Below are 72,089 nucleotides of genomic sequence, written 5' to 3'. Positions count from 1 at the left end.
TCATCCACACCCGCAACATTACAGAATGATCTGACCAACCTGGACCTGTGGTGAGCTCAAAACATCTCCCTGGAGGATTTTTTATTTTTTTGCTTTTTCTCCCTTTTCAGCGGAGGGAGATTCCGTCCTGAGGGGTTTTCGGCGTATCCTACAGGTTTTCTGGGAGGTCGAGCCCATTGGGAGGTTTTGGCGCATCCTACCTGTTCTCGGGGTGGTCAAAATCATTTCTCCTCTCCTGCTGTTTCGCCCCGTCCTGTTTTCCCATGGAAGCTGCGGATCCTGGAGTTTTGGTGAGGTAAAACACCCTACGCACACCAACATTCTTCGGGGTGGTAGGGCTGGACTTCCTGCTCCATTCCTGCTTCCCTTCACCCGAGCCTCCGCCTATGGACCCAGCTGGATCGTGATGTGCACCTGCTCAGACAGTTTGTCGAGTACCTGCCGCCGAGCTGGGTTTCCTCACGTTGCTCCTGCAGTTTCATCCACTTCCTGGTCCACGCCTGCGGGGCCTACGCCTGCAGGTCCTACGCCTGCAGGTCCTTCATGCTACAGCCTCTTCAGGGTCCTGCTACTGCAGCCCAAACCAGAGCTCATGGAACTCTCCAAAGCCAGAGTTGTGCCGCCTATTTCAGAGGCCCCTGCTCTGCCAACCAAGTGTTCGAGTTCCAGTGTTCGAGTGTTCGAGTTCCAGTGTCCGAGTGTCCGAGTTCCAGAGTCTACGTGTCCGAGTTCCAAGTGTTCCAGTCTCCCGAGTCCAGGTGTTCCAGTTTCCCGAGTCCAGGTGTTCCAGTCTCCCGAGTCCAAGTGTTCCAGTCTCCCGAGTCCAAGTGTTCCAGTCTCCCGAGTCCAAGTGTTCCAGTCTCCCGAGTCCAAGTGTTCCAGTCTGCCAAGTCCAAGTGTTCCAGTCTCCCGAGTCCAAGTGTTCCAGTCTCCCGAGTCCAAATGTTCCAGTTCCCCGGGTCAAGTGTTCCGTGTCTCCTGTGTTATGTGGCTTTGTGGGTGTCTGGTGTCCACCCCTTAAGGGGGGCGTACTGTGACGGTCTGCCCCTACCTCCCTGACTGTGTCTCTCTCCTGCCCTTGATTAGTCCTTATTGTTTTCACCTGCCCCTTGTTTACCTGCCCATGTGTTCCTCATTTGCCCTGTGTATTTATACCTCCCTCCTTGTATCGGTCTTTGTCAGATCATTGTGTTTGTGGTCAGCGTTGTGTTTGTCCTGTCGTTCCCGCTCTGTTATTAAAACCATTTTTACTTTATTCAAGCCTGCATTTTTGCCTCCGGGTCACCACCTCCACACACGGTCCGCCATCATCCACACCCGCAACGTGACAGTTGCCGTGTCTCCTGCGAGCTAATGCTGCAGCACTGACATTTGTAATTTGATGATGGCTGGCAAAAGCTCCAGAGTTGTTTAAAGTGGTTGCAGTAACCAAAGTTGACCAAGGGATGTCCTTTTTATTTTTACATTTACATTTTTATTTTACATTTCTACATAATGCACCTTTAAAGGCAGAAATAGATTTAATGTATTCAGTACATGCAGCTCTTTCAATCAAAATACTAAACAGCGTGTTTTTGAACCCAAACTTCCTTCAGGGTACTTCAGGTCAGCATTGTAGCCCATCATCTCCAGCGTATGAATTTATCTGTGAACTAGTAGATGACTAATTGTGTTGTGAAGCACATTGGGGGTTGTAGAACCCTAAGAAGGTGCTATACAAATACAGGCCATTTACCATTTTTCTTCTTTAATGTTGGCGGACTGCCCAACTGACTGATTTTCGTAGAGATGAATACATCCTATTGCTTGTTGCTCTGATTGGTCCTAGCACTGTCAAATTGAATTCGGAGACAATTTGTATGACAACCGTATATTCCGCTTCAAGCCTGAGTTCTTTCAATGGCTTATGGCTAGACTATATGTTTATATATAGGATGGCTTACCAGACTTTCTGATTTGATCTCTCCTTTTTCTTCCTTTATTTTTATGAGGTATTTTAACTTTAAGTATCAAGTATGGTATTTTAACATTTAATATTTCTCGAGGTAAAATGATCCCAAAGCAGATTTACAAGTAAATGTAGGGTGATTAACCTATAACATAGTAAAGTTAAAGCTGCAGAGCATCATGTGCTAAACAGCCTACCTCCGCAAAGTAAATTAAAGTTCTGCAGTCTCTACCTGTGTTCTGATAAGACTGTCTGTAATAAACAAACCCATCCCAGGTGATTAATGCTTTGTATTTTGAGTTTTTGCGTAAATAGTGGAACAGAACAGACTGACCCAGTGAAACAGTCAAAGCTGCATTTGAAATCTGCAGGATTTATGTCTAAAACTGTTTTTGTAGAAATGATGCTGGCTTTAGTAACTCTGTTGTATGATCTATCCAGAAAGGTGCAGCTGCACAAGTAAATAGCATGTTCTGAAGAGTTTGAACCCTTTGGCATCTACACTTGAAGCTGTGAAACTCAACCAAAGTCACTGTGACATGTTATTCTACTACTGTTCACTAGTTTAAGATATTATTCCACCTGCCGGTGTCCATCTAAGAACATTTAAAACCTCTGTGAAGACATTTATCAAACAAATGAGCTAATTTTTCCACTCGAATTAATGGGCAGAAATATGTGACCATTATATTATAATAAAGGTATTTATGAGCCTTCAATCTCACAGGCTCACTATGAGATACCTTTGAAAATTTGAAATCAGCTCCTGAGGCAGAAGGAGAGAGGGAGGAATGGAGAGAAAGAAAGAGAAGTAGAAAGAGTGTGAGAAATGGCAAGGGAAAGATGTGGGAGTTGTGTTTTTGCTTTTAGCCATAGGTTACATTTATAATTATCTCGCTGGCATAAAATTGCCAAGAGGCTTTTTCAATAAAGGTGGGAGGCACCTACAGTGCAAAACATTACCTACAGATCAACACAGAACAAGAGCGAGAGTTGCAAGTGGAGCTGTGCTGAAACCGGTGAACGATGTAGCATCTAATGAATGCACATGGTTGAGGCATTGATTAGAACAGGACTGGACTTCAGAACTGAGCCCTGAGAGGGCTGATGATCTGCAGATGAGGTGAGTAAGTCCAGTCACTGACCTTCACTACTGGTGAGTAAGCAGAGCCTGAGGATTGAAGAAAAGATGACCAGGGCCTCTTTCTCAAGGCTCTACCCTGCCTTTTGATGGCTGGAAATAATCACTAAGGCATGTGAAGAAGCCACAGTCCAAGATGTACTACTAAGATCGCTTAATTCTCCCCCAGACCCCCAGCCTGTCAAGATTTCCTAAAAATGTAAATATATAGTAGATATATATGTAAATATGTATAGTATGTACCAATATATACAGGCCATAGAAACAACCCAGTCATCGGTGGAATCTATAGTTGCCTTTTAAACATTTGTCTGCCTTACACTGTTGAAGAAGAAGATTAAAATACATCATTTTTCAAAGTAAAGGACTTACGTATCTCTATCTGCTCATGTCTCAAAGAAAAGCCCAAGTCTAAATAATTCAAATTTGATGCCAAAGGTGATGGTGTTCCTTAGCCGACGCTATCTCTGTACCTTTTCTCGACTGCCAATGGTAGACCTGCTGAAGATACCATAGAGAGTTGCTAGATCTACCTGCAAAGTAAAATCTTCCTGCTATTTCTACGATTGGTCTAGATTTCTGGGCAACCAAACCCACTTAAATAAAAATAAGGTTTTAAATATCACACATTCTTTCTCCAGCAGACTGGGTCCTGAGAGGAGAACGTTATTCAGCATCATCCATACCTTTTTGTTCCTTGGGTTTACAGGCAGTGGGAGCCTATCTCCCTGGAGCACCCTGGACAAGTTGACAGTCCATTACAGGTCTACATAGAGACAATTAAACTATTTAGCTACAATCATACCTATACCCAACTCCAACTTGGAATCACCAATTGACATTACATGAATGGTTTTGACGGTGGAATGAAACTGGACAACAAAGAATGTATTTTTATAGTATTATTTGGCATTTCTAGATCTTGCACTGGACCTTTTGTACCATTGTCATGAATGCATTCAGGTGTTGAATATTCTCACTGAATTATCATGTTTTCCTTTCTAAGATCAGGTGAAAGGTTTAAACCACTTGAAGCAGCTCAAGGCAGCTTTGCTGCATGGGAAAGTTAGACAGGTATGGGTCAAATAAGGAACTGCTTGAGGTAATTTTAGTCCTCGGTAGAACTGATAGTGACATTTTCCCCAGGGAACACTGAAAAGAAGGCAAGAGTGGTTTTAAAGACTTGACAGATTAACAGTTTTTATGTTTATCCATGTGGTGTAGTACAAGCTACCTTACTAAGTGTTTTTTGATGTGGGTATTAAAGTGCAGATATGCTTGGAAATCAAGGTCTAGTGTCAGTGCTACTTATGAAATGTGTTAATATAAATTACCCTACATTAGTAAACATAATGCTTTAAACAGTATCAATAATCTTGTCTGATTAAAGCTGCAGAACAAGCTACGTTTTGAACACAGGCACGGTCAGGAGACACTCACTCCTCCCCTCGGTTATCTTTCCTGAAACCCTTCTGCTGGAACAACACATTCTCACACCCGAAGCAGCTGAAACTGACGAAGGGTGACTAAGCGTTTGTTTGGAGCCCCAACGCGTTGGGAAGCTACCCGTTGTGCCAGAACGTCGCTTTCCGAAGCCCGCGGTAAACAGAGATTTTAGCAAACTGTGACCTTCACCCTCTTGCTATTTAACCTTCCCCTCACTCCCATCCTAACCTTAACCCACATTCACACACAAAACTTTGTGTCTAGTTGCATCGTCCCTCTCAAACACGGTGAACGGGAAATTTAGAAAGAGAAACTGGGTTAAGGTTAGGATGGGGGGCGAGGGGAAGGTTAAACTGCTAGAGGTTAGAGGTTAAATGTTGGTGAAATCTTAGTTTTACTGCTGGTGTCGGAAAGCGACGTTCTGGCGCAGCGCGTCGCCTCCCAAAGCGTCAGTGTTACGTCCCCGACAGGAGATGTTAAAATGTGAAGGAGGGGGTAACATAAGAAATACGACAGTGGCATTTAAAATGGGTTTAATTGTGATAAAAGGTTCTAAAAACAAGAGCAAACAGATGGCGAGCATTATTAAAATAATGCAAAACGAAAAATTCACTATAAGATTAACAGTTAAAAGACAAATTATCAACTATATAAAACACCTGGTTAAAACTTTATTAAAAGTTTCTAAAACAAACGCTTGGTCACCCTTCATCAGTTTTCGCCGCTTCGGGTGTGAGAATGTGTTGGCTGGAACCACAACTCTGCATTACCAGAGTAAACGAGAGAGCGCTAAACACCAGTGACTGTTTGCTAGGTTCAAACCTATTTTGTTGTCTGTGACTTCAAATGGTGTTTTTCTTTTATGGGACTCTTTTTGTTCTAAAGTTGAGCAGCTGGCTGTTTCTCCATCTCTGATATAACTGAGCGCAAAACCTCTCACACCAGTGGTGTTCTGTTGCTAATTGTACAAACGCGTAATGAGTGAAGGATGGAAATGTGGCGTTTCAGCAAGACAGACATCGTCCAATGGTTGCTTTCTGTGTTTTCAGCAGAGGTTTGTACACAAATGTGAGAAAACCACTTTAACTCAATTCAATTCAACTCAAGTTTATTTATTTTGTGCCAAATCATGACAAGAGTCGTCTCAAGGCACTTCACATAGTAAACATTCCAATACAGGTAAGTTCATTAAGCCAATCAGTAAAACGTTTTCTATATAAGAAACCCAGCAAATTGCACTGAGTCACTGACTTTATAATTTATTCTTTCATTTTTCAAGATCTTTTTTCAATCCACGATATAATTATAGCTATCTTATGTTAGAACGTGGTTAAGAGATATGAAATAAATGTCTTAAGCTAATTTGTTTTCCAAATTTGCTATAAAAGCTTTAATACTTGTGATGTCTAAGCAAAAGTATGTTTCAGTTTTTTATTGACAACAAATAATTTGGGAGAACTTCTGGTTTGCAGCATTCAGCTCCAAAGAAAATCTGGGGCAAAAAGGAGCTGAAAGGGAGACATATAGCTTAAACTGCAGATAGTCAAAGAAAGTGGAGTTTCTGCCAAAAGGGACAGAGACATGACGACAGGCCTCTGTGTGGGATTTCACTTTGGATTTTGACCCTGCAGGAATATGTGGAAACACAACTGACAGTGCTTGCGTGGGGAAGTCTACTCTATTCAGTTTAACTAAGCAAAGACTGTTCTGTGTGGTCACTGATGCACCAGCAGCAGAAATATTTCAAGGTAGAAAACTGCTCTGGTAGCCTGACTTGCCTCCCTGGTTGAAGAGTGCTACACTATACGGATGTGAGAGATAAAGAAAGGTGAGAGCAGATGAGGATGATTCTTTTCAAAGTAACATCAGATCTTTTGAAATTGGAATTCTGTTGGAATTTGACCATAAAATGAGAGAATATTTCACTTGACGTAGCTCTTTTAACAACCTTATTTTGGAGAAATAAAGATAGACAGAAAAGCTAACATGAGAAGGGTCAATCACAATAGAACAGGAACGTCCAACTTGTTAGTTTTCCACAAAAATTTCAGATAGGAAATGAGTCACTAGATCCACCAAATTTTCGTTAATTTATCCAAGGTTAGGGCGCAAATGTAAAAGTTCCACAAAGCAGGAAACCTAGGCAAATATCCCCTGCTCTTCCTGAAGAGCTCCCAAGCTGGTCAGGATGGGGTCTCGTAGTGGGATGTGTTCAGAAAGCCTCCAGAGAAAGGTGATAAGAGATGTCCAAATCCCAAGGCTGAGCCACGTCAGTTGACTCTATTTGATGCAGAGATGCAGAAACTCTACTTAGAGCTTCCTTTGTGTGACATCTCTTTTCACATTAAGGTTTTAATTATTTTAGTATGACCGCAAAGAAGGGGTGAAACCTAAATAGATCAGTAAGTCAAGAACGTTGCCTTTTTGCTCAGCTACTTTAACACGGCAGAGCTGAACATCTCAAATAACTCAAAAATAAGACTCCAACACACTTACCTCAGTTCACACCGGGAGCGTCTGCGTCGTCGTCTCTGTGGTAAATAGAAGCCACTTTAGTCTGTGGTTTGTTTCTGACTGGTAAAAATAAGAATGGGTTCTATTGCGACGACACGCTTCAAGGATGTGTCAAGTTCCACAGGTAGCATAGGGCTAAACAGGAAATCACACACGTATTAGTGTAAAGCATCCAGTAATTTTCAAAATAAAAGACAAATGGAGGGTTGTGATTCCTTAACTACGGTGTGCAAGCATTTACGACTTTATCGGTGAACGAATGGCTTATTTGATCTCTGCGTCTTTTGAGGATATAGCAACAATGTTTTTCATCACGAGGTTTTAAAACCTGGTAGTTCAGAATCACATTATTCATGACACCATGGACTGAAATATCAACAATGATGTGATTGTAAATGTGATTGTATGGTGAGTTAAAAAGACTTACATTGTATAAACTGGTAATTTGAAAGCATATACTGTATTCCCATGATTTTTGTGATGTTATAAGTCCAACATGAAGTGTGAACTGATGTACTGCGGAGCTTGCAGGTATACTTCTTTGCTGCTGTAATGCGTCACAGATGCACCTGGTGTGAATTAGGGTAAAACTCTTCTTAAAGCAGACTCATTCCCAACCTGGACGAATCATTCCACCTATTTCCAATCAAATATGATAAAACACATTGTCTATATTTCACTTCTTCAGTACCAACACGGAACTCTGAAAATACATGTGCTAATGATTATTTCAGATTATAAGCAGTCAATCTGAGTTTTTCATGCAGGCTGAACATGAAAATAGTCTCCTACACCTATCTCCTGCATTAGCCTCTGATAGAAAATAGACGGTGAAACTCTAGGATAAGAAAATCCTGACAGATCTACGTCACACTGTTACTTAACATTCATGGGCCCACCCATCATGACTCACGACGGAGACGGCTGTTGTTTGAACATTTAGGAAACATCAGAGAACATCCCGACTAATAAAGGCTAACCGTTAGCATTAGCAGCTCCACCACACAGAAAAGCTCCTCCAGGCTTGTGTTTTTTGTGAAGATAAAACATCCACATTGCAAGTCAGTGATACAGTCATGTTGCTGTTTTCTAGTCTGAGGCAAGATGTCCAATTAACAAATCCTGTTGCGTTCTGTCACTTTCTGCCGACTTGTCGGTGATGATCCAAGCATTCAGGGCTTTTTTGCCCCAAGTACTGCCTGCAAGGCATTCGACTACTACAAATGTATTGATTAAATGAGTGAACCATATCTTTAATACAAGCCACTAAATCTTAGTTTATATTAATTGTAGTCGTAAAAGAAGTTTTGAAATTTTGAGAAAGAGAAATCCACTTTAAAACTTGCCTTGCTACGGTTAGCGGTTAGCTTGTCCATCTGGTTCAGCTCAATCATGTCTTAAAACTGAGCTACACAACAGGTCAGCTAATTATTTAGAACCTTTCCACAGAAACCCAATCCAAAGGATCAAAGCTATGCTGTTACTCAAAATCTTCTTCAAGTGCAACACTTGTCAGAAAGTAAAAATGGCAAACAGACACCTTTAGCTGAGATTTATTTTCACATTTGTTTTTGCTACATTCCTCTAGGAGCGTAGGTGTTTCAGTAATCTTAGAAATACTTTATATCTGACTTCATATCAACATGTGCTACAAATACAAGTCATCTCGGTTTGGATAAGTACAATAAGCTTTTAATCTGTTCAGTCATGTTTGAAGCAAGAAATTTGCTTTAAAAAGATTCATTGTAAAAAAAACACAAAGCCATTACAGTACAGTGAAAAGTTACAAGTCATAACTCAAGAGGAAAAAATAAAATAATGTTCCTAATAAATAAGTCCTGGGTAAGGACTTGGAGGTTTTTGTTGGATGAGGGCAAATGATGTAACAATTTGTAATATTTTACAAAAGTCGTTCATGTCTGTCATGAATATTTTGGTCATAATCATTCAATTTGTATTTAATGAATAGTTTAAATTCCACTTAATTAATAATAATAATAATAATAATAATAATAACAGTAGTAACGATAATAATAATAATAATAATAATAATAATAATAATAATAATAATAATAATAATAATAATAATAATAATAATAATAATAATGTAAAAATATTGTAGTTGGATCTAAGTGTTTTTGACATCTGAGACATTCTGTACTTAATGCAACACCAACTTTATCTTTTTGGAAGCAGGGATGGAAGCCGATTAGAGACAATAGAATCAAGTCACTGATGACAAACTATGCAACACTAAATAAGCAATAAAAGACTTTAAATTTAAACTGGTGAGTTTGAAGTTTTCGACCTAATGTAGGCTCCAAGTTTTAAAACAAACTTTATCCCAAGGGGGCTCCAGCGTGTATAAATAGCTATTTTTATTATTTTTTTCAGCTGATGTTTTTTGGGGACAGAACAATCACAAATGTCTTTGCAATTTCAAACTCATCACATGTCTTGTATCTTCTTATGGCAAAAATCTCCTGTTGCACTTCATGTTTTTATTCTGTAGGTGGTTCTCAAGTTTAAGAAAACAGAAACATCAACAAGCAAATGAAGAAAAACAGAGTCCACATTGTTCTGCAGCTTCAAATGTTTGGCTGCTACAGAAAAGTCTAGCACCTCCTACTGGTCTGGAGGTTTCTAGTCCAGCTGCTCTTGCTTTATCCTGTTTGAATTGGGTCCTCGCTGACTTGTCCTCCTCAGTTCCCGCCTCAGGACATACTCGCTGAACTGGGATGAATCCACCCCTCCTCCACAGGAGCCAGCGATCTCAAAACCACGCTGTTGGAGACGCTCTAGAACCTGAACGAGACGGAAGGATTAAGACGTTGAAGGCGACATAAAGCTTTGTGAATACAGGATGTGCAGCACCACCAGCAGTGCCTACTTTTAGTTTTTTGATTTTGATCAAGTATTTTTCAACTCATTATAAACTAAAATGCTAAAACTTGAATGTAACCTCAAACTTTTCTGTGGCACCGCGAGGCTGGAAAACACACCGAACTCCTGCAATAATATGCTCCTGTCTTAGTGCTAACTCTAGCACTGAAAATAGCTTTGGGTCCAAACTGCGGCAACATACGTCTTGTGATGGGAATTTGGATGAGACTTTCACAAGACTTTCACAAAACAAAGAGCTTCTCATATTGCCTCATGCCACTCTTTCATTGTTTTTTTTCCCTTCTTCTTCTTGTGTGTATATGTGTGTTTGTCTCTGGGTTTGTGTAGCTGTTTCTGATCTCACAGCCTTGCAGACATCTACAGATGTGTCCGGGGGGCCTGTAGGATCACATTCCATTGAAGAGGCCCCAGGGAGCAGTGAGGCTTTCTCTCTGCCACTTGGCTCAGTACAGGCTGCTCAGCAAAACCTCCCCCCTTCTCCAGTTCTCCCCCAGGCCCAAGCCTCCGCCAAAACTACAAAGGTCCCCCTACTGCTGGCAGCTCTCTCTGCCTCCCTCCCCTCCTGCCTTGCCTCCATTAGCCGCAGATACAGCATTCACCGCCGGCGTGCTTTAATAACCAAACAGGATTATGGGCCCTGCCTGGGGACAAACTGCCAGGGAGCATGCTCACTCTCTTGCTTGCTCTCCACCACTCACACACTTCAGAGATGGGGTTTGTTTGTGTGTTTTTGGAAGACTTGACTTCCTCAAATGGAGACGCAATCCAAATCTTTGTGAAATCTTGTCTAATATGCCTCCTCTTCATCAGTTATTGATGCATAGTTGAGGATTTTACCATTAATGAATCAGTGGAACATCAATATATAATCACAAAAAAGAATATTTGCCAAATTCAAGATGATTATAAAAGCGGAGTTAGAGACCAGGTTTGATGTGTTTTGGTTTAGTTTAAACTGGTTAAACGATACGAGCCGTTAAATGAACAAGTAAAAGCAGATGCATGCTGGCACTTGGCATTAATTGTTCAAAGAGAAGCATTGTTTATCAGCAAAGCAGAGGTTTTCTGATTAATGTCAATAAGAAAAATGCATCAGATTTTATGTAAAACCACCATATAGCTCCTGAGCGCAGCCATGTCTGCAGCTCACCTCTCCTCGCCGGGATGGATCAAATGCGGAGGGTAATTTTTACCACACGCCAGTGTGTGTGACGACTGTGGGACTTTAACTTTAATGTGCACTTGAGCCACTTGCTGCTTTACTTAGTGCTTCTCAACTTCCTGTCGTTTTAATCCCTTTTGTTGTTTCATGTCACTCCACCTTACCATTAATGTCTTTACTGTCTCCTCACGAACTGAGCTTTTCACTTTGAAAAAGCTACTATTGAGAAAAAGGTACACCCACCAGCTTTGGAGCCAAAGTCCAGATTATTATTCCAGTCAGACCGAAGCGAAGTAAATACTGAGAAAGATGTGTAACTTGCTAAATGAATGCTTTGATTACTTCATCAAAGAACACATTTTACTCTAAGGGTTTTCTTCTGATTTGGTCAGATTTATAAAATGATACGAGTCTGCAGTCGGACTTTTTATGCCAGTGCTAAACTTTCATGTATTCATCAGCCTTTTAATGTTGCACCTTCTGCACTGTAACTGCTCACCCTTTAACTTTGTCTTATTTCTGATTTAATTAGATCTAAATGTATTTGTGTATTTTATTTGTGCTGCCACGTTACTTTAATGTTCATAGCTATCCTCGCTAATGGAAAGCACATTAAATTGCCTCCGTGTATAAAATATACAAATAAAGCTGCCTTGCCTAAAGGAATAGATGTTCTCAATCCTTTAAATATATATTTATACTTTACATTCCAGAATGTTGTCAAATAAAGGATAAAGTGCTCGTGAGCAGATCAGCAAAAGTTACCCCCTCACCTGGACTGAGTTGAGGTGGCAGTAGCCATTCAGAGGGAAGCGGATGACGTGTGTGGAGTCGTGGTTCCATCCGGCGTTGACGGAGTTGCACATGATGTCACCAATTTCAGGAAAAACGTCTTCGATCAGGGCCTTGTCACCGCTGAGCGTGATCCTCTCGCCCAGGTCAGGCGCCACGCGCACAACCAAGCATTCGCAGGGGCGGGAGACCCGACCCAGCTCCTGGTCCTGGCGCCAGCGCTCCAGCTCGGCAAGCATGGGCTGCAGCTGAAAGTATCGAGCCTCCTCATACAGCAGGCTGTAGTCCTTGTGGGAAAATGAGTGAGAAGTGCAAAATACTGAGAAAAGGAAATTAATGATTCAAATTTCAAACACAAACGTGTAATGAATGGTCACTGATCAGCAACATTTACTAGAGGTATGAAGCTGAAAGGTTGAAATGAGCTCAAGTTCGCTCATGCTTCTCTCCAAATGTGAAAATGGCCTCTGCCTGAACTTGAGCCTTTGCTTATTTTAACTGGCATACTTTCCACTGATTGACTTGCACTGTGGACAGTCCATCAGATAATGTGCTTATTTGTTTTCTCCCAGGGCAAGTTTGGTAATTACTGACTAAATGACACATATGAGTAAAAAGAAGGAATGTTAATGTGTCACCCTGTGAGAAACACCATCAATGGACACTGGAGAACATATTAAATTGAATACACAGTCTGCCATACAGTCAATGCACGTGATTACCTGCAAAAATGCTCACTGGTGTCACCAAAATTCAACATTTCTTTTGTTAGATTCTTGATATTTTATCTCCAGAATGGTTTTCACCATCTCAACGAAGACCGATGACCAAAGGCGATCTATAGCCTTAGCATCTATTGTGTGAGCTAAGTTGCAGGACTGCTGACTAGCTGATGGCACTTTACAGTTTCTAGGATGGTCACCCACTCACTTTGAAGTCGTCTGGAATCAGGAGCTTGGACGTCCTGAGGAAGTTGAGAATGTAGCGGAACATGTGTCCATCCCTGTCAATGAAGTAGTGCTGCTTCAGGCTGTCCAGGACTATAGGCTCCGTGCCATCAAAGAGACGACCAATTCTACAGCGGGAGGGGGAGGACGGAGGAGGAGAGGGAGAGAGGTGGGAGAACAACATGTTGAGATTAAGATTTTGATTTATTAAAGCACAAACTGTAGTGATGGACTCTACAAGGAGGCTTAGACAAAAAGAGAGAAAGGCTGAGTAATATATGTGCATGAAAAAGAAAGAAAAGAAAGGATTAAAATCAGAGGTGGAGTGGAGAGGTCAGGTCCAGCTGGTGCTGGGTTGCCCGAGGCCGGGTGCCTGTCACCCTGAGGCCTGCTCTCGGAGCGACAGCGTGGCCTCCCGGCCTCCAGATGGCTCCATGCCCTTTGGCTCTTTGCTGCTGCCGTGACATCTGTCAGAATAAGCAAGTTGCTTTTGTCTGGGCTCTGCATTCTGCACTTTGTGTTCTCACAGGATTGTTTACCCCTTAAAATAACTGCCGACTTCACCAGAAGAAGTGCTTTGATGCACCTGAGTGCTTAAAAAAATAAGTACCTGACACTAAATCTCTATCTGTTCCAAGTGTGTTTGTGAGATTTGAAGGGTTGTGACATTTGACTGTCGCATAATGACATCAAACACGCTGACATTAAACTCTGAGGAAATCGTGACACTGCTAAACACATTTAGCCTAAAACTGCAGAGAGTTTTTTCAGAAAATCGAGCAAGTAAGACCCACCGAGACTCTGGGAATTTGGTCAGGGTGGCCAAACTGCTGGTGTACATGTGTCCGCCCACATCAATGTGCACAGGGGCATTGGACTTGGTGAGCTGTGCAGGTGTGGGGATGCCCTGGTTACTCAAAGGAGACACTGGTGACCGCGTAATCATGGGTCTGGACATGCTGGAGCGATTATCCTAGAAAAGCATAAAAAAAAGAAAAGATAAATTCAAAATGACGACAGAATTAAAACACTGCAGATGCAAAAATCTGTTTCTTCCCACTCCACAGCCAGGGTTGGAGGATTTTCTTCCAACAGGATAGAAGCAGCCTGACCTTGACCTGAATGTTGCCACAGTCTACAAGCATCTACCTCCTGTGGGCCATAATCTCCAAAACCAAATTAATTTGGAGCATCAATCTCTCTTGGAAGTGAGCAATAATGACTCTTGATTTGAATACCATAATAGGATTTGGTGGGAAAATCAGTCTCATATTAACCTACAAACACAATTTTCTTATAAGCTGCGACTGAATAGCTGTTTCTCCCCCCAAAAAAGTTTCAAACTTTTGAGTGAAAGGGGGAAAAAAAACAGTGCATCTAAAACGGAAAAACGAAAAATTAAATCAGGAAAGAGCAGAAAAGTCAGTAAGGCAATATTATGCAAAAAAATATGCGCACAAATGATGGAAAGAAGGCAATTAAAATAAAAAAATAATAATTCTAACTTGTATAAGAAAACATCGTTTTTTAGTATTTCCATTATTAGTATTACCTGTGCTGGCATAACTGTGGTTGGAGAGGAAGCCACCGAGTGATCATTCTGCTTCAGAGACGCAGCGGGGACCGGCTCTCCTCTGACAGCGAACATCAGTGAGGGCTCCCTGCACTCCGCCGCTCGCATCGGGAGCCGCTTGAGCGACGCATGCACGGACTCATCCACCGAACTGATTGGACGCGGTCGCTTCTTCGCTTTCTGATGCGTAAGATCCATGATATCCGTTTCGTCCATCATGCTCACGCGTTAAAGGTTCAGAGGGCGATCGACGCAGAGAGAGAGAGAGAGAGAGAGAGAGAGAGAGAGAGAGAGAGAGAGAGAGAGAGAGAGAGAGAGAGAGAGAGAGAGAGAGAGAGAGAGTTGGGACCGTTTATTCTAACAGAGGGAAAAAAAGAATGTAGGACGGAGGAAAAAAGCGTGAATAGCGGGAGAGAGCGAGAGGAAGAGCGGCGGAGGAGCGCCGTGACTGTCGCGCGGAGCAGCTTCTTCACACTGGCTGGGAGAAGTCAAAGCCCCAGACAACGTTAGCATTGTGGCGCCCGAGGCTCTTTTGGGCTGTCGCTGTTTCACTGGCACGTATGTGTGTCGCATTTTCAGAGTAAAACAAACCCAGCCCGACTAGATAAACGTTGTGATGCTGCTGCTGCTGCCGCGCACATCTGGACGCAACCGCAGCTGGCCTTTGCCCTCTTTAGGAGGCGCAACAGCGGTCACCTCCTCTTCCTCCCCTCATCACATCTGATGCCCCTTGTTCAGCAGCTGTTTGGTTTAGCGGGTCAAAACCTCTTTCAAAGCACCAAACAAGCTCAACAGTGACCAACCCAAACGCTGTGGCCAACACACACCCTCTGGATCAAACAAATATCTACAACATGGCAATCAAACAGCACCTATTCTCTCAATCAGTCCAAATCAGCTCTGAAAAACAGATCAGAGGAAACCTTCTGCCCCACAATAACAACAATGTTGATTTTTTTTAAAGTGACACTTAAGAGCTACAATCATTGGCAAGCATTGACAAATTTCAAATTGGTAGTTATGGGGGCGGCAATGGGGGTGGCACATGAACACCCATACATGTTTTTGATTGTTTAATTACAATATTGTCATATAAACAGCACAAAAATAAGGAATAGTGGGTTTATTTATTTATTTATTTTACTTTATTATCACTAGAAATTGTGTTAGGATCATGCATCTGTGGAAAGAGCATCACTGCAAGACATGTTTGTGCAAAGAGAAAAAAAGTGACAGAATCCTCTGCAGGAGTCTTTTGATGGTATTTGAGCAGCAAGCTGTTACCAGAAACACAAGCTCCAGGTTAAGGAAGGGGATGCCATTCCACAGCTAAATGTGACTAGGAATAGCTTCAATTTGGTTTTCCACGTGCTGCAATGACCCTCACAGTGAATAAGATTTAAACATAAACTATATTTTGGTGTTTTGTTCATTATTACCGAATGCAATATTCCAGTGCATCAAACATTTTAAAATGAGAGTGAATTTATTGCAGAGGAGTTTTAAGACACACTTTTGGAGGCTCTACCCACTCCTTTGGTTGTTTTGCTAATTTCATGGCTGCACAAATCTTATTAATTAAACCCAGGAGTAAAGGTCGGGCTTTACAATGATTGAAGAATAATGGTCAAAAAGCATTATAAACAAAGAAATAGTTCTTCTAATACATAGAAATTGGTTGCAGTAAATAAGCAACATAAGCATAAATCAATAGATGTAAATGAACATTCTGAACAGGGATGGGGCAGTAACTCTGAAGGTGTGTTAATGCCTCCCTCTGGCTCCCACTTGTTGGCGCTATTGGCCACAGTTTAGCTCTTCAGCCCCTGTTTCTAATCACCACATCGCTATCACACATCTACACTGATGATATCACGCGGTATAAAATCCCAACCACGACATGTCCAACTGCAGTTAAAACTCCTTCCACAGCACTCTCTTGGGCTGTTTCCCCCACAGAAAATGCAGAGAATTTGCAGTTTTTAATAATAGTCAGATTAAAATTAATTAGTTCAACCACTGGCCTTAAAACATCCACGTTCCTCCCTCTCATTGGCAATGTGGGTTTCACACCTAGATACCCAATTAGCAATTAAGCTTGCCTTTGAGTGTAGGCCTCCAATGCGGGTGTGTGATCCTCGTTTGATTTGCATGCCACTTGTGCACGCGCTGATAAGCGCAGGCAGCAGCCATACATAGTTTTTAAAATTCAACTCCAGAATCCCTTGCAGAAGGCAAAGGGGCCTGCGGGGCAAAAGAGAGAGAAATCACATGGCTGCTCTTCAAAAGGGGACCTGTGTAAGGCAGCCTGCAAAGTGCGTGGGATCACACTCAGAATGCAGGTAATTTGTTCCCTGACTAATTTGTGGAGATGGTGGTGTGTGTGTGTGTGTGTGTGTGTGTGTGAGTGAGTGAAAGTGAGTGTGTGTGCCTGTGGAGAGTAAGTTCTGAAAACAGCTCGGTGGAATTGGATTTCCTCAAAGCCTTGTCATCGCAAAGGTGGATTGAGTGTAAAATCTGTGAGGCATTATGGAAAATTGCAGGGGAGAAAGGAAGAGGGAGTGAAAGAGAACTGGCGGTTGGGTGGGTGGCATGCTGGGGGTCAAGGGAATCAGCTCTTATATCACAAAATCACTCCGAAGTCGTGTAAGAACACGTTGTGGATGTTTTCTTGGGAAGATGTTTGTGTCGCCTGTTCGATTTACACAGAGAGCAACCCAAAGGTCATAAGGTCATCAAATCCACCAGCAAGGATCTGCAGCGACAGCACACCCTGTTGTCACTCAGAACCTGGAGTTTATCTAAAACATGATCCATCAAAATAATCCCAAAACCTTCATTCAAACTTCTGAGAACACTTTCCCAGATCCTATTGTATTTTTGGAATCACCATACACAAACTTTTCTTTTGTTTGTCTCACAATGCTGCATCCTGTCCACGTTCCCAAACACACAATTCACATTTCCAAACATTAGGATTCAGTCGGAGGCGAGCAGAACAGTATTTACATAATCTGGATGCTGTCTCTCCTTTTAGTTGCCAGTGGCGATTTGTTTCAAATGTCCAAACAGCTCTGCTCTTTAACTTTAGCCAACAACTGCTGCAAAGAAAAGAGAACAACAGGTAGCAAGTTCTTAAATATCAATAAAGCCTCAGGGGAAGTATTTTAACTTTTTGGATGAACGCTTGCTAATAAAATAATCTGATTTAAAGGTCTAAATCTAAACAACGAAAGGATAAATTTGAGCATGGACGTGATTTTCACTTTAGAAGTGGGGGAGACATGGGGGGGGGGGGGGACTTTACAGTATGCTCTAATGGGAAACAGGCTTCAACACAAACAGTTGTTTTCCGCCTGGTCCTAGAGCTCAACCAGTGTCAATTTGATAAAGCATAATACTGTTTATTGATGGTAAAAAGTGCAGGGGTCAAAACTAGACTTTGGAAAAAGTGTGTGTGTGTGTGTGTGTGGGGGGGGGGGACATGCCCCCCCCCCCAAAAAAAATTACGTCCATGAATTTGAGCATCGCCATCTGTTTCTGAATATGTCTTTGTGCATCTTCTTGTGCATCAGCATGACATCACAGATAGAGAAGTGTGATCAGCCCTGAGCTGCAGCAGGCTGTTGGAGACATGTTCACTGGCACAACAAAGAGTCCCAAGGCGCAGGAGTGGCAGAGGCCCAAGATGGAATATAATAACAATGTGTCGCCTCAAGGCTCTTCATATATATATATATATATATATATATATATATATATATATATATATATATATATATATATATATATATATATATATATATATATAAGTTCCTCTGTATGGGATGGTTTTGTAACAGCGCCATCAGGTGATCAGTCCTGACAAGCCTCCACCCATTTAAGGTGACTAACTTTAAGTATTTGTTCATAACATCCCCTTCAGCGTCCTCTTTTCCTATACATAACCAAATATTCTCACAGATATTAACTAACAGTGAAATTGAAATGTGCTATGTGTGCATTTAATTTAAAATCCTCTTATTCCAACACTTCAAGTTCATTAATTCAACTTTTTAAAGCTCTATTCGCTCATCCAGATCCTCGGAGTTGATTACGCACAGCGTAAAAAGGGCCAAGTCGTTTCTATTTTTGTCATACTCTAAATAAATACGTTTCTGTTAACACAGCCTGTTTTTTTTATTAAAGAGTGATTCACAAACTGCATTGACGCTTGTGTCCTGTCATACAGAATAAGAAATACGCCCGCGGCGAAATTACTTCACAATGGCGTCTTTCATTAGGATCTGGGGCAGTTGGGGGGAGGAATGAAAAGGAGAAAAGCGGAGTTCAAATTGCGTTTAAAAACGAGCAAAAACGCGCGTTTAACTAAGTTGGGAGCAACTTGAAACAGCGGCGGCGACACAGAAGAGGATTCTGATTTCCCTTTGGAGCTGAAACGCGCCAGGAGCGAATTCACGCGGCGGAGTGTTTGCTTCGACTAAATCGCTGCAGTCCGCTTCTGAGGAACCGTAGACCCCCGTGCTGCTGACAGACGCTTAAACGCGCTCAGTAAAAACCACGGAACATTAAGCCAGGAAGTGGTTAAATATTCTTTATGAAGTGTACCGCTCGGATCGTTTGGCACATGCGTAAAAGCTGCTGCGCCTCACCGTCCCAGTCCATCCGACCTCGGAAATACCAGCAAAGAAAAGAAATCTTCGCTTACCTGAAACATAGAGCTGCACAAAGTGGGGGTTTGTGCACCTTTTCCCTCTGATTTGGCCCACGATCTGCCTCTCTTCCTACACCAGCGAGAAATGCAATAGCTTGGCTTAGGTAGACAGAACAAAATACAGAGAATACTTGCTCCAGGGCTCCGAAACCCCTCAAGGCAAAGATCAGGATACAATTAGCTCATGTCTCAGCCCCAGTCTAAACCAATATGCGCCTTACGACTGCGAGCGAACAGCCGCAGTGCCTCATAGTCTTTGTTTAAGGTAATGCTTTTAGAAAAATCAAATAAACATATATTTTTCCTGCATTTACAACACCCTCACCCTCTGCTTCTAACTTGCCTCCTTCTTGCAGAGAAGCTGATTTTAATCGTTATGATTAGTTTTGATGTAACGCTCCCTTGGGCGATTTCTACAAATGGATGGAGTGTTTTTCTTTTTTGCCAGAGAGGAAAAGCATGAGATGACGATAATTATATAGATTGTTGTTGGAGTTCTTTGATTTCCCCCTCCTCTTTTCCTCCTCTTCTCTCAGAACTTCTGCTTTTCCTCTCCATCACCATCATCATCATCGTCATCATCAGAGAACTTGTTCATGGGAGCCAAAATGCACTTATTTAACAGAAAGGTGGTTGGTGAAATTCCCCTTTCCTTGCATCTCTTTTGCAATCTTATTTTTTCCCCAGCTTCTTTCCCTATTTTGGACATCCTCCAAATGACGTAGTTGTATAAATAAGTACTTGCAGCTTGCCTTGCCTCAATCAAGTCTGAATCAGTGCCTGGGGGTGATGTGGGAGCTCATTTCAAATGTTCAACCATGCATGATTTCAGCAAGATTGAGGCACTTCTGAGGCTTTTAGAATTACTTGGGGGATGAATACAGTGAAGGCATCACTGTTTAAAGTCATGTTTAAGTCAACAATTATCCTGTCTGACTTATGAGCACCAAGTTGTTCACATATGGATACAAAATGGACAGTTTTACATTCTAAAGTTATTCTCAGGCCATACACAAGGCTGAAATACCTCTAACGCCCCCTACTGTCTAAAACACCAACTTGTTTTTTTCCTCCTGACATTACAGCAGCTGCAGCAATGAATAAAAGTTAATAATTGAAGTAGTACTCAAGATCAGAGACAGAATATTAGCATTTATTTTGCCACAGTTAAACATTTCAGATCAGCAGACAGAGTTTAATATCAAAGATAACCCTTACCATTACAAAACAGTTTTCCAATTAAGATTTAAAATGACAAGCAAATGATCACTTTTGTTCTTTACAGAATTGTTTGAAAGAGGCCTTCACTCATTCATTTGCAGTGGTCTCCAGTAGGAAAAAAAATGCCTTGTAAGTCATACTCTGTGGGGGAAAAAAAGCTCTAGTGCACCTGTTTCAGCATGGATAATTTAGTCAGAGGAGAAAGTAGCTTCAGACGGCAGGATTTGGAGTTGTATTTCCTGATATTTGTATTTCTCGCCTCAGACTGACTAACAGTAGCACAATTACCACTGACTGTTTGCTTTGTGTCGATCGCCCTATGATGGATTAATCTATGAATGTTAAGTGACAGTGTGACGTAGATCTGTCTCTTTGTACATTCATCCTTGGTTCTTCTTTTTTTTTTTGCTGTGTTAAAATAAAAGAACCAAGTAATGCAGGTAAATCTGTCAGGCTTCTCAAATCCTAGAGTTGCTCCATCTATTTTAAATAAGAAGCTACTGCAGGAGATAGGTGTAGGACACCATTTTCACGTTCAGGCTTCATGTTAAACTCTGAGTCAAAATAAACAAGTAAAAACTGTTTTTTCAGGAAGGACCTCTGTAACGCAGCCTCACTGAAATTTTTTTTCCAGGAGGATTTTCTGGTACAGAGAGGAACTCATGCTTTTATCAGTCACAACAAGTAGTCCAGGTCCTGAAGCCCCAAACTATTACACTACCACCACCATGTTTGACTGTTGGTAATATGTAGTTTTTTTGAAATTCAGTGTTAGATCATGTACAACGCATAGCAGGGTTTTTGTAAAACTCATCTAAAAAGGAAGGTTTGGGTCCACACAACCTTGTTTTCAGCAAACAATTAAATAAAATACATTCATGCCAAGCCTGTGGGCAGCAGTAGTTCCCTAAATCATTGGTGCCAAAAAAATAAAATAAAATAAAAAATGCGTTTCTTGCACCTGGAATGCCTAGGTGGTGGGCAATAACCGTCCTTAAGGTTGTAATTTGCCTGTGGTCTTCTACATGGAGCGGTGACTGAGCTTGTAAAGATAAGCTAGTGAGTGTAAACGCAGGTTTCACATGTGACGTCAGAGCATTTTTGTCGTGAGCAGTGATGTTGCGAAACCTAAAACCCTGATTGTTTATGTCCTCAAGTAAACGCTGACAACAAAGAATTTGTAAATGTCCACTTTGGTCAAAGTTTTAGAAAAAATCTTTTTTTGTTGTAATTTAACTTCACTTTGTGTAGAGGGCAGGCCAAACCCTAGAAAAACATATTTGTTTTGTGGGATACCCGGCTACGTGTGTACAGGGGTTTACACCAGAGTGAACAGGACACAAATCTTCATAAAAGTACATTTTTTTCTCATCGGGACACAGAATATTTTCCCAAAAATCCTGAGGAAAATTAAGGTTCTTTTTTATTTGTTCGCGTATTTAGGGCAAATGTAAGGTTGGATTTGATTTAGTGTCCCCTTTTGTCCGCAGAAGTTTTCATTTAGCACACTTTTGTGCACTTATTGTTGAATCGTGAACTCTAACCATAACCAAGCGAGTCCTGCTTTAGATGCTGTTCTTTTATTCCTTTAGAACGGGTATCTTCCCTGTGACTACTGTCAGAATCAGGAACCTGCAATGCCAGAAGAAACGAGACAGAGTCACCATTTTTTAGCCCCAAACATCATTTGCTGTCTGTGACTTCAAATGGTGTTTTTCTTTTTGGGACTGGTAGTTTGTCCTAAATTCGAAGTGGTAGCAGCCGGCTGTTTCTCCTCTGATATTATTGAGCAGAGAACCTCTCACACCAGTGGTGTTGTGTTGCAAAATATGCAAGTGTGTAATGAACAGAGGATCTAGGGAACTGCGGCAGTTTGGCGAGACTCACAACCGAACGGACCAATGGAAGCTTTAGGTCCGAACCGTGCTATTGGCGGAGGTTTGTAGACAAATGCGAGAGGCATGACAAAATGTTTTAATCTAATTGGTTTTCTAAATATGCTGTAACTGTTTTAATTGGTGATTTAAAAACAGGGATAAATCCTCAACAGATGTTACCAGTGAATGCAAACGTTCAAAAAATATAAATCTGAAAAAAGTCCAGGTAAAGGGAGGCCAGTTATCATATCCATCCGGACATTAAACCTTGCTCTTCATGACCAGCTTGTCCAACGAGAAAATAAACACAGGTTTCAGTTGTTGCAACAAAGTTTATTTGCCCCGGGCTCATTGGCAAGTGTGCTAAACACCAAGCTTCAACCACTGACGATACATGCACATTTTTATGCCATTACGACTTACTATGGTGAATGGAAAACACCTGAGGCCATAAAATCCCATACGTTATCCATTTTCTACACAAATGGAACTCGTTCCTAATGCAGTCCTCAGATTTAAGTATTCAAAATATGCATCAGATGTTGCTGGGCTGACAAGCGGGGGTTGCCGATGGGTACTAAAATGCCATTGTCACAAAGTCACTGTGAAAGGAAAGCGTTTAACGTGGATCGGATCAAACTTCCAGCAGCTTTGGTACACACGCAGCGGACGGCACAAATTGGTATTTTGGCGAGCAAATCGTCAAGATTAGTTGCAGATGTAAGTTTTCCTCAAACAGAGATCGCCTGACCTGAATGACATCATTGAGTTATAAATACTCACATGCAAAGGAAGTCTGGAAAAACTGCTCTGTCTACTGGATTTTTGGAGAAAGTTAGTTTGCAAAAGGAATTATACCTGGGCCTCTAATTGAACATAACTAACAGTTAAACATCTGCAGAGAAAATAACATTCCTTTTTTGCATCAGATGTTTAAACACTCCCTGTTTCTTATTTAGATAAAGTTAGATGTTTTTTTCAGCCATCTTAGTTTGGTGTGACCACCTATCGTGAGCTTTTATACACAACAGCCAATTTTTATGGTTGCTTCCAAAAAACCAGAGACTGTCTTTTGTGAATTTATGGCCTCGTCTGTGAATTATTCCTCTTAGTCATAATGGCTTAGAACTGTGCATGTATTGTTGATGTGGGACTGGTTGCCTACTGGTTGCCTATTCCTATCCAGTGCCTTGGGCTTCCTGACAGGGTTGCGGAAGGCGCTTTATAAATAAAGCTTTGATTTGATTAGATTTGATTTTGATTTGATGTTTGATGCTTGGCGCTGAGTCATTATCAGCTGCCTCCTATCCTCCCTGGATAACATTACCAGCTTTAAGTGTCTCAGTAGGTCAGAATCATCATTTGTTTCTGACCCCTCCCAAACTGGGCCATGTCTCTCCAGTGTCTAGCTGACTCAAATACAATTTCTTTGTTATTAGTTAAGCAACAAGCTTTCACTTTTGAAACACCAAGATGAAAAGCCCCCCTAAACTCAAGGAATGAGCCGCACAACCTATTTTAAGCTCTTTGCTGCAGATTTTCGCAAAAAACACAATGTATTATTTGTCAGGCCTTGCGTCAAGTCTTTGTTGGACTTCGTTTCTTATCTTTGTTTTACTTTTAGATACTTGTAGGAGATAGGCTTATGTTAGACCCAAAATCCTTTTTATTCTATATTAAATAGATTCATTTTTTCCTTGTGAAAACCTAAAATGACTTTTTTTCTTTTGGAATTTTAAAGATGTGTTTTCATACCTTCTGACAGTTTCGAACGCACACATCAGTCTTCCTCAAAGGGTCATCCAACTTTCAGCTACTGTGTCATTTATCAGCTGGCTGGTCTGGGAATGCAGTCAAACTGTGCCCTCAGACCAGCCATGCCTCCCTCCTGCCGTCGCTGGAGGATGGAGTCCCAGGTGTGTGACACGGCGTAAGCCACCTCATCCCCCTTGATGGTGTCACTCGCATGTTTGGTGATCTTGATGAGCTCCCTGATCCATCATTTGAGTTTATTAGTTTCTGATGTGATGATTCTTCCCTGATCCCAGTCTTTGGTGTGATTCGTCCTCCTGCAGTGAACTGTGATGGCTTTCCTTTGTTGTTCTGGTGAAGGATCTTTTTCTTCTGCACATTAAAATCTGCTGTTTTCCTGTAAATCCCAAGCGCAGACAACATGTCTGTTGCTTGTTCTTGTTTGAGCTGTATTTTAATGTTAATTCTGCCACAAACTGTAGTTGTTGTCATAATGGCTACAGCAGATTACAGTATGGAGGGAGTCTGTGTCTCAGTGGACATCAAGATATTTTCACAAACCTTTAATGAATAATCTTGACACAGTTCAACTCGTACATAAATCCTGCATCGTTAATGTGAGTCAGCGCGCGGCCTGCTTGGAGATGTTGGTTTAGCCTCAGACAACGTTACCAGCACCCCCCGCCACGCCCCTCTCATGGCCTGTGGTTATGTAAGGGAGTGGGATGGATAAGGGAAAGTGTTGAAGCTCTTCCAGATCCTGAGTCAGTCTGCCCTAGAGGGCTGCACAGTTTTAGGCCAGAACTGTTCATCAAATATTATCTTTGGCACAAAGACATTTAGCTTCAGAGGATATCTCTGTTGCTGTAGCACGACACGAGCCATGTCCAGGGAGGGCATAATTAAAAATTGTGCTTCTCTGACAGAGTAGATGGACTGCAAATGTGCGTGACTAAGGAAATTCTCTGCTCTGTTTCTGAAATTGTTCCAGTTTGACTGAAAACTTCCACAGTCTCGTTATTCTCCCAGGCAACAAGGATCTCTGGTGTTTGAGCTGTTTTCCCACTTGTTGGCCTTCCCCTTGACCCCCAAACACAACCATCCCACCCACAGTGGACAGAGACGTTGGTGAGGGGAGCAGAGACAAGAGAATGGGAGGTGGCAGAGGAGGGTGCGGGTGGGATGGGGGGGGGGGGGGGGGGGGGGGCTTGGGTAATGCTGGGAGGCTCTAATAAAATGTAATCCTATTATATGGTTCCCACTAGAGGGCAACAATAATAAAGGTTTCCCTAATAACATGAGCAGACCAAACCCAAATGGAAAACAGCTCCTCAGGTCAAGTCCCACACTTGTACATATATCCTCTCATTAACCCATTTGCTGTTGGGCCACATTACACCGACAGGCCTTTGAGATTCAGCCGTGATGGCGAGGCAAGAGTTAAGTCAAACAAATGTGTTTCATCAAACTGCAGTTTGGGCTGCTCTGCATAAAGGAATTGAAGCAGGAGGATGAGGAGGAGTGAGGGAATGTGTGCGGGTGGGAAGTTGGAAGCAGAGCCTCGAGGAAACCAATCAGAACTTCTCCACCTCCCCCCTTTCCCGCGTCAAAGCCACTGGGGTCTCAGGTGTGTGTTACGTGAGCTAATACCTCCCAAACCTGATTGTTTGTGTTAGAGTAATCAGAGTTTTGTAGATTAGCCTTTTGGAAATGATGGTCCTATCATTGGTAAACAAAATCTCAAACTGGAAATCACAGCATGAGTCTTGATAGGTTTGTCCCCCCCCCCCACCCCCCCCCCCCACCACCAAAAAACGATTATGGAGTTTAATTCTTCCCCATGAGCCAAGTGCAATTAAACATTTGTTTGTGTTAAAGCCAGAAAAATTGCTGAAAGATCATCAGAGGAACTTCTTTACAAAACCGATTTCCTAACAAGTCGACTTTCCTTGAAAGAAATCTTACAACAAAATAAAACCATCATTCTTCTGGATGTGGGCAGAAATACAAACTTTCACATTTTTACAATGCAATGACCTAATGAATGAGTTATTCTTCTATCTCACATGAAGGCAGTCAAATATTTATCATAAGTGACAAAGTGAAAATATCAATCATTTTCTTGAGACAGCTTGAGTTATTAAGTGAGCCAATGTAACAGTATTACAAAACCCAGAATAACAAAGTTATTTATCTGCTTCTCTCTGTGTGTGTTTGTGTGTGTGTGTAGATTTGTGTGTGTGTTTATGTGTCTGACAGCATCAGACGGAGAGTGTCGCATGCCTTCCTGTTCCTGTACCACCCTCCAACCCCAGAGCCGCAGACTCAAGGCAGTTTCAAGAATCAAACAATTTCACGCAGCTACTGGAGGAGGAAATGAACTGAGCCCAGAGCAATAATAAAATTATACAAATGTTATTACAGACTCGCCTGCTACTGTCCTACTTTAATTCAAATTTGGGCACTCCAGGCGCTGCTGGTGGCAGAGACCTTCCTGAATAAATCAACATTAGCTTACGTCTAAATTATTAAGGAAGTGGGAGACTTTCTTGTTTATAGTATGAATTATTGAGCGAGTGTTTAACGCTGTTTTTCTCCGCGAATCCCCCAAATGTTAATTGCTAATGATCTTTAAGGTGTGTGTTTTATCTCTTCGCCTTTCTGAAAATTAGGCATCTGAGGTTTCAGCTTGCATAAATCTGCCTGCTCTCAGTTAGATAAGCACTTTGCAACGAGCGACTCAATCTTTGGTTATGACAACATTACAGTCACATGTATGGGAGTTTTGCTGATAAGCCCACTGTTGACCTACTATTCCCTGTCACTTTTTATTTGATTATCCTAATTGAAGTGTCGTCATTTTTGAGCACAACTGTCTGATGCAATCTCACTAATTGACACCAATTTATTTCCTTTATACAATAATTTGAAAATGAACAAGTCTTCAAACACCTTACCAAACAAAGATGAGGATTTTTACTCTCCAGCATCAACATCCAGGCAGCACATTTTCAGAGAAGACGATTCAGCGGCAAACTATTTAATCCAAAGTACAGAAAAGTAACAAGGACACTCAGTTAAGTCAGTTTGAGTGGAAAATGGGCATCCATGTGCCAAGAATGTGAAGGCTGACAGAAGAAAACGCTTCATTATTAACTTGCTTATGCTCCTATGTGACTGCTGGGTCTTCTGGAAGGATGCAACACTTAATCCTCTCACGTAGCTGTGAATTAATGGCCTGGACAAATATCAAACGGAATGCAGCTTAGACTGCTGAATAAAACTGACATGTGTCTTTAAAGTTTGAAGTGCAAAGCTGCACATTTCAGGCTGATGGCTGCCCTCTTCTGGACAAAATCAAACAGAATTAGGAACAGCAGCCGGGACATTTTACTCTGTGACCAGTAGGTGAGGCTAGAGTATTTTCAATGTCCAACAGGCAAGCTGGAAGTGGATTTATATGACAGCAAAACCAATTTTGATTTAGCATCAAAATTATATAAGTATTATATACTTGGAAAATGGAATATAGCTGTATGATTCGAATCATTTGAAGCTGAAAGAGATTCAGAAGCACCTCTGCTTTTAGCAGAATATCATCTCTATTTCTCATCACTAAACGGGATTATTCCCTTTGCCCTTTTTTGATGGATTGAGATTACATGAAGCTATTCTCAGTGGCACGGCACACAAAATGGACATTTATTTGGCATCAGAGGGCAATCATGGAGAGATAGATGATCTAATACATCACTGGTCTGAATCTCTTCTGCACCCACTGCAAGTAACACAAATGAAAAATCCCAAGTTCACGTGATTTTTCTTCAGACTTCTGCAGCCAAACAGCACAGAGAAGGAGAAATCAATAAACTGTATTCTGTTTTGTCGTCTCTCAGTTTGTGTGCAGTGATGGAGGAAAGTAAGGAAGTGGATTTACAATACCAACACTGCAATTCAGTTGATGCTCAATGGATGGATGTTTCTACATTTAATTTAAAGTCTTTAACATTGTTTTTTTACTTTACTTTATGAGTTAAAATAGTCCAATTGTGACATTTAATGAAATTTGAATGAAAAAAATATTGAATTGTTCATGATGAGGGCTGATTATTGGATTATGGAGAATCAACGTTGCTGTCCTCATAGATTGAGTTTCAGTGTTTGACACAAGGATGAAGAATTCATTCAGAATTAAGTCAAACAAAATCCAGCCAATCAAGCCCTGCCCCTTTGGTCATGTGACGTCATGCACGTGTCCTGCTGGCCAATTGAATCCTAGCAGAGGACCAGCAGGACTTAGAATGCATAACATTTCAGGTTAAAAACAATTTTAAATTATTTGACACTTAAAAGTAACATGCTGAAATTGTAAGACGAACTAAACTTTGAAAATGGTTTCAAGAAAATTAAAGAATTTAAAGAATTTAATGAACAGTTTCAGAAGATAAAAGTGTTTACATTCTTATAATATCATCAGTGTTGGGAGATACGCAGTACAAAAGTAATTAATTACTGTAATGCATTGCTTTTAGCTGTAATGTAGTAATGTAAGGCATTACAGGGAAATAAAATGGTAATATTTACTCAGTACAATTGTCAGTAACGCAGTAATTACAATGCATTTTTAAACCCAGAATCAAGATGTGGGTTTCCTAAAAATTCAAATTGCGGGAAGCCTGAAAAAATATCCAGTATCCACATATATGATGTCATTTATGGACTCAGCTTTGTGGGCATTCTATGAGCAGAGAGGACGCAGCAGTAACTGCTCAAATACTCCAGCTGCGTCCTGCGCGCTGCCGCTGTTATATTCACAAAATTGCTCCACCAAAACAAATTAATTCATTTGCGATCGTTTAAATCAGCCCATATTCTCTGGTACTTCATGTACTTTTCAGCTGAGTTCATAATCTGTGCCCCGGTGATTTCAACTCATTGCTGCTGGAGCGCAGCACATATGAAGTTATTTTATTTTTTATTTATTTATTTTTTTGCGTTCAGTAGATCCCTTTGGCTGATTAGTTAGAAAGTAGGAAATCTAGGAAACAGTTTTTCTGGAAGACAGAGAAAACATGCAGCATGCAGGAAGGTTAGACAGAGAATGGGCAGGAAATTATTAAAAAAAATCAAGAAAAAAAGTAGGTAGATTTATCCCCAATACACATTTTTACCAATGAAAAGCAATAATATGTAAGCATTTAATATTTATACTAGTGATAGAATCAGATCACACCAGAAGTCAGTCCCACATCCAGGGCCGTATCAAGGCATTTGGGGACCGAGGCAAATATAGGCTTGGAGCCCCCACCACCTCACTCCCTGCTCAGTTAATATAAGATGGCAGCGTGCTGAGAGAACAGATTGTTGTTGCTTTTATTTAATAAACAATCATTTTAAAGCACTGTTATTATATCTGACTGTTTTAACAGCAATCCTAGCTCAGACACCACATCACTTTCCACATATATGTCATGAGCTCACCGAGGGTCAGATTACCAGATTCATATTGAAGTTGTATTGGTGAAAATAACTTAAAGTAAAAGTAGTGTAATGCCATACATTTTAAAATTAGTAATATTGTAATGTAATGAATTACTTTAAAATGAGGGTAACAAGTTATAAATAATGCATTACAGTTTTGAAGTAACTTGCCCAACACTGAATATCATAAAACTCACAACCTGGTGAGACCAGATGGCTTTCAATGGAATATTACAACACAAAGTCTGCAAAACAGAAAAAAAAGAAAAAGAAAACAATACAAACCAAATACCCCTTAATAAATAAATGCAGAGGATCATAAAGAAGAAGAAAATGTGCCAAAAACCATCCCAATAATGTATATTCCCTCTGAAACTAATCTGCACCATTTTAAAAGTAAAACAAATAAGCACATTTTCATGGTGACATGTAGAGGATAGAAGATGAATCCTCACAAAAATAAATTGTTTCCATGATTAGTGCACTGAAAACAGAATGTAACACAACAGTGACAGTCCGACTTGTCAGAGCTGCCTCACATAGCCTGAGACCCGTAATGTGCTTAATGATCACAAGGACAATCGCTCCTTTTATTGCAAGTGCAGAAGGCAGACCAAATGTGACACTAATCCAGAAATAACAAGGCTGCATTTTCTTCTCCACTTCCCCAATACAACGGGATGACCCCCACATAATTACTTGACCCCAACGCATATTTGTTTTACACAATGCATCGCTGGCTGTCACTTTGCACAGTGAAATGTCTGCAGCATGACAATGTTGTTATAAAATCATTTGGAGGGGTCCTCGGGAGGAGTATTGAACAAGCTGCAGACGTTTAGCAGGATTTAGTCATAATAACAAAATTGCTTCATTGCAGAGACATTAAAGCAGCCTCGCTGTATCTTCGACAGAAATAATATTCTGCTTTGGAGGGGACATACCCAAGACAGATACTTCAAACTTTGATTGCCATTCTTCTTTTACAAATTGGTCTCTATTTCCAGTGCACGTGATAGTCATACTGAGGACAGTACTTCGCCGGGCGACTCCTGGAAAGGGTCTTTTTTCTCAGCTTTCTCCAGATCAATATGATGAATTGAGCTTGCCTTCATGACAGGATCCTCATATTCCACCTCCTTGTATCTGCCAGACTGGTCCCTCTTAAAGACTTGTTTTAGCCTCTTTTTTATCTCAGTGTCAGGACAGTACAGGTACTCGTATGCACCTGCAGCCAGGAGTCCTCCCAGAATGGGCCCCAGCCAATAAACCTACAGTACGAAGAATAGAACATTTTTTTATAAGTAATCTGGTTTAATATGCAGTGTTTGCACAATCTGTGCATGTGCCAACAGCATCAACACGTGATGATGACCTCCAGGGTAATAAATTACAAGTTATAAAAATGGCCTTCTTCACAAATTAGTTGGTAACAACCAAAATGAACCGTCAAGATTATCATGCTATGGACTACTTAGAAGCTACACAAATATTTACAAATAGTCTGTTTTTGACAAAAATTCTATTCAAACTTGTGTTTTTGCTTATTTTGTTCGAAACATGGTCATCAACTCGACCATATGTTAAGTTTGAGTTGATTTGCTGGCAGCATGAAACACTATAACAGGGTTTATCTCAATGTCAGGACAGTACAGGTACTCAGTCCTGGTCAGTCCCAGGCCTGGTCCTTGACTGCTGTTATCCAGGATGTTTTAGTTGTTTCTACGTTCCAACACAACTGATTTTAATCAGTAAGTGACTCACTGGCTTCTACTAAGCTTGAAAACCTGGTGAACAGGTGATTCAACCATTGAAGTAGGTGTGTTGGAGGAAGGAAACAACTAAAACACATTGGATAGCAGCACTTGAGGACCAGGGTTGCCAACCCCTGTGGCCTGATCTCCTATAAATTTTTTACCAAGTACCCGTGACAGCTTTTTATTGATTTTTACCTAACCAATAAATGATAAGGAACTAATAGTCCAAAATTGCACTAGATGTATACCGTAAATCCTCTAATACAGGCCCGGGCCTGTATTTGACTCAAGCTCATCAAGCTCCAGGCCTTTATTGGAAGGAGGACCAGTATTAGAGGCAGGCCTCAATTTCTATTTGAGCAAAATGAACTGATGGTTCGCTGGAGTTTTTGACAATTAAAATTGCGTCCACATTTTCAAAGTTAAACACATTTCTTTTTACAACTGTAGTTTCTGCTTCAGCCATCTCCCCCCTCCCCCTGCGCAGCGGCCGCAAACTCACTGATGCACCTGCAGCCTCTCGGAGTTGCTGCTGCTCTAAACATTAAAATAATTATTTCATTTTCAGTTCCTCACTTCTGATTACCTTCAATGGTGTCTGTTTGTTGCAACCACCAGGTACAAAAACTAACTTGTTTTTATTTGACTATTTTTCTGTCCTGCCTGTTTATTATCTTCCTGCATCTCCTCTCAGTCCTAAAGAAAACTGCTACCTGGGTTCATTTATATTCACCTTATGAGTTACCTTTGAACTGCAGTTCTAAAAGATCTACCGACCGCAAAAACAGCGGAGTGCTCCCGGCCACATCAGTGATCGGTGCGTCACCGAGGACAAAACGGGTGATGCACCCCGATCCACAGCAGCGAAACGCATCAGGCACAAATAAACGAATAAAAGACAGAAAACATAAAAGGAAATGAGCCGACATGAACGATCGCGTGTTAAATTTGTTTTTGAGGTGGCAACACCTGATTTGATAATGTTACTGTGGCCGTGCTCAGGACGCAGATGTCTGGAGCGCGTCAACAATCACAGCTTTGCATGCGCAAGCTGGTTAAGGTTAGGATGGGGGTGAGGGGAATGTTAAATTGCAAGAGGGTAAACGTCACAATTTGGTTAAATGTCCGTTTTACGGCGGGTGTCAGTACCGACGCTCTGGCACAGCGCGTTGCCTCCCGACGCGCAGGAGCTTGTCACCTGCTGACAGCAGGCTGCTGTCTTTTCCGTGGACTGCATCTTGCCGGTCATTATCACGTGACAGCGACTAGTCGATGACAGGCATAAAAAGTCACTATAGAGCGGTGAAGTCGACTAGTTCATACAATCCCTGCTACTGCTCCCCAGAGTGTTCTGCAGCATAATCAGCACGTTCTCTTTGAACTTGATATCAAATTTTCACCTCCTCTTCGTCTCCGCACGGTTAAAGTTACCCTCGCGGTCTATCACTGGCAAATCAAAAGTGAGACGGATGACACAACCCCCCCCCGTACTTGCTTGTTACCACATTACACCCGGCCACAATAAAAAACCGGCCATTATACACCTCGGTCGACTCCGACACCGGACAAAATATGATACCCGGCAGTTAATTAAATAATGGGCTAATATTAGAGGATTTACGGTAGAAGCTAGTGCAATAAACACAAGTGCACATTAACAAAAGGCAATGGTAATTGGACTGGTTGGACGGGTAATTTTTTCATCTAAATCTTCAGTATGTTTGATTGGATCTCTTACCCAGTGGTTCTCAAAATTGAGTGTGACCATTGCGGGCCCAAATGAACGAGCAGGATTCATGCTGGCTCCTGTGTAAGGAATCTGAAAAACAAAGGATTCAACACACCTGCTGACCATTTTCTAATACACTTTGCTAGCATCAAGTTTAGAACTGCATTCCTTATTTATGACATTGATTCAACAAGGTGTTGGAAACATTCCTCAGTGGTTATGGTTCAAATTGTCATGATAACTTCCCAGTTGTTCGGGACTGATACGAGATGGTGATGGTGGATGCCACTGAAGTCCAGTGAACTAATGTGAGATGATTTCAGCATTCAGAGGGGTGCTCTATCCTGCTGGAGGTAGCTGAACTTCACCACCATGTTTCCAATCACGTATTGTTAGGGTTGAATTGGAATGATTTTGATTCTAATTGAAATCCCACGTGACAATTTTGGTTCCAAGCGATTCTGATTCTTTCAAGAGTCAGTAAACGAGCCAGCTAACATTAGGTCTTAAACGGTCCAAACTTCTCTGTGATTTTGATTCCGTTAACTTTCTGAAGAGAAGCCACACTTTAGAACGCCTTTAGAACATTTTCCATGATTGCGTGGTAAAGCAAATTCTTCTTTGTTGGTATTTGGCGGCTTCTTCTTCTGTTCGTTGTACTTGGTATCAAAACTAGAAATCGGAATTAAAACATTTGAACAATTCAGGGAAAAAGTGAAAATTAATCTCAGTTCCAACCGATGCTTAATGCTCGATGCCCAACTCTACTTATTGTTCCATTTTGATGTTCTTATGTGAATTTCAGCCTCTGCTGCCGCCCATGCTTGGCTGACAAGAGGGTTCCCCGATAAGGTCTGCTACTGCTGTAGTCCATATGCTTCAGATTATTCAGAAATGATATTCTGTACATGTACCTTGGTTGTAACAAGTGAACATTTCAGCTACAGTTCTGTCTTGAGCCAGTTGTGAATTTGCTTGAAAACCTAGAATTGGTTGTGAAAGAAAATCCTAGTAGCTCTGCAGTTTCTGAAATATCCAGTTTATCCGGAGCCCAAAGCCACACTGCATTCACACTCACATCCTGCTTTTTTCCTCTTTCTAGATGATCAAATGCAGTGCTGTTTTGCTCCCTGATACCTAATAAAAGTGGCTGGTGAGTGTAGTTGTGTACATTAGCACCATGAACACAAAGTAGGTATCAGGAAGGCAGTATGTGAGATCCTGTCTTTTTCTCTGTGTGTTTGTTTGCTCTGCAGGGCTCAGGAGGCCCTGGGAGATTGGTTGCCATGCAATAGCAACCTCCAGTAAAAAGCCTGCACACATGGGTGTGAATCACAGAGAAGTGTATCACAGATTAATAAATGCTCACTTGATCTCAGAGCCAGCTTTTGTCTGCAGTGTTGTAATGGTGGGTGTGCTGTTGCATGGTTTTTTTAGATCAATTTTTCAGATGCCTTGTTCTAATGTATCCATTTGCATGAGAATAATTCACTTGTTTGAAGCTACCCTAACTTATTTTTTATTTAGTTAAATGTTCTGGAGGATACTTACTGCAAATAGGTGACCAATAGCCACAGCAAAGCCGATGGCAAGGCTCGCAGAGCCACCCAGGTCTTTACGTTTGGGATCACAGGTGGCAAAGATGGTGAAGACCAGCTCAAATGTGATGAAGAGCTCAACGAGAAGGGCGTGTCCCACTGAGATCTTAGAGTTCACCTTGGAAACAAAAGATTCCCCTTGATTAAAATTAAAAGATGTTACATGAGATTAAAAATGAAGATGGTTAAGTTGTTACCATGGTCACACCAAGAGCTCCCCGCAAAGCAGCAGGTGTGACTAAGTAGAGAATCCCAGCTCCTGAAATGGCTCCCAAACACTGAGCCATCACGTAAAACAAAGCTTTTGCAAGACTCAGCTTCCTAGTGATGACCATGGCTGCAGTGACAGCGGGGTTGATGTGTCCGCCGCTGATGTGTCCAAAACACTGCACCATGGTGGCGATGCTGAGGCCAAAGCACAGGGAGATCAGAACCAGGTCGGCCGGGGGAGGCTTCTCCTTCTCCGCAGCCCAGTTGACGGTGGAGCCCAGGCTCAGGAGGACAAAAATGAAAGTGGCCAGGTATTCTCCTGAAACAGCCCTCCAGAACTTTTTGGTCCAGATCCCTTTAAAAGCCACCATTATGCTCTGACACTTGGACCAGTACAGGAACCTTCTGGCAAAGATAACAATGAGGAAAATGATGAGACTACTTATGTATTCCTGGTGTGTGAATGATGTGGCCAGGAATACTGATCCCCATCAGAACAGGCGCCTCTGGGCAAAACATTTATAGCTTCACTAGAGACTTTAAAACAGAGACTTTTTATGACAAAATGTCACATGGAGCATTCTTTAGGCATCGTGCATCAGGTCAGATCATCATGTCAAATGGCAGCTTATTCATCTCTTTAAAAAATGCTAAAATCAACTTCATTGATAGAAATCAGCTATTAAAACTTACCGGATACGGTGATGTGATCTGTCTCTCTCAGTCCCTGTTGTGTTTGGGATTTTTCTATTCATAAGTCCTGCTGGTTTCTTCAACTATCTGAGACACGCCTCCTGTCACCACAGATACTTTAAAAGTCAGAGTGGTCGACGTCTGCTGCGTTGACAGAGAAGTCAACAGGTTGAGTGCACGAGTGGATTAGAGAGCTCGGCTGTCGGGTGAACACATCCTGGGACTGAAACTGGCAGCTTTATTGGGCAGGAGCCTGAGCATCCACCCTCGCAGGAATTAGGTTCTCTGTTCAAAGAGGGGAGGAGTCTGTAAAGGGCTTGTCATATAACTGTAACTGTGCAGGTAGGCAATCAGCCTCATCATCTTGCTGCTATGCTCAAGTTCAAAAATCCAAAACATCAGCAAAAAAATAAAGAATAAATCAAGTAGATGGTTGTTTAATTGTTCTTTTTCCTGATTTTACTTTAGCAGTGTGCATCTGAATGTTAAATTATTCCCAATAATTCACTTTAACTTATGAAATAAATCAAACATCTCATTTAGGTCATTATGTGTTGTTAATTGTTAAAATGTGAAAATACTATTAAAAAAAGCAATGAAATAATATTTCTTATATCACATACTTGCAAAAAACAACAACAAAAAACATGTAAATACCACAGTTTTAACAAATTGTTTCAATAGCTGCTAAAAAAGTTTTTATTCAGGTAATTTACAAATCTCCACTTTTTAAAAACAAGACAAGGACAGAAAAAGAAAAAAAGATAAAAAAATGAAAAAAATTAAGAAAAAAAAGAACAAGACAAGACCTTTGCCACAGGAAGGTTTTGAGGATTACCCTTACTGTGGTAATCAGTATCTCTGCATGAAGATTTCTGAGATGTTGTAACAGACCCGAGAACCAGGAACCGTGACGTCACACAAAAGGTCAAACAAAAGACAATTATTTTTTTCATTTAGATCAGCTTTCATTTGTTTTGATCTCATCCTGTAACTTTATAAAACCCACCATTCTAAACTAGAACATCAAATTAAATTCAGTCTGTTTGAAGTAAAAATCTTGATTCATTAGGATCTCATTCAGCATAATAAATTGTGTATGAAACATGAGGTGCAAATAAGTAAGACTGACATCCTGTGGTCAAATGTGAGTACTGCAGCCCATTTTCCAAACACGAGTGACATTCTTACTACCGGTTTGAGTTTCACGGCTGTTGCCAGTTACAAATCATTGCTAGAAGACGAGTGAAGGTGAGTCATACACAGTGAGCTGATAAGTGGATAAATACATTTTACTGTAATATCGAGTTGTTGGTAGTTGAAAAAGTAGCTTGAGATACTTTTTAGAGCCGACTGTTTCTAACGCACCATTAGCATTGCTAGCTCAATGTTAGCCTTCAACACATATTAGAGTTAAACAAAAAGATGCTGTGGCTTCTTACCCCTACTTCACACTAGAAGCATCAGCAGCAAGGAACGGCAGTGGAAAGTCACTGTTTCAAATAGAATCCATTTTAGTCTTTGGGGGTGATTCAAACCAGCAATGGCATGAACATTTTCAGGCAAGTCCCAGAAGAAGCACAAATCGCCACATTGCACCGCACCGCTAATGTTGAGGTTGGGTTGTATTTTTGCCGCAACACATCAATTTCTGCAGTTTATATAGGGCTAGACATGAAAATCACACACGGTTTCAGTGTAAAACCTTCGGTAACTTTCAAATTTAAAGGCTGTTGTGGTGGTGAAATTTTGTATCTGTGTAGATTACATCAATACATGTGACCCAATGGCCTTTTTTACTCCCAGCATTATTCTAGAAGTGCAACAGTGTGTTTTTCATGACTGGAGAGGAACAACGTCATATATGACATCACACAGCGCAATCAAACATGATTTCCCTCTATATGGTTTAATGGTGGATGGCATAAACAAACAATGACTTTTGAATTCTTGAGGGATTTTGTGATCTTACTAGTCCAGTGAGGAGCATGGCGGAAAAGATGCTTCCAGTGTGAAGTAGGGGTTACGAGTACAAGAAATAACTTATGGGCTGCTGCTGTCTACTGACTTAGGGTCTTTCACCGGCCAGTGTCGAACTACAAATATCGGCGCGCCAGCGCTGCAGCGTTTGCTGGCACAGACTCAGCAACTTCATGGGCTCATATTGTAAACAATGACTGCTTCTCTCTTAAAAAACGACAACCCCACCGGCCTGCTAAGAAAAAAAAATTAGTTACAATATAACCGTCCTTCCAACATGATTGAGGTATTAGTTTTTGATTATTTCACTGTAAGATTCTTACATATTGCTCCTTTAATGAAACAATTATTCTTTTGCCAGATGTTGGAGTAAATTCACTGAAATGTCAGCAAGTGTGCGATGATTTACAGTTAGAGTAATGAATCAACTATCTATTAATGCTTCCTGCGACCTGAATTATGAACATGTCATTGTTCATTCTTAGTTCCTTCATGTCAAGCAAAATCAGAAGGTTCTTTGTTCTCCACGAATCACAGGAAAAGTCACACAAAAAGAGAAGATTATAATGAGATGACACAAGGTCCATCATCACTTAAATGAAGCCGATTTTATCTTTGTTTCTGAGTAAAATCGAAAGCATTTTGGAATTTCATAACTTAATAATGAGAAATGGCTTTACAAATGTTCCAAGCAATCATTCATTTCTTCTGATGCATTTAAAGAGACAATCTGTGGTGTTCAACCCATCTTAACTGAAGGTTGAATCATTATTGATCTCAAATAACTTTTCAATTTCATGTAAAAGCTTTTATTCTCCGAAATTTTTTTTAAAGGACAAAACCATTAAAGCAGTTTTTTTTCCCCACTTTCTGAAAACTGAGTTCCAAATGTTTTTATTAGGGATGTCCCGATCAGGTTTTTTTGCCCTTGAGTCCGAGTCATTTGATTTTGAGAATCTGCCGATACCGAGCCCCGATCCGATACTTTCGATACATGAAAAAAAAAGAAAAGGAAGAAACAGTTCCAGAATGTTCCTTATTTTTTATTTCATTACCTTTTTATTTTAATTTTTAACAACAGATCACTTCTGTGAGGTAGCCTGAACAACCAAGTCATAAATAAAATAAATTATTCACTTTTGGACTTCATTGCAAATATAAAAAGTCTAATATAAAAACAAATAGCACTTCAACTGAAAATACCTGGCAGGGGTCTATTTTGCCACACGGCAGGGGTCTATTTTGCCTCGGCCCACAAAATGCTTAGATACGTCCCTGGGCATGGGACGGAGTTTTGAAGATGATCTGTATTGTATCAACTATACAGTATAAATACTACATGCTGATAAATTATTGCTTTATACAGGTACAAACATGTAGTGGGATAAATCTACCTACATTTTATTTTTTTAAGAACTTTGTTTTGTTTTCTTGGTTTTTATTTTCCTATCTTCCTGTCCCATCTGTCTCTGATCTTCCTGCATCTCCCAGTCCTTCAGAAAAACTCCTGCCTGCTTCCTTCTTTTTCACCACAATTAACTTTTTAACTAGCAGATCAAATTGATCTACTGACCGCAAAACAAGCGGAGTGTGTGCTGCGCTGCCCGGCTGCTCCAGTGAAGAGCGCTGCAGAGGGGGCAGCGCGAGCGCGTCCACACGTCATGCTCAAATACAGACAGAACTTACCGGAGAGAAAATGAACGGACACGAATGACTGTGTTAATTGTATATTTTTGGTGACGCCACTTAGAAACTTAGAAAATGTTACTGTGGCCGTGTGCAGAACGCAGCTGGAGTTCATGAATAATCAGCGGTCTGCCTGCTGCTCTGCTCAAAAGAATCCCCGCTACGCTGAGTCCATATAAATAATATAATATAGGTAGAAACTGGATCTTTTTTGTGCTTGTCCTTCTGGGTGTAAGTTAAGGGCACCAGGGGAGCCTGACAACCTTTAAGGAGAACAAAGTTGCTCTCCTGTAATTTGAACCCAGTATCCGAGTCCAGATCGGGAAGTAAAGCCCGAGTCCCGATCAGTCTGAAACCACGTGATCGGGCGGATTTCTGATCATGTGATCAGATCGAGACATCCTTAGAACATATGAAATAGATTATAATTAAAATATCAAAGTTCATTCATTAATAATGAAAACTATTCAAAGTTTCTGGCTTAAATTTAATCAATCTGATGTTTATGTGACATAACAATGATTACCTGTGTCTCAAAAATGTCACAGATTTATTGTTCGCTAATGTTTTGACAAGTATATTAAAATCCACTAATACATCTCGACAGCTGAAAAAAAACTGTTATTTTGGCCCTTGAGTTGCTATATTTTTGAAAGACATTTCTGATTTAAATAACTTTTTAATTAAACGAACAGTGTTCGAGAAGTCTTTGCATTTAATTAAATACCCCAAAAAGATTACTTCCGTGCTTTGTTTTCTTAGATTAAAAAACAGAAGTTTCCACACTATAAAGTCGTTCCTATTTTTAAATAAGTTAATTTCATGAAAGTTTGTCTCAAAGTTTTAATCTCACAATGCATTTAAACTAATGAAATATCTTTCATTACACCAGTGAGGAAATAAGAAAGTTCATAAGAAATAAAAACTGATCCATTTTGCTGTTTGGTTTAGTTAATTGTGGCAAAAACTCACCAAATTGCTCGACTATTATGCATGCATACAGATTTATTTACAATAGTAAATATGGCCAATGGGCTTGCTCATTATGCATCAAAATGTAAATGTGCACACCACACACACACACACACGCTTGAATATTCATGAGCTACATAAATCGTTTAAAATCTTTACTCTATATTTTAAGGAATTCTTTTCCTGGATCCTTTTACTAAAACTCCTGCAGGCATCAGACACATCAGAGCTTTCTTCTTTTACTAATTCAAATCTCTCCTTAATTATTTAGATTTGCATTTTATTAAAGCACAGTTGAGTCAATTAAGTACTGTTGACACCAGTAGCGGAGCTAGGATTTTTCTGAATATTGTCGTCATCTTCCTCCGCTTATCCGGGTCCGGGTCGCGGGGGCAGCATCCCAACTAGGGAGCTCCAGACCGTCCTCTCCCTGGCCTTCTCCACCAGCTCCTCCGGCAGGACCCCTAGACGTTCCCGGACCAGATTGGAAATGTAACCTCTCCAACGTGTCCTGGTCGACCCGGGGGCCTCCTACCGGCAGGACATGCCCGAAACACCTCCCCAGGGAGGCATCCAGGAGGCATCCTGACCAGATGCCCAAACCACCTCAACTGACTCCTTTCGATCTGGAGGAGCAGCGGTTCTACTCCGAGTCCCCCCTGAATGTCCGAGCTCCTCACCCCATCTCTAAGGCTTAGCCGGGCCACCCTACGGAGGAAACTCATTTCGGCCGCTTGTATCAGCGATCTTGTTTTTTTGGTCATTACCCAAAGCTCATGACCATAGGTGAGGATTGGGACGTAGATCGACCGGTAAATTGAGAGCCTGGCTTTCTGGCTCAGCTCCCTCTTCACCACGACAGATCGGCTCAGCGTCCACATCACTGCACACGCCGAACCAATCCGCCTGTCGATCTCCCGATCCCTCCTACCCTCACTTGTTAACAAGACCCCGAGATACTTAAACTCCTCCACTTGAGGTAGGACCTCTCCCCCGACCCGGAGTTGGCAACCCACCCTTTTCCGGTCGAGAACCATGGTCACAGATTTGGAGGTGCTGATCCTCATCCCAGCCGCTTCACACTTGGCCGCAAACCTACCCAGCAAGAGCTGAAGGTCAGAGCTGGATGAAGCTAGGAGGACCACATCATCCGCAAAAAGCAGAGACAAGATTCTCCTGCCACCAAACTCGACACACTCCACACCACGGCTGCGCCTAGAAATTCTGTCCATAAAGGTTATGAACAGAACCGGTGACAAAGGGCAGCTCTGGCGGAGTCCAACCCTCACTGGGAACAGGTCCCACTTACTACCGGCTATGCGGACCAAACTCACGCTCCTCTGGTAAAGGGACTGAATGGCCCTTAACAGAAAGCCACCCACCCCATACTCTTGGAGCGTCCCCCACAGGGTGGCCCTGGGGACACGGTCATAAGCCTTCTCCAAATCCACAAAACACATGTGGATTGGTTGGGCAAACTTCCATGCCCCCTCCATCACCCTTGCAAGGGTATAGAGCTGGTCCACAGTTCCACGGCCAGGACGAAAACCACATTGTTCCTCCTCAATCTGAGATTCAACTATCGATTGGACCCTCCTCTCCAGTACCTTGGAGTAGACCTTTCCAGGGAGGCTGAGGAGTGTGATCCCCCTATAGTTGGAACACACCCTCAGGTGACCCTTCTTAAAGATGGGGACCACTACCCCGGTCTGCCACTCCAGAGGAACTGCCCCCGATGACCACGCAATGTTGTAGAGACGTGTCAACCACAACAGCCCTACAAAATCCATAGCCTTGAGATACCCAGGACGAATCTCATCCACCCCGGTGCCCCACCGCTGTGTAGTTGTTTGACTACCTCAGCAACTTCTGCCCCCGAGATTGGACAGTCCATCCCCAGGTCTCCCGGCTCTGGTTCCTCCTCAGAATGCGAGTAGGTGGGATTGAGGAGCTCCTCAAAGTATTCCTTCCACCATCTGACTATAGCCCCAGTTGACGTCAGCAGCTCCCCATCCCCACTGTAAACAGTGTGAGCGAGTTGCTGCCTCCCTCTCCTGAGGCGCCGGACAGTTTGCCAGAACCTCTTTGGAGCTGATCTTTCTCCATGGTCTCACCAAACTCTTCCCACGCCCGAGATTTTGCCTCGGCAACTGCCACTGCTGCACCCCGCTTGGCTATCGGGTACCTGTCTGCTGCCTCCGGAGACCCACAGACCAGCCACACCCTGTAGGCCTCCTTCTTCAGCCTGACGGCTCCCCGAACCTCTGGTGTCCACCAGCGGGTACGGGGGTTGCCACCACGACTGGCACCGGCCACCTTGCGACCACAGCTAGCAACAGCCGCCTCAACAATCGCAGAGTGAAACAAAGCCCACTCAGAGTCAATGTCCCCTCTGAATATGGGGCCATCAATTGGCTCGAAAAAAATACATAGAGGGGCCAAGTTTCAATCCAACATCATTACATAAGATTCATGCTGCAAAATCCTACTTGGCTCATTAGCACCACTAGTGTTTGTACTTGGAGTTGCGTCCGCCTAACAATGATCATCCTGCAAAGGACAGATTAGTGGCCTGGGACACTTCAGGAGGCCAATCAGATTTCAGCAGGGGCCCCTGTGGTCCTGCACATTTCTGGACTGATCTTGCAGGCCACTGTAAAGCAATACTGTGTGACTGATGCTTATTTGTTGTGATCGTTGTCATGACTTGTAGAGCTTTATAGTCCTATAAAAGTTACATAAATGAAAAATCCATGTCTAATCATATTTGCAGCAGAGGCCACAGGTGTGTGCACTCTTGGTGCACTGCTTTGCTCTTCATTTCTGCCAATCACACGCTCTGACAGAGGTAAAAATACAATAAAACATGCAATAAAGGGAAAATGTAATATGACAGTCAACCATGGAGTGGTAATCCATATCTAGAAGCTTTATGATATTACAAGATCTGCAGCCTTATGCTGATCACCAGCTGTAATCTCAGGGACATATCAACGGCTGACTGTCTATGAGAGCAAAACACGTTTCTTTGCAGATTAAAACTGCCATGCTTTATTAGACACAAGTTTTCTGTCTTTGTTATCTCCACACCACATCCCACAGACAAGAGAATCCCAACAGTTATATAATCTATAGGGTTGACAGGGAGCCAAATTAGTGCTGGACCCTTGAAAGATAGGACTTGCGAAAGTCTTTATCCCTTACAGAAGATAAATGAGGCAAATGGGAACAATCTGCCTGAAAGCTTATTTAACCCTTGACTGACAAGTTCAGATCTGATAATTATGTTAATGTGAAAAGAACACAGTCAGAATAGGCTCTTCTTAATATAATTGTTGTTGATATTAATAAAATAGTTTGTGTTTATTACTGTGAGGTAACAGGAGGAAAACGGGAATGAAACATCCATGAGATGTTAATTTATTTTAAAGTAAAGCAAATACAGCTTTTTTTACAAATCAGCTTCCAACTTTCCTGGTTTTCCGTTCAACATTTATTGTATTTTTGACTCTTTTTCATAAACTAAAAAAATTAGGTTAGGACAAAATAAATAACTTATTTCTAACTGCAGCAGAAAGACAGGAGGTAGAGCGGTTGTGTCCTTGGGCAAGACACTTTTCTGCTTGTGGTGGTTGGAGGGAACGGTGGTGCCGGTGATCGGCAGTTTTTCGTCAGTGCTGTGGCTACATTGTAGCTCATCGTCACCAGCGTGTGAATGTGTGTGTGAATGGATGGATGGATGGCTGATTGTTTTGTGAAGCACCTTAGAGGGTTGTAGAACCCTAAGAAGGCGCTAAACAAATACCGGCTATTTAACATTTTACCATCACTGCAAAGGTCAAAATACCTGCAAATGTGTCAGGCTGATCAGACTGGATGAAGGAGTCAAACAAGGTGAGACGTTTAATAGTTTTATTAGTTCTCTGGTCGTATCTCCGTGAGGAAGAAACGATGACTGAGATGAGAAGCCGGTCACGGCGTCTTCCATATATAGCCTTGCTTGGCTGTGACGTGGAGGGAATCCCCGCGAGGAGCACGCCGGGAGCTCCCCACGAGGAGCATGTCGGGAGTTGTGGTCCGAAGGTCAGCCGGGAGATACCTGAGTCCTGACAGGACCCCCCGGTCCAGGGACGGCTCCAGAAGTCCCAGCGCGACCCCGGCGGACCCAGAAGTCAGAGATCAGGGAAGGGTCCAGGATGGACCGAGCCGGCTCCCAGGAGCGTTCCTCGGGGCCATAGTCCTTCCAGTCCACCAGGTACTGCCAGCCCCGACCCCTGCGGCGAGCGTCCAGGATGCGCCGGACGGTGTAGATAGGATCACCGTCGAGGAAGCGGGCAGGAGGCGGCGCCGGAGCCGGAGGCGGGAGAAGGGAGGACTCCACGTAGGGCTTGAGCCGGGAGGTATGGAAGGTGGGATGGATGCGGAGAGTAGCCGGCAGCCGCAACCGGTACGTGACCGGGTTGATGACCCTTTGGATGGGGTATGGGCCGAGGAACCGAGGGGCGAGTTTCTTGGACCCGGCACGGACCCGAAGGTCCACCGTGGACACCCAGACCTTGTCCCCAGGAGCATAGGAGGGACCAGGACGGTGTCGACGGAGATGCTGGTGAGCATAGCTGGTGTTAGCTCTGGCTATGGAGGCTCGTGCTTTGACCCAGGCGTTCTTGCAGCGTCTCACCATGGCTTCCGCTGCCGGAACGGCGACCTCGGGTTCTTGGTGGGCAAAGACCGGGGGCTGGAAGCCATAGCAGACCTCGAAAGGGAACAGCTGAGTGGCAGATGAGGTGTGAAGATTGTGGGACAGCTCCGCCCAGAGGAGGTATTTAGGCCACTGCGAGGGTTGAGCCGAGACAAAACAACGAAGGTACCGACCCAGCTGTTGGTTAGCCCGCTCCGTCTGGCCATTGGTCTGCGGGTGGTAGCCTGAAGATAGACTGACCGATGCTCCCATCAGCCGACAGAAAGCTTTCCAAAACCGGGCCGTGAACTGGGGCCCCCGATCCGAGACCACGTCGACTGGGAACCCGTGGAGGCGCACCACGTTCTCCAGGAACAGTTCCGCTGTGCGTTGGGCTGAGGGGAGACCCGGAAGGGCGATGAAATGGACAGACTTGGAAAAGCGGTCCGTAACCGTCATGACAGTGTTGAGGTTATTGACCGGCGGGAGACCCGTGACGAAGTCCAGCCCCACGTGGGACCAGGGGCGGCTGGGCACCGGAAGAGGTCGGAGGGCACCAGCCGAGGCCTGGTTGGGGTTCTTGCAGCGGGCACAGACATCACAGGCGCTGGTGTATTCTTTCACATCCCTCGCCATGCCTGGCCACCAGAGGGCTCGCTGGAGGAATTTAAGCGTTCTGGAGAAACCAGCGTGGCCAGACAGGCGTGATGAGTGGGCCCAGGACAACGCCTCGCTGCGACAGGCCGTGGGGACATAGAGGCGACCCGCGGGGGTCTCTGGAGGCGCGGGGTCGTCCCGGAGGGCGTTCTGGATAGCTTCCTCCAACGGCCACCTCAGTTGGCCCAGGAAACGGTGTTCCGGGAGGATTGGCGCTGGCTCGGACGAGGGCGTGGAGTGGGTGAATTGACGGGAGAGGGCGTCCGCCTTCTGGTTCTTGGCTCCCAGGCGGTAGGCGAGATGGAAGTCGTAGGGTTCAAAGAAGAGGGCCCAGCGAGCCTGGCGAGGATTAAGCTGCTTGGCAGATTTAATGTGGGTCAGGTTCTGATGGTCAGTCCAGATCGTGAAAGGCCAAGTGGTGCCCAGAAGCCACTGCCTCCATTCCTCCAATGCCCATTTTATGGCCAATAACTCACGGTCGCCCACACCGTACTTCTGCTGGGTGGTGGAAAACTTCCTGGAGAAGTAGGCGCAGGGATGGAGCCTGTCGTCGGGCCCGCCTTGAGACAGGATGGCGCCGGCGCCGACGTCAGAGGCGTCGACCTCGACCACAAAGGGAACTGCAGGATCTGGATGGCGGAGGATCGGGGCTGAGGTAAAGCGGGTGACCAGGTGGCGGAAGGCCCGAATGGCGTCGGGAGTTAGACGAAATAGCTGGCCAGGGGAGCCTGGTCGAGTGAGAGAGGTGAGAGGGGCTACGAGGGTGCTATAGTTCTTTATGAAACGGCGGTAAAAGTTGCAGAAACCCAGAAAACTCTGCAGTTGTTTCAGGCTGGTTGGCAAGGGCCAGTCCTTCACCGCCTGGATTTTCTGAGGGTCCATGGTTATGCCTTCATCCGAGATCATGTAGCCCAGGAAGGATATGGACTGCTGATGGAAGGAGCATTTCTCGGGTTTACAGTACAGGTTGTGGTCCAGGAGCCGGGTCAGGACGGCGCGAACATGATGGATGTGTTCGGCCTCGGATTTGGAGTAGATCAGTATATCGTCCAGATAGGCGAACACCCACCGTCCCAGCATGTCGCGGAGGACATCATTAATGAGACGTTGAAAGACAGCAGGGCTATTGCATAGTCCGAAGGGCATAACCAGGTACTCCCAGTGGCCGGTGGGTGTTATGAACACGGTCTTCCACTCATCCCCGGCCTTTATACGGACCAGATTGTAGGCGCTCCGGAGATCCAGTTTCGTAAAGATCCGTGCCTGGGAGATGGCATCCAGAGCGGTAGTGAGGAGCGGCAGAGGATGGCGGTCCTTGACCGTGATCTTGTTCAGACCCCGATAGTCTATGCAGGGGCGAAGATCGCCTTCCTTTTTCTTCACGAAGAAGAAGCCAGCAGCACCCGGAGAGGAGGAGGGTCGGATGAACCCCTGCTGGAGGGCCTGGGCGATGTATTCTTCCATCGCTTTGGTCTCGGGAGGCGCGAGAGAGAAAAGGCGCCCGCGGGGATGACTGGTTCCGGGTAGCAGCTTGATCTCCATATCATATGGCCGGTGAGGTGGCAGGGAGGTGGCGCGCCGCTTGTCGAACACCGCGGCCAAGTCCCGATAGGGCAGCGGCAGGTGGGGCGGTGTGGAGCCGGGGCCCCCGTCCGGAAGACCCGCAGAGGATGGAGGAGGAACGAGGTGGGTCTGGCACGAGGTCCCCCAGCCCAGCAGGCGGTTCTGGGACCAGGAAATATGAGGGTCGTGGAGACGGAGCCAGGGGAACCCCAGGATTAGAGGAGAAGAGGGAGCAGAAATGACCAGGAAATGGAGGGTCTCCTGGTGGCCTTGGGTGATCATACGGAGTGACTGGGTTCGGTCTCGGACTGGGTAGGGTTGGAGAGGCCTACCGTCCACCGAGGTCACTGGTATAACTCTCTCCAGGGGTTGTAGGGGGATCCGTAGGCGTTTTGCCAGATCTAGGTCCATGAAATTGTCCGCGGCCCCTGAGTCCACCAATGCGTTTACGTGGAGTGAGGCCTCACCATGGAGGAGGGTGACAGGAATAAGGAGACGGTTAGTAGCGACAGGGGTAGAAGAAGACCCAGACTGAGCAACCCCAATACTCAGTGGGGCCCCCCGTTTCCCGATCGTAGCGGGCAGTCCAGGCGTCGGTGGTCGGGAGAGCCACAGTAGGCACAGAGGCCCTCGCGCCACCGTCGTTGTCTCTCCTCGGGGGGAAGGTGGCCGAGCTTCATGGGCTCCTCCGCCAGCATGGGTACAGGAGCTGGCGTGGGTGAACGAGGGCGAGGCACCGGCGTCCTGGGTGGACGTGTGGATAACTTGGGTCGAACCAGAACCCGCTGGTCGATGCGCAGCGCCAGATCAACCACCTCATCCAGGGTCTGAGGCAGCTCCCTTCCCGCCAACTCATCACGGATGTAGGGTGCCAGCCCCTCCAGGAAGGCGGCCCGCAGAGCGGAGTCATTCCTCTGCAGCTTGGCGGAGATGGTGCGAAACTCCGACGCATAAGCGCACACCGAGCGCTCTCGCTGGCGGAGTTTGAGAAGGCGTGTCTCTGCTCCCACTTCGCTGCTGGGGGGAACAAAGGTCTTCCGGAGAGCGGACACAAACGCAGCATAGTCGTTGCAGGCAGGGGATTTGGAATTGTAAAGCGCAGCAGCCCACTCCGCGGTGCGTCCGGAGAGCAGGGAGGTGAGATGCGCCACTCGGGAGCGCGCAGATGGGTAGCGTCCAGGTTGGCACTCGAACTGCATGTCCAGCGTGGCGAGCAGACCATCGGGGCTCCCCGTCTCTCCGTTCCACCTCTCCGGCAGGCTGAAGTGGGGCTCCTCCCTAGGAGCAGAGCGGGTTGGCTGCTGGAGCGCAGCGATCTGTTGCTGCTGATCGTTTGCCTGTTGTTGGAGAGCCGTGAGAGCCGTGGATAGACGCAGGGTGTGGTCGGACAAGGAGTTCACCTTGGTGTTGAGCTGATCTACCATGGAACGCAGCTGCACGTTCTCGTGGCGGAGACGATCGATCTCCGTCGAATCTATTAGGATCTCAGTCATCCTGTCAGGCTGATCAGACTGGATGAAGGAGACGAACAAGGTGAGACGTTTAATAGTTTTATTAGTTCTCTGGTCGTATCTCCGTGAGGAAGAAACGATGACTGAGATGAGAAGCCGGTCACGGCGTCTTCCATATATAGCCTTGCTTGGCTGTGACGTGGAGGGAATCCCCGCGAGGAGCACGCCGGGAGCTCCCCACGAGGAGCATGTCGGGAGTTGTGGTCCGAAGGTCAGCCGGGAGATACCTGAGTCCTGACAAAATGCTTTTAAATGGGAGTTTAAATGGATCTCGCTCATTATTTCAAGCTAAATTTTCATTTTTCACTTTGGGTTTGAGTCACATCACAGCAGAACTGACAATTCTGTTCCCGGCAGGTTGTGAACAACTGTAAAAAGTGCACAAATGCTAAAGGTGATCTAATTCTAATGCAGTCTTTAACATTTCATCCATGCAACTAGTTTTTGACAAAAAATATTATTGGATTTTATACACATAAACAAAATCTATTTCTTCATGTAGGAAGCTCAAATTATAAGCTGCATCAGTGTTTGTAGGGTTTGTACATAATTTATGTCCTTTTAGAAAAAAGATGGAGAAAAGCTGCAGCTTTGAATGGATTTATGAGGAAAAACTCCAATTAGAAATCTGCAAAAATAAAGTGCACACAAACCGTGTGAACATCTCAGTATTTTCATATTTTAGATGGACGGCATCTTTTACACCTAAAAATGTATCTCTAACTAAAAAGTCCAGATTTCCTCATGCATTTTGATCATATTATGTTCGATTGGCTGGTTGCTGTAAATCAAACTCAAAGTGTACATATTTAGTTCTTTTTGATTATTTCAGTTGTTTCCTTTCTGTATTTCAGAGCCCCTCAGATGAGATTTCGGTTGCTGTCAGAGAAAAACAACCCAGAGTTTGGTGCTGTGAGGAGAGAGCACATTCCATGTAAGCTTCATTACTCCTATTCAATCACCCAGAGAACATACTCAATTTTCTACTTGACCTAACTTTATCCGAAGGCATCACTGAGGGGTTAGAAAATCTACTGTATCTGTCTGAAGGCTCAGCTTAGCTGTTTTGAATGACAATAAAAACAAGTAAAAGTAGATTTTTCACTCAAAACAAATCAAAATTCTGCAATATTTTCTAGAGCATCTAACGGTTTTCATCCTGTGATCCAAAGTGGAATTACAGAAGAACAACAGGTGGGTGAGTGCAGAAGGAGGTCAGTTTGTCGAGGCACAGCCAGTTCAATGAGGAGAGAATAACACGTACAAACTTTTTACATGAGAGATAACTCATTTCCACCTGGCAAGAGGTTGAATATCACCATGGCAACCACAACAATCTACCTCCTGAGTGTGCGGCCCCATCCAACCTTAGCAGGTGTGTGATGAGAATCGGTGAGATGCAGAGGGATGGTGTTTCCCATTTGCACCACAAAAGAATGAATAAATGAATATGTCAATGAACGTAAAGAATAATGTCAAACAAATGAACAAACAAGCAAGCAAACAAATAAATAAAAAAATAAAAACCCACTTCTGCATCATAAAAGGGGTATTACATTTAGGAAAAATCCCTGACACAGCTAGTCACCCACGGCAGTGTAAAAATGTCAGATGAAGAACTTTAATAAAATGAGATCCACTTTTAATAATTCATATTTTCACATTCACTCTGTATGAGTGTTGTTATTTATCTGTAACAGAGCTCATTTAGCTTGGGATTGTCCATAAAATTATGAGCAAATGCCACAAGAACATGAAAATGATAAATAAATGATAAATGACCCGCACTTGTATAGCTCTTCTCAGAGTAAGGACTCCAAAGCGCTTTACACTACAGTGTATCATTCATCCATTCACACACTGATGTAGATGTAGACGCACTGATGTAGAATTCACCTGTTGCATAAAAGAATAAGCAATAAAGCTTTATCGCTCACTGGTTTTGTTGTGCTATCACAAGAACTCTGACAGCTCTCCATTTTGGATGGGAAGCTTTTTCACAACGGTTTCTGTAGAAACTGCAAAGCATGTAGAGCTCAACACAATAAATAGCATGTATTATTACAGCTGCAACATACCTTTACATAACATTAAGGTGTGAAGGCAGACTCGTTTAAAGGGAACACATACAATGTTGTGTCTCCTTTCTGACCAGATGTTGAATAGATGGTAAAAGGTCAGGCTGTACCTAAACTGACCATTGCTGGACGCTACAATATAATTTTTTTAATCTCTCCTCCTCCCTGGGATGTCTGTTGATCACAGTGCTCAGTGCAAGGAGCCCCTCACGAAAGTTCTTATTTTCTATTGTTTTCTTAATCCTGATTGGCTGGTGCCCCCTGATCACTTTGTGCCCTACATGGTGTGTGATGCGCGTTTGAGGAGCGGCGGTCATGTTTCAGGGACATCCATCCTAAAACCAAACACTAACAGAACACAGATGAATGTTTTTTGTCATCTTTGAATTTTTTATAGAACCAGTAAAACCCACATGGCAGCACAAAAAGATGCAAAAGGATATTTTTGCATTAAATTAAAAAAATATAGAAATTATTTCTGACAAACGAGCAGATGGCTAATTTTGAATTATTTAAGAAAATAAATGCATATAGGATAGGGAGGTCTGAAAGGTTTCTGGTTGTGGATAAAACATTTGTCATATGACAGCTCTATGTCATGAAGGTCTTTACAGGAAAATCGGATCATCCTCAGCACCGGCCATCATCACCTGCAAAGGATTTTATTGCTAAGACCCAATTTGATCTCTTGCTGTCCACTTTGTCTCATTCAATTCTAAGCCTTTTAAAGAGACCCAGAAAATAATTTTCCACTGAATACTGAAGCAGAATACACAATTATTGAGTTCATGACTGTAAATAGTGACAAAGAAAGCTCCAGAGACAACACCAATCAGCAGTGATTCCCTTTCAGCATGGTCACTCAGTTGGAAAATGACAAAAAAGCCACTGAACTCTGCAACACAAACATTTTCCCACTGAGTTTCTTCCGTGCTGGAAAATGTGTCAAATGTGACAAACACACACTGTGGCAGTCTGAGATTTGTCAATGTTTGCTTGCTTTGAACTTCAAACTGAAGCACAGCATGTCCCGATCGGTTCACGTCTTTGTCCAGGTGCTTTGCTTGAGTTGCTGACGCGGTCACACCTTACCAGGAAACAACCATAACACCAAGCACATTCCTTGTGTTCTCTCAGACCAGCATGCGGTTAGTAGCTCATGAGCAAACATCATAAATATCTTGTTTTCAAAGCAACCATGCACTGTTGAGTGGTTTTGTCCTCATCTTTTTTTTTTCATTATTATTATTTCAGCAAAAGCAGATTAGATGGGGACAAATTGTCCAACCTATTACGAGTGAGCAAATATTGGTGGAGTCAATTATAAGGTTTGTTGAATAAACCCATTTCTGGGAGAGTTAATACATGTATTATTTTTTTAATGAATGTTTTCTTTTTATTCGTTTCAAACCTGACATTTGAAATAATGGTACATTTTTAGAAAACAAGTTGTCATGTCAGGGTTTGAATTACGGGGAGCCAGGATCCCCTAAAATGGTGATAGGGCTCCCCGAAAGGGTGATGATGCTCCCCAGAAATGGTGATAGGGCTCCCCCGAAAGGGTGATGAGGCTCACCTGAAAGGGTGATGGGGCTCCCATATGATGCACTACAAATATCTCAGAAATCCTGTCTCTCAGCACAGTTTAGTTATGTTTTTATTTTGAACAACTTTCGTCACTGTGAGCATAGTCAAGGTAAGAAATTTTATAGGATTTTTTGGGATTTATGTTTACTATGTATCATGAATTTCACTTCATGAATAAACATCATGATCATTTATTTTATTTTTTTGTTTGTTTCAACTCTACTTGTGTCTTTGCCTGGTACCCGTTTCCTTCCTCCTGCTGTGTTTCTGGTTATTTACTTCTCAGTGGATAAATGAAGATCAATATTCCTAACTTAGGGCCCTTGTCCTGCATGTTTCAGATGTTTCTCTGCTCCAGCACACCTGATTCTGCAGGAGTCTGTGATTAACAGACAATGTGAAGACAAGTTGAGGAAGTAACCACTGAATCAGGTGTGTTAGAGCATGAAAACAGCTAAAGCATGCAAGGTAGTGCCTCAAAGACAAGAATTGGACACTTTGAGGTCAATAATCCTCAAAATCATGGTGCCTGTCAGGAGTACGTTGTCCAATCTATTCTCAAATTATCCTCATTTAAATTACTTAAACAATTTTTTTCTTTAATTCATATGATCCAGCAGAAACGGTGGTAGCAGCTAGCTTGGCATTTTATGTGCAGTCTGAAGCATTTAAACTGATATTTTGGACATAATATCCCTTTTGCTAATCATGAGCAGGTTTAATAAACGAGTTTGAATAGTTTTATAGAAGACCATTTTTATAGCACAATAGACTTCATTTTTCACTCTTCTTGGACTAGAGGTAAGTATCGTTCTATGCTGCAAAATAATGTTTCGTTCCCCTTCATTCCACTAAACATGAAAATCGCGTGGAATGAAATAGAGGTGTTTTACCAGTGATCTCCCTTCCAACCAGGAGCGATTTTGTCACAAAACGGGAGCAAAACATCTCTGGTCCCACAAAGTCACAAAATCATGGGAGAATTGCAACACAATGGAAGTTCGGAAGTTACAAGAAATGGAGAAAGACAGCTGCATGTATTCAAAAAAATATGTGGTTTTATTTTCTATTCTTTTTCCATTGGCTACGGGGGTTTCACAGGAAATGGTGTTCATATATCTGCATGCGACTTTTATTTTGAAAGTTTCTGGATGTTTTACACTTCTTTTGAAAGCATGTAGCACTTTCTGCACCTTTGTGAGACGCTTTCACGTCAGGTGGAAGGAAAGGGTTAAGCTATTTGCTACAGGTAAGATATTTATTGTTCATAAGTTTTCTACAGAACCTATGTCAATCCAAACTTTTGCTTTAAATGAGTGAGGCTTCACTAGTTTAGCAGCCAAATGTTTTTCACAGACAAACAGGATCAGTAACCGTCTGGTGATGTTATATATCTGATCATTTGGATAGCTTTTTGTTTATTTTCTAAAAATGCATCTTTTTATTATTTATTTTAGGTGATATCTTTCAAAATAAAGTTGGGTGATTTTGATCAAAAATCACTTTTATCTGTTTTTGCAAACAAACTCATCAAATGTTTGACCTAAAACTAAGAGGGGCAAATACTAATCTTTAATTTGCAAGATGAAAAATAAAACGAAACCAAAGCCCTAAAAACAGGGCTTTAAAACTGGATTTCCCAAGTATACCTGACGCAGATCTGCAATATCACGTGGACATCGGGGGAAGATCTATTGGATTGGCAGACTGGGATTGTGGTCCCCTTATTTAAAAAGGTGGACCGCAGGATGTGTTCCAACTACAGCGGATCACACTCCTGAGCCTCCCTGGTAAAATTTATTCAGGGGTCCTGGAGAGGAGGGTCTGTCAGAGTGCCAAACCTCAAATTCAGGTGGAGCAATGTGGTTTCCGTCCTGGCCGTGGAACGCTGGACCAGCTCTATACCCTTAGTGGTGTCCTGGAGGGTATGTGGTAACCCGACCAATCTACATGTGTTTTGTGGATTTGGAGAAGGCGTTTGACTGCATACCTCAGGGGGCCCTTTGGGGGGTACTTCGGGAGTATGGGGTACCAGGCTCTTTGATAAGGGTTGTTAGGTCCCTGTATGACCGGTATTAGAGCTTGGTCTTCATTGTTGGCGGTAAGTCGAGCTCGTATCCGGTGACAGTTGGACTGTCAAAGGCTGCCCTTTGTCACCAATTCTGTTCATAACTTTATGGACAGGATTTCTAGGCACAGCCAAGGTGTTGAGGGAATCCATTTTGGTAGCCTGAAGATTGAGTCTCTCCTTTTTGCAGATTATGTGGTCCTGTTGGCTTCATCAGAACGTGATCTCTGGCTGTCACTGGAGCAGTTTACAGTTCTCTCGGCTGGCCAGGGAATGCCTTATTCCCCCGAAGGAGCTGGCCCAAGTGCCTGCAAAGAGGTAAGTCTGGGCCTCCCTGCTTAGGCAGCTGCACCTGTGACCCGACCCCGGATTTGCGTCCGAAAATGGATGGATGGAACTATCATTTGTGGACAACTGTGTCACAACTGAATCACAATGCAGCCTATTTAGATAGATTTACACTTGACAAAGCTAAAAACTGTCCCTTCTGACACCACAGACAAACAGTCAAAGAAAGGATGATCTGAATGTTTTCTCAGGGTGTTTGATCAATTTCCTTGTCAAGCAATTGTAAAAGACAACCACAAGTGCTTAAAAAAACTCGTGTTATTCTGACACAAAACCTAACACAGTCTTTCTCATTACCGAGTCTTCACAGAGGCAGGTTGTCAGGCTGAAACCCACAGGAGTCGCTCCTGCAGATGCTACAAAACATCAACATCAGCTCCCAAAGTGAAGCAAATAGGAAGTCTGCTAGCATCAGCCTTCCAGTGTAAAGGAAATATTTACGTACAGCATTCATGTAGAATTTTAAATCACACATCAACATTTTTGCAAGACGTTCATCCATCTGGTTTCAGGCTGAGCTAACGGTCTACCGCTGGAGAGATAAAAGGGAGCTGGGAGAAAAAAAACTGGATGAGTCAGCAACTTTAAAGCACCTCCACTAACAATTTCTGTGTAATCAATAGGTTATTATCATGAGATGTATAGTTTCTCACCACAGTGATTTTAGTTGAACCAAGGTCAGCCCATTAATCATAGACAAATGACTGGGAATAATGTGCTAATGTAAATTTCAATCTCATTATGCTGATGATGTTTTTAAGGAATAAATTACAATAAATCAACAAACAAATCAACGTTTCAGACACCAAATTACTATTTATCATGTGTATTAATAAAAATGCCAAACAGCGAAGATGGATGGTGTTGTCTGTTGGATGTTGCCCATGTTGGAGCCACAGTAAACTTTAAAATGACAATGCCAAAGTCGTGCTTTAAAGACGTATTACCTTCACACCAACAAGAGCAGCAAATATCATGCACAGTCTGAGCCTTGTTAGCATTTTTTATAAAATCAATGAGAATTCATCCCTCAAAAAGACATGTTTTCTTTTGCAAAAAGACATAAATCACATATCTGACAAGTCTGGATTATTTAATAAATATAGCAATACATAGAAAATTTCTGTAGCAGCGAAAAATACATAATTAATTATATATTATAAAAACTTTTTGGGACAATGACTTTTAGTAAAACAACCCCATTGCAGGTGTGAAATGTCAAAATATCTGCCAGTAAAGAAGGCCAAGGCTAAACAAAAGTAAAACACTTAATAGGGACATAATTATCAGATAATTAGCTAAATAATATAACTATTACCTATTACACCTCCTTGGCCCCGTGTTGGAGGACAACATGATCCTCAAAGCTTTTCAAAATAAAACAGAACTCCCATATCACTAAAGATCCAACAACCTGTAAAGAAAACAAATAACGTTTTCTAATTATCTAAAACTTTTGACTTGGCATTTTTCTGTAATTGATTTAAAAATGAATTATTAACAACATCCCGCAAGCTGTCAACACAAGTGATACATCACTGAGCTATTATTTTAAAGTAATCATCTTGTGTATTTTAATAATATAATAAAACAAAAGATGGGAATCAGTTAATTCATTTTCTGACATAACAACTTTTTTAATGTTTGTGGATGTGGGGAGAGGAAGCAGGCTGGTCTTTTTCGGACTGATGCAACTCATGAGTTCTGCCTCAGGAGGGAGCCAGTGTGCTGCAGAACAGAGCGGACCTCCAACCCATCCTACACAGAAACAGCTCCAAAATCAGGGGGATGATGTTGGTTGCTTTTTGCATGAACCCAGGGGAGGATTTACTGAACACTAGCAACTTTTTGCTAACTTTTCAAAAAATATATATGTTTTTGCATATTCATAGACCCAATGAAAGATTTACAAAGACGTAAAACAATGCAGCATCTTTGTTTAAAAATACTTTTTCCACAAACATACGTCTGATTAACACATATATTGACTCTTAAATTTCACCTAATGCATGAACTGATGGATGGATGTAAAATGATATGTCAGCTCCAAAAATAAGAATTTGAAAACATAAAAATGATCAAATCTAAGAAGAATAAATAAAATAGAGTCTGGATTTAAATGTAGTTTAACTTTCCTAGAAAATAAAACTGCATTGATGCAATTTCTACAATAATTATTTGGTAAAGCGTTCATTGTTTGCTCTTGACCTCATTTTATTTAACACTACAATAATAATAATAATTAATTCAGTTTAATAACAGGGCACTTTATGTGGCTGCAGAAAATCTCGTTTCCTTCTTTATGCCTGAGTTCACAATGCATAATTGCAAGCCCAAAATGAGGGTTTTGAGCGCATGCATGGGATAGAGAATTTCCCCATGGCGACATGAAGCTGATGCAGAACAAAAATGACAACTTCCTCCCCACATATTTCAACTGGCAAGTTGAAAGCACTGAGAAAAAAAACAAATTTTCTTTTCTAAGAAAGCTCTCACTGCCAAGGCTAACAAAAAAGGGGTTTCTTCAGCATAGAAGAAGAAAAAGAAGAAAATATCATTTCTATAGCGCCTCTCAAGATAAAAATCACGAGGCACTTCACAAAAACAAAAAATGTAAAAATATTTAAAAAAAATTAGAAAATGGTTAAAATGTATGTAAAATGAGCAACAAATAGACAATTGTGATTAAAAAATGTTAAGAAAGAGAGAGAGTGAATAGGAAAGAGGGAAATCAGTGGATCCTGAGGAAGGTGGAATAGGTGGGGAGAGCAGAATAAAGAGAGAGTGGTGAAGAAGGTCATACAAAAGCCAGTTTGAACAAGTGAGTTTTCAGCTGCTTTTTGAAGGAGACCACTGAGTCCACTGATCTCAGACTCAGGGGGAGAGAGTTCCAGAGTCTGGGGGCCACAGCAGCAAATGATCTGTCACCTTTGGTCTTTAGCCTGGTGCGCTGCACAACCAGTAGGCTTTGATCACTGGACCTCAGGGACCTGCTGGGGGTGTAGGGACTAAGAAGATCACTAATGTAAGATGGTGCTTGTCCATGTAAGGCCCTATAGACCAGAACCAGGATCTTGAAATGAACCCTGAAGTTGACTGGCAGCCAGTGAAGCTGGAGGAGAAGCGGGGTGATGTGGGTGTGTTTGGAGGACTTGGTCGGAAGCTGAGCACAGGCATTCTGAACCTCCTGTAGACGGTTCAGGGAGATTCTGTTCAGACACGTGAAAAGAGAGTTACAGTAGTCTAAGCGTGAGGAGATGAAGGTGTGGAGAACTGTCTCAAGTTCAGAGCGGGACAGAATGGGACTCAGCTTAGCAATGTTCCTGAGATGGAAGAAGGAAGAGCCAACAAGAGAACTTACATGATAATCCATGGTGAGAGCTGGGTCAAAGGTCACGCCAAGATTCCTGACAGAAGGTTTGGTGTGAGAAGCAAGCTGACCAAGAGAGTCTCTGACTTTGGGAACCAGCTTGTCTGGGGCACAGATGAGGATCTCAGTCTTATCTTCATTCAGCTGAAGAAAGCTCCCAGTCATCCAGGTTTTGATAGAGTCTAAGCAGGTGTGTAACAGCTGCAGCTTAGACATCTCATGGGGCTTAAAGGAGATGTACAATTGGATGTCATCTGCATAAAGATGGTAGGAGATTCTTTTGAAGGAGATCAGGATGTGCTGAAGAGGAAGCAGATAGAGAAGGAAGAGCAGAGGCCCCAGCACAGAACCTTGTGGGACACCATGGGTAAGGGAGGTGGTGGAGGACCTAAACTTGGAGACGGCCACAGAAAAGGAGCGCTCAGAAGAATAAGAGGAGGAGGATAAAAGGTATAGTTGGTTTTGATCCCCCATACACAACGCGGGTTAGTCATTCTGTGTGAAATGGTCAGTACCTAAAGTCATAAGTCAAAAGAGGCTCCTGGGGAGCTTATTCTTTCCTACTGCACAAATTCTAACATTTCAATAACATAATTTCCAGTATTTTGCCTCATGCCATGCATATTTGTACGCACAATAGTCCATCCTGCAAGTGTCTTCAAACTAATGAGAAATGTAGGAGGGTGAACTGCAAATGTGAAGTGGTGAAATGGTTAAATTGGTTTGTTTTTGGGGAAAAAAGCATGGAAGAACTGTGTTTAAAGAAGTGGGGGAGAGAGAGGGTAGGTTGTAAGTGGATGTGACAGGTTTTCACCCAGGAGAGAGTACACACACACACACACACACACACACACACACACACACACACACACACACACACACGCACACACGCACGCACGCACGCACACACACACACACACACACACACACACACACACACACACACACACACACACACACACACACACACACACACACACACACACACACACACACAGAGGCCAGCAGGGCCACCTGCCACACAGCTCTACAACTTTAGAGCTCTATTAGCAAACAAGCACCCGGGGACAACACCAATTAATGAATCCAAAACATACAAATGTGAATTCTGTGAGATTATTAGAATAAAGGAGAGTAAATTGAGAGCTCCACTTTTTAATGGTCCTTTCTTCACGGCTGCTCACAAGAGCACATTTTTCTCTGTGCAGGACTTGCAGCACATGAATGGTGTGAGGGCAGATTGGAGTAAATTATGAGGCGGTGCGTTACTGTCTCTCACTCAGTCCAGCCACCACTTAGCATATGACAATTATCAAGATAAGCCGCAGTCAGCTGTGGATGCTGCTGTGATTTCACAGTGCATTTGAAAAAGGACAAGTCTTTAAAGTAAAAGTGTACTTTACAGTTGAGCTCCACATCAGGTGAGATGGGAGATAAACCGTGGGCCTGACCTGCTGTCTGGTTAGTATGCATGCAGTTTTTTCGTTCCATCCTCATGCCTAAAATAATAACCTGTCAAACACTGTTTGTGCGTAATATTGTTTGCTTAATGTGCATGGATATCCATCTGGAATAGAATGGCCAGAGGGATTTTCTACACTGTCACTCTTCCACGATAAAATAAAAATAATCGTATTTGACGCAGCCACATCCTCTGGAAAAGCACGACAAGTTGGGCTGTCAGGCCTGTTTTGCTTGGCTCCCTTCCCTAAACCCTCCCCCAATCTTAGTGTTTTCACTTCTGACCACCATCAGCACCATGCTGCATCCTCATCCTCACACAAAGAGAGGAAATATGTTTCATTTTCTCGTTCTTTTTTATAGTAGAGGTATACTATCCCTAAAATCAGGGATGATCATTTCTGTCTCACAAACCACTACCTCACCATTACCTCCCTTACCGCATCCCCTCACATGACGCAGCCCAGCTAATCCATGGAGAGAAATTCATTGGAACAGGTGGAGTCGTGGACCATATCCCATTAGTGAGCCTGCCAAATGCCGGCCGCTGTAGGGGTAAAACCTTCTCTTCATGCACCATAGGCGCTAGCAACTGTATATAGACATAAATTTATGGTTTAAATCCTGCTTCTTATGCAAAAACAGTGGGGGAGTGAACAAAGATAACAGCTTTCATCACTTTTAATAAGTCTGTAAAACCACAAGATGAAAACTCACATTTTGTGAGAGCAGTGTTCTTAGCCTTGAAACACTGACAGAACCCTCATTTGCAATGAAAGTCAGCGGCTGCAAATGCACCGTGGGCTTGCTGGTGTGTGTTTATTGTGGGTGCGTGTGAAGGGCGGACGCAGCTCTGACTTTGGCTCCGAATGGCTCGCCTGGTAGCCTCTGGCTCCATGGCTCGTCCCACATGGCAACACATTATGGCAACGCTCTCTGCACAGTACAAGGCAAAATGTCAAAACAAATGAGAGTCACTATGCAAAGTGGTCTGATCAAACACAGCTTAAAGATTAAAATGCACCAAACCTACAAAATAACATTTAATGGGAAAGCTCTTTTAAATTGTTTGCATGGCATGAGGAGGCATGTATATAAACGTGGCCAAGGGAAGAAGTGTAATTCACTTAAATGACTAGATTCAACATGAAAGGGGACGTTTGAAGAAAGAAGACTGTTTAATGCACAGTACTTAGTATGCATGGGTAATGAAATGTGTGTTAAAGTGGCACTTTTTTCAGAGCTAATTTAATTTCAGAGTCACTAAGCATTTGCTCATCAATGAGCTTGTCATCTAATAAAATGCACCCAAACTGTAACATTGAGAAACTACTTATTGTGTAATTTGCCATTGCATTGGAAGAAAGCTGATAGATGGAGCTTTTAACTTCAGCAAATCTAGGTTATGTTAGTCAGCTCTGACTCTGTTTCCTTTACTATCTTACATTAAAGGGAGACTTGGCAGTTTTTGGCTTGCTCACTGTGCGTTCACCTTTTTAACACCTTATTCTAACAGCTGAAATGTCTCCCCAGCAATCCTTAGAGTCTAGAAAATCAGTTCATCGCTAAATAAAACAAATCAGCTGTGTTTTGGAACCAGACTGCAACGCCAGGTATGTCAGCTCCATTTTCTTTCTAAGCCTAACAAATGGACTGGCAATTCTGAAGTTATAAGTGGAATTTTCTGGCCACAGGGGAAGATAGGGGCTCGGTGGCCTTTCATTAACTTTGTAACTGGTCCTTTTAGCACATACTGGCTCAAGAAAATTATTTAAAAATATGAAAAAATTGCAGTGTCTTTTTAAAAGGAATCTATCATGACTTTTTATATGACGTTATAATAGTTATATGATCGATACAAAATTTTAGGAAGTTGGGACGTTTTTTTCACGCCTCATACATAAAGCGATCTTAGCAGATTCATTCTTGACAATTTCAGTAACTTCCAGAATTAACCGTTTCAGGGCTCTGTCACTTCTCCCACAATGAAGCCAGTATAAGATCAGAGAAACACCACTTCCACACAAGCAGCAGCTGTCTTTTGCTCCCGATATGTGGCTGCATGCTAATTCCCCTGTTTGTGACATCACAAACCGAGACTTTTTGAAACGACATGTTTTTAGGTGAATAATTCAGAAAACGGACAGGCGTTGTTTTTTATGTTTGGGGTGTTCATAGAGGCAGTAAAAACCTAAAAAGCAGCACAAAAAGATGCAAAATGTGAGTTTTATACAATATGTCCCCTTTAATGACATTACAATTACTACAACGTAATAATGCATGGTATCCTCTTATGCTTGCGTTTGAAACTTAGATTATCTCATCTTGAGAACTGGATATGTTAAATAAAAAAATAATTGTGAGTTCTTGTGCCTCTCAGGTACATCTTTGATCAAGTCAAAGTTTGGGCTATTTTTGGGGGCTTTCTATGGTCACTTGGCTGTTTGTGGTGGCCATGTTAAATTGGCTTGAACTATAAAAAATATTCAGCCTTAGATCGATCGATCTAGTCAAGCAAGACCAGATATTTTACTGACAGCAAGACATGATTTAGGTCAAAGTTAATGTTAAAATGTTAAGTAAAGCTCTTGTTCAATGAAGAGCGTTCAGAGTAGTGTGTGAGGATGACATTTGGTTACCATGGAACTAAATTTAACTCAGCATCTGTAAAATTTACTTGATTTAGTGTGACTCTAAATGCTAATCAGTTTCAATTAATCCCGACCGGTGATTGGAAAGATAATTTCCTAATAAATACACACCCGCTCGCACACACACACACACACACACACACACACACACACACACACACACACACACACACACACACACACACACACACACACACACACACACACACACACACACACACACACACACACACACACGTATTTAGTTGATTTAAAAAATAACAGTTCAGCTCACCATACAAGATATTTTTGCATTTTGAACACCACTTTTGCATTTTTCCTACTTGTTGGGAATGAAATTTGACTATGAAGCAGGTCCTTTTCTCAGGGGGGAGTGGTATCAATTCCTGAAATTTACTGATGCAATATTTCTTTATGTTGCAGTATATCACAGCTCAAGCTGCAGCTTACTCCTGACATTTGTTCTAAGTACCAGAGAGAGACAGAGCTTTTCACTATTAGCTGCAGTCACAACTGTCAATTATACTATATACAGTATGTGCCCTTATTCTTTATGTCATTCGGCAACTCATTGAGAGTCTGCAGAATAACAGAAGACAAAAAGGAGTGCAGATGAATCGACATGTTGCCATGACACAGAATGGCTTGAGGAGGCTGTCTCTTCAAAGAAGCATTATCAGATAGGTTCAACATGTCTGTCCTCTGGTTGCACCGAGCACGAGGATGGTGCTCGTTTAAGTTTGAAACTGCCCTCGTCTTCCAGTGTCAGTTTCTCTCTAGCTGAAACCAAAAGCTGTTGAAAGGCCATGAAACATGTATCCAAGTTAGACTCCTGGGTCTCATGCAGAGCTGGAAAGCTGATTGAGGAAAAAGCAGTATAATTATCCCCATCAAGGGAAGAGACTTTTCTGTATTTATATTCCAACAAGCAGGCTCACTAAGCCGGCGCCAATAATCCTTGTTTTTCCTCTACAATGTCTTCTTCTTTTAACTTTGTAGGAAACTGTCTTCTTGTCATTCCAGTACAGAATACATTTTCAAACAGAAAAATTGTTGCTTTTATTCTAATTGGAGGAAAAAAACGAGTTCACAAGTAAATAAGACAGAGTGTCCTTGAGCTGCAGGCATTTTCTATATCAAAGCTTTACATAACTTTCCCGAAGGTGAGTAAAGATTCACTTGATGACCTGACAAAATGAGGAATGTCAGTATTATAATGAGAAAGTCCCATCTAATATCTCTTGACCTTTCATTTGAAATCCCTCACAGAGTGTGTACACTACAGCAAAATCAATAAACGTATTGTGAAGCGCTTTGTTTTTCATCTTCAACACACGCCAGCAGCTTCACATTGTTCTTAGCGCCCAATGTTCAGTAATCCTTTTACATCCGTGATGACAAGGTGAAATTATATTATTATGGGGTATTTTAATCACACATAATCAAAGGTTTCCCCCAGGCTGGAGAGTCAGTCAATAAAGCTTGTAAATGATCCGCAGCAACACCAGATCTTATTAAATCCATGTGAGTTATCATGTTGCTAACTGGTCTCAGAGCAAACTAATGATTACAAGTATTGTAAGTCAAGTAATTGTTACTAATAACTGATGGAACAGAAGCTGCCACCAAACAGCATCTTAATTGGTAATCTACAGAGTTACCTAATTCCAATTATTGCATGTGTTAATGTATTTTTTATAGAAATGAGTCTTGTATTATTGAAGGATTTTTACAACAGGAACAAACTGAAGGTGAACGGTGAGATCTCTATAATTTGAGTCAATTGCAACATTAATTACAAAGAGTTCCAATTATTTTTTTGCCAACTGGAAACTTGAGGGTCTTAAACAACACATGTTGGCATGAAACCAACATGTGAATGATAGATTTACAAAGAAAACATAATTAGTCAAGTCTGAATTGTCATCTTTACAACAATGTGACACTTGTTTAGATCATGCATCCAGAAAATGAGCAGTACTGCAAAATGTGCCCTCAGCATGGTCCTGTGCCATATTCTCCTGCTGGTAATCACTCTTACTGGGAATCTCAAAACCCTAGCATCAGGTTGAGGAACAGGTAGCCATTCCACTCATGAATGTGAAGAGATTTGTGACCATGAGGAGGAGGTGAAGCCAAGATGGCTGAGTAAGGAATCTTTTTCATACTGCTTAGGCTTCTTGCTGTATGATGAATAAAGAGCAAAAATAGTCAAAATGTGTAGTTTTATTTTCTGCTGGTTTGGAAGTGCATTTAAAGTTATACTACTATTATTTGGCCTTGCCCCTTTTGTTTGTTTCTCCCCACTCGTCTCATACATTGTCCTGCTTCTGGGTCCTTCGAGTTCCTGTCGTGATACGAATCACAACACCTACATATAAATAAGTCAGCCATGAATGCTGCACCAGACTGATTATACTTTAAAACAGTTTGCAAATATAATAAGCAAGGATTCAGACATTTTGATACAAAAAATGAAAAAGTATTACTATTTTGTGCTACCAAATCTAATTACTTGGTTATAGATTTTCCAAGTAAAACTAAAGTAAATACTGACCTGTATGATAAAGAAAAGAAATATTCATTTTTTTATAGTAACCATATTGGGGTGACGGTTAGCCTAGTGAACTAGACCAAATTCTTGCTTTGCAAAGTTTGTGAATGTATAGTCTGGCTTGCCAGGCTAGGTGACGGTGGCACAGAAGTTGGATGATCGTCCCGCAATCGGAAGGTTGCAAGTTTGAGTCCCACTCAGTTTGTTGCTGTCATTGTGTCCTTGGGCAAGACACTTAACCCCCCTTGCCTGCTGGTGGTGGTCGGAGGGACAGGTGGCGCCTGTATACAACAGCCTCGCCTCTGTCAGTGCACCCCAGGGCAGCTGTGGCTACATCGTAGCTCATCACCATCAGCGTGTGAATGTGTGTGTGAATGGGTGAATGACTGAATGTGTTGTAAAGCACCTTGGAGGGTTCCAGGACTCTAGAAGGCGCTATATCAAATCAAATACAGGCCATTTAACCACAGCAGGCTCTAGGCCAGGAGTCACCAACCTAGTGCCGGCAGGCACCATATAAAGGGCCCTCAGGCCATTTCTCAAGTCTAACATAACTAGAAAAATTGCATTTATTGCACAAATGCTGTTTCAATGCTGGATAGCTGAAACTGTAAGCTGAAGCTGCTGAACAGCTGAATTGAAGCTGAAACTAAGCAAAACTGTCAAAATGAGCTGAATGTCTTGAAAGATGTAGAAGCAAAAAGCACCAACAAGCAAATGAAGCACAAAATGTAAGTGAAGAATAGAGAAAAATAATGCTAAACAGCCAAAAAAAAAAAAACTTAAATCTGTGAAGATTGTATAAAAATCTGGACAGCTAAAATTCTAAACAACTGTTATTTCAGTCTGCCAAGTTTAACAGTTTAATCTTTACATTTAGCTGAACTGTGAAATTAGCAGTTTATGCTAAATTTGGTAACTGATTGTTGAAGCTGTTGAATAGCTGAAGTAAGCTGAAACTAAGCTAAACTGTCAAATGAGCTGAATGTAGTGAAAGATGCGAAAGCAAAAAGCACCAAGAAGCAAAAACAGCACAAAAAGTAAGTGAAGAATCAAGAAAACTAATCCTAAATAGCAGAAAACTCAAATCTGTGAACACTGTTTAAAAAAATTGGACAGCTAAAATGTCTAAACACCTGTTATTTCAGTGGGACTAGTTTAACAGCTTAATTTTTACATTTAGCTGAACTGTGAAATTAGCATCATATGCTGAATTCAGAAACTAGTTGCTGAAGCCGAAACTAAGCAAAATAAATGTTAAACAGCTGGCATTTGAATGAGAATAGTTTAACGGGTACATTTTTACAATTGGCTGAACTGTGAATTTAGAAATATTTGCTGATATCTGAAACTGATAGATTAACATATGTTTAGATTTGATATGGGATGGATGAATGGTTGGATGAATGAAATAATGGATGGATTGTTGGATGGATGTTAGATGGTTTATTGGATGGATGGATGGATGGATGGATAGAAGCATGGATGGATTTATATGTAGATGGATGGATTCCTTAGGCCAAGCCGATCGATTTGATGTCTCACATGCGTGGGTGTGTAATTCCATTTAGCCAGAAGATAATTGACCTCTCTCAACCAATCAGGGAGCTGGGAGGGAGCGGGGCACTTTCCCACCTTCTGACGGTCAATCAAATTGAACTTATTTCTAGTTTTAAGTACAGATAGTTCAAAAAGATCAAAAACAGGAGTCTGTTAATGGCTCAATATTCAGCTTTTTATATTCATTCCTATGAGAGTTGGTTAAAGTGATTTGTAGTTCCTTGTGTTGCCATGGTAACAGATGACAGGAGTCTGCATTATCAAAACAATGTACAATGTCACATGACTCTTTTCAACTTTGAATAACATTTCTATATTAACAGCATTCAACCAATAAAGAAAAACAGGAAAACAATAGTTTGAATCCTTAACAGCATTCAAACAATAAATAGATAAAAAAGTATCTGCTGCCATTTCTTTTATCTCAACTGCAATAATATAAATTTTAAAACAACTAATTCATTTAAAAGAAACATTACAATATGTTTATTATGCATGAAGTTCTGTTTAACTCTGATCTATTCCAGTTCAAAGGTCAATATTGTATTAACCTGGTAGCCATTCGTATGGCTCAGTACCCATGAAGTAGCTCCCAGCTTCACAAAGGTTGGTGACCCTTGCTCTAGGCTGCTTTCTGCTCCAGTTTGTGATCAAACAGGTCTGAACTGTCTTTAAGACATTACTTAACAGAGTTCATGGATCCAGAAAAATCCATCCCTATTCGTGAGAGGAGTGAAATTAAAGCAGTCCTCTTGGCTGTAGTTAAGAGCAACCTGGTACTTCTTTCCACAGAGAGGTACATTTATTTCCTGTCTTCTGTTATTTAATGCATGTGTCTCCTACATTCAAGAATATACTTTAAAATAAGAAAAAATAACTATTGTATTAATGGAAAGACATATGTATTAAAATCTCCAGTAATGCTGCAAGAAGATCTACACAGCACTGCTCATTGTATGGCGTAATACATTAGTGGATGGACATCAGAGCTGTAGGTGTTCTGCAGAGTTTGGTAAAGAGATCTTATCAGTTCTCTCTCATGGGATACACAGTTGGGCTTCAATGGCTGGAGCTAGTTGTGTCTTCTCTTGTCGATGTGACGTCCAACTGGGAATAATCAATAAAATGTTACTGTGCTGCACAAAAAAGTAACTTTTATACATCGTAGGTTATTTTCATACTTGGAGGGGACCTGCCTATACCACGAGACAAAACACCTGTCATGAAGGTGAAATGATTGTTTGGCATTTATTTGAATTCAATCAATCAATCAATCAACCAATCAATCAATCAATCAATCAACCAATCAATCAAAGCTTTATTTATAAAGTGCCTTCCGCAACCCTGTCAGGAAGCCCAAGGTGCTGGACACAGTACACGAGAAATGCAAATCACAACGACTGAGTAGATAATTAAAGCAAATAAAATAGTGCAAAGAGAATTATAACATTGAAGTAGAAACAAATAGATGAAACAAGGGATAAAGTGACAAATAAAAACAGGGAATTTAAGGTCTGATGTTCGGGGAGGTGTCTGTTTAACCTCCTTAGATAGTGAGTATTTGAATAAACAAAAGCCATCTCTGATAAATCAAAACGCCATCCCTGACATAGGCCTAATTTTTGAGATTTGAAGAAAAACCAAATAAATAAAAGCAGTTAGATACTCACACCATGAGTAGAAGAAGCAGAAGAATGTGGAACCCAAAGAAAAATGAAGAAAATGAAACAAAAGGAAAGATGCATTTATTCAGACTGCTCAATATGCAGAGTCTGCAGACTACACGACTAAGGGCCCCGGCTCAGCTCTCATGCAGGAGGGCATGAGATCAAGACAAGACTGACAGGACTGCACAAGTAGAGAGAAACAAAGTGGGAAATCCATCCTTGACCACACAACAATTGTAACAATTGGTTTGCCTTTTCAGCTGTTGAAAAACAAGTAAAACAGCAAAAATGTAATCCGTACAGGATGACCAAAAAGTAATTTAGCAGCCAAAACCTCTGAAGAGTTAACTAGCTTTAGTATACAGGAAAGTCGTAATGATGAATCTTGTGCAGCTCATTATGCAACACTATACAGCAGGCATGATCCCAAATAAGTTTTATTATCTCCTCTCTTTAAATCAAATTATCAACTTAGTTGAAGTCATTTGGAGCCTCGGGGTTTGTTGTTCTTGTTAAATCGAATTTCTTCCTCTGCAATGAGGAAAAAAGTGAAACGACAGACTGCACTAACAATGCATCATTAAGGAGGAGCAGACACTTTTAAACACGCGCCACTTGATAGATTGAATGTTCCTCTAAACGTAGTGGATGCCTGTCGTGATGCATCAGATCTGCGGCTTCGGGGAGTGGCTCTACTTTCCGTCTCGTACGAAGCGTGGATGCATCAAGGTGTACATCAGACTAGCCGTTCTGACAGGAGGAGACGAGTCCTGCTCACTTTCATTTTCCCGGGCTTTTGTCAAAATGCTGGGAATTTTGTTTTCTTTTATAAAATTTTGCCACTCTTTTCTCTTTCTCTCTCTCTCTTCTGAAATGCACAGGATAATCTCTTCTTGGATAATCGGTTTAGGACATATCTCCAAAAACACTTTTTATGGTAAAGATTGATGAAATGCATTAAAGGAATGTCCAGTCGGACTTTACCATAACAATCAGCGTGTCTTTTTCTAGCTCGTGCGCGGTTTGACTTAGTGGCTCTGCGTGGAAAGGAATATAAATGAGCATGTATGGAAATTTCATGGTGAAATATTTAAAGTATTCATCAAAGAGACCACACTGTTTAATTAAGCCTCTTGTATTGTTGAAAGACCAACAGTCTCACTCCCACTCTCATCTCAAGAACATGAAATGTGTGACTTTCTTTCATGTTAACAACCATTCACTGGGCATTAAATACATGTCAATATGTAAAATGTTCATTATCCATTCAGCCATCCATCCACTTTCAGCTGCTTAACTGGCGACGGGTCGTGGGGGCAGCAGCCTGAGCCGAGGGAGATTGGGAAATTGATTTTTATGTTTAGATCAATCATACATATTAGCCAAAATCTCTTAGTTTGATACGAGATATGGTTTATTATAAAAGTTTGTGTTTGTTTTTTGTAGTATGTTAATTCGGTTAGGCATAATACTTATTTACTTCAGCCTAAACCCTTTTGGTGTTGTGCTGCGTATGTACATTAGAAATGTTGGTTTATTGTTTAATGTTAAAGGGATGTAATGACCGAATAAACTAAACTTCAAACTTGGGCCAGTTCCTCCGGGGGAATCCTAAGGCGTTCCCAGGCCAGCTGAGAAACATAGTCCCGCGTGCCCTGGGTCTTCCCTTGGGTCTCCTCCCGGTGGGACATGCCCAGAAAATCTCAGGAGGGAGGCATCCAGGAGGCATCTTTACAAGATGCTTGAGCCACCTCAACTGGCTCTTCTTGATGTGGAGGAGCAGCAGATCAAGCTGAACCCCTCCCAGATGATGGAGCTTCTTACGCTGAGAGTTTCTCACCCTATCTCTAAGGGAGAGCCCAGCCACCCTGAGGAGAAAACAGTGCTTGTATCCACAATCTTGTTCTTTTGGTCACTACCCAAAGCTTGCGACCATAGATGAGAGATGGAACGTAGATTAACCGGTATATTTCAGCTCTTTCTTCACTGCAACAGACCGGTACAATGCCCGCAGCACTGTAGATGCAGCGCCTGTCGATCTCACGCTCCACCTTTCCCTCAGTCGTGAACCAGACCCCCTAGATACTTAAAACTCCTCCACTTGAGGCAGGACCTCATCCCTGACCTGGAGAAGGCATTCATCCCTGACCTGGAGAAGGCATTCCTTTTCCGATTCAAGACCACGGTCTCAGATTTCGAGGAGATGATTCTCATCCAAGTCGCTTCACACTCGGCTGTGAACCACTCCAGCAAAAGTCGGAGATCACCATCTGATGAAGCCAACAGGACAATATCATCTGCAAAAAGCAGATGTAAAATGTCCATTAGACAGGATCAAATATCTGCTTGTATTGGGCTTCGTCTCAAGTTCAAGCTGTGATGTTCCATGAGATGTATGATGCTACATCCTGGTTTTGTTCTGCTGTAACAGAGAGAAGTCATTTGTTAGACGTGTTTACGTCTTCTGCCATAATAGCTTGACTGAGCAGTGTTCATAGCCTCTCCCCTGTCTTTTTTACAAAACCAGTGGTGTCTTACAGTTCATACTAAACTGTCTCCCTGCCTCGTCTGTGCTGCAACACAAGCTATCGCTTTGGCAAAGCTTCCTACTGTGCAGTGGTGATGACATCCCCTCTGTAGCGTTTTCTCATTTGTGTTTTAGTTGACAGAGTGGAAACAGCTGTGATGTTTTGCTGCTGTGGTCCATCCATTTACAGATTTGTCTGGTTTAAGATGCCCCTCCTCTACACGGCGGTACTGAACAGTTATTGTTGCAATCTGTCTGCTTGAACAAATCTTGTCACTCTCTTCTCACCTCTCCTGGCAACGAGGCGTCTTTGTGCATATGTTTCGCTCACGGCGCCACTCTGATTAAACTGACGCCACTGCGGTGAATAAATGTCCCTGAATGGTGTTTATGTTAGAATTAGCATATCTGGGATCAAACATAATATTACCAAGTTGCTCAGATCACTTCCTACCCATTCTACTATTTAGTGAGTTATTGAACCTCTTAATCCTGTTTGCACGCTTCACACTCATGCATGATTTATAGCATGACTCACTGTCTGCTGGAAAAAGCTGTTGTTTTTCAAATATGAATATGCTCCAATAAGGAAGTGTTGTGCGGATGTTTTTTGATGCAAACAGCTTAGATTTTAAACCTTCACAATGTTTAATGTGTTGATAATAACTTTTGTGTGGTCAAGAGTGAGTTCATGGTTCAATTATTGGTCAAATGGTGAAGCATAAAATAATAGAACAGACCTTCAAAACAATAACAATGAAAAAATAACATAAACTTATGTTTTCTTGTGAAACGTGAATGCATTTGGACAAAAAAGTAAACATAAAAAATATATAAAATATTATAAGTCCGTACTCTCAAATGCAGTCTGGATGTTGACTGGCTTGTTAAGTCTTGAGCTCGTTCATGAAATTTCAAAATCTCATAGAAGCTCTGACTGCTCAAAGCTTTTCTGATCAGTCAACTTACACAAGATCCTCTAAGCAGCTTGGTGTTATTATAAGGATAGACATCAGAAGAGAAACAATCCATTTTGCCTGAGATTTTCTCAAAGCAGCATATTTTTTTCAGAAAAATCCATTAAACACGAATTAATTTACTAAATTTTCTGTAAAGCTTCCATTTTAAAGGTGTGATTGACTGAAAAACATTTTAATTATTATTTCTGATTATTATCGATCACTTTGAGTTTTTCATGCAGAGTGAACATGAAAACAGTCTCCTACCCCTATCTCCTGCATTAGCTTCTGATAGAAAATAGATGGTGAAATGCTAGGATACGTCACACTATAAATTTGCACTCGTGGCCTCGCCCATTTAGGCTCACACAGGAAGGCTTTTTTAAGTTTTTTTGCAGCAAGGAGAGAGAGCATCTTGGTGAAAGTGACCTTGCAACACATTCTGTTTGCCAATCAGAAGCAAGGTGTTGTCATGGTCTGTGTCTCTTTGTGTTCCTCATGTGTCCCCTGGTCTTCAGCCCTCCAGATATATCTCTCAGGCCCTGTGTTCCTTTAGTCTTCTCCAGTCACCCCTCTGCAGTGTTTATAGTTTCAGCTTTTCATTTTATTAGTCTCTTTAGTAATGTTTTGTCCCACCGGTCTTTGTAGTTTTCCTTCCCTTTAGAATATTATGTGGTTTCTTTTCTTGTTTTTAGGTTTTACTCTTAGGTCATGTTAGTTTCTTCCCTGATTAGTCATTGCTTTCACCTGGTC

General features: G+C 42.1%; 2 protein-coding genes across 3 annotated transcripts; both read right to left on the bottom strand.

Moving 5' to 3' along the window:
- Positions 1-8,586: 8,586 nt before the first annotated feature.
- kctd1 (potassium channel tetramerization domain containing 1) lies at positions 8,587-19,415 on the bottom strand. 2 transcript variants are annotated; one of them, XM_015956834.3, is made up of 5 exons: positions 19,136-19,415; positions 13,649-13,827; positions 12,838-12,982; positions 11,889-12,194; positions 8,587-9,854 (listed from the first exon to the last, which is right to left on the bottom strand). In XM_015956834.3, the coding sequence occupies exons 1-5, from the start codon at positions 19,142-19,144 to the stop codon at positions 9,693-9,695; spliced, it is 801 nt and encodes a 266-aa protein (XP_015812320.1). In that variant the 5' UTR covers positions 19,145-19,415; the 3' UTR covers positions 8,587-9,692. The 2 variants fall into 2 exon arrangements, with proteins under 2 accessions (XP_015812320.1, XP_015812317.1); XM_015956831.3 differs by lacking the exon at positions 19,136-19,415 and adding an exon at positions 14,407-15,402.
- A 9,925-nt stretch (positions 19,416-29,340) lies between these two features.
- On the bottom strand, positions 29,341-35,707 carry aqp4 (aquaporin 4). The gene is made up of 5 exons (XM_015956830.3): positions 35,460-35,707; positions 34,754-35,171; positions 34,510-34,674; positions 32,968-33,048; positions 29,341-30,743 (listed from the first exon to the last, which is right to left on the bottom strand). Exons 1-5 carry the CDS (start codon positions 35,519-35,521, stop codon positions 30,492-30,494), a joined length of 978 nt encoding a protein of 325 aa, XP_015812316.3. The 5' UTR covers positions 35,522-35,707; the 3' UTR covers positions 29,341-30,491.
- Positions 35,708-72,089: the final 36,382 nt, after the last annotated feature.

The sequence above is a fragment of the Nothobranchius furzeri genome, chromosome 11, assembly GCF_043380555.1.
Source record: "Nothobranchius furzeri strain GRZ-AD chromosome 11, NfurGRZ-RIMD1, whole genome shotgun sequence".
Classification (NCBI taxonomy): Eukaryota; Metazoa; Chordata; class Actinopteri; order Cyprinodontiformes; family Nothobranchiidae; genus Nothobranchius; species Nothobranchius furzeri.
Note: the sequence above shows the minus strand (reverse complement) of the source record. Positions and strands in the feature narration are given on the sequence as shown.

Bases quoted from the DNA above. Each gene is read 5' to 3' on its own strand.
- kctd1 (XM_015956831.3), bottom strand. From the start codon at position 14,646: ATGATGGACGAAACGGATATCATGGATCTTACGCATCAGAAAGCGAAG. The intron at 13,828-14,406 runs GTAATACTAATA...ATGCTTTTCTAG, and splicing joins CCACAGTTATGCCAGCACAG to GATAATCGCTCCAGCATGTC. The intron at 12,195-12,837 runs GTGAGTGGGTGA...TTTTCCCACAAG, and splicing joins TGATTCCAGACGACTTCAAA to GACTACAGCCTGCTGTATGA.
- aqp4 (XM_015956830.3), bottom strand. From the start codon at position 35,521: ATGAATAGAAAAATCCCAAACACAACAGGGACTGAGAGAGACAGATCA. The intron at 35,172-35,459 runs GTAAGTTTTAAT...TATCTTTGCCAG, and splicing joins AGATCACATCACCGTATCCG to AAGGTTCCTGTACTGGTCCA. The intron at 33,049-34,509 runs GTAAGTATCCTC...TTTGTTTTTCAG, and splicing joins CTATTGGTCACCTATTTGCA to ATTCCTTACACAGGAGCCAG.